Source organism: Acomys russatus, chromosome 8, assembly GCF_903995435.1.
Source record: "Acomys russatus chromosome 8, mAcoRus1.1, whole genome shotgun sequence".
In the NCBI taxonomy this organism is placed as follows: domain Eukaryota; kingdom Metazoa; phylum Chordata; class Mammalia; order Rodentia; family Muridae; genus Acomys; species Acomys russatus.
The window spans coordinates 66,174,198-66,245,938 of NC_067144.1; the positions used below are offsets into that span (position 1 = coordinate 66,174,198).

General features: G+C 42.3%; 2 protein-coding genes across 2 annotated transcripts; one reads left to right on the plus strand and one right to left on the minus strand.

Annotated features, from left to right (window-relative positions):
• Positions 1-206: 206 nt before the first annotated feature.
• Usp16 (ubiquitin specific peptidase 16) lies at positions 207-33,962 on the plus strand. Its single transcript, XM_051150175.1, has 18 exons — positions 207-352; positions 7,111-7,212; positions 11,341-11,516; positions 13,666-13,769; positions 15,236-15,339; positions 19,154-19,341; positions 19,844-19,939; positions 21,464-21,594; positions 21,876-21,963; positions 23,120-23,198; positions 24,261-24,352; positions 25,626-25,682; positions 26,756-26,929; positions 27,570-28,233; positions 29,357-29,451; positions 30,187-30,273; positions 33,288-33,444; positions 33,537-33,962. Exons 2-18 carry the CDS (start codon positions 7,152-7,154, stop codon positions 33,659-33,661), a joined length of 2,478 nt encoding a protein of 825 aa, XP_051006132.1. The 5' UTR covers positions 207-352; positions 7,111-7,151; the 3' UTR covers positions 33,662-33,962.
• Positions 33,963-34,579: 617 nt separating this feature from the next.
• Cct8 (chaperonin containing TCP1 subunit 8) lies at positions 34,580-46,225 on the minus strand. Its single transcript, XM_051150176.1, has 15 exons — positions 46,058-46,225; positions 44,413-44,503; positions 43,761-43,840; positions 41,821-41,970; positions 40,882-41,062; positions 40,723-40,784; positions 39,363-39,500; positions 38,097-38,275; positions 37,069-37,135; positions 36,910-36,997; positions 36,706-36,821; positions 35,854-35,925; positions 35,605-35,769; positions 35,286-35,405; positions 34,580-34,678 (listed from the first exon to the last, which is right to left on the minus strand). Exons 1-15 carry the CDS (start codon positions 46,115-46,117, stop codon positions 34,601-34,603), a joined length of 1,647 nt encoding a protein of 548 aa, XP_051006133.1. The 5' UTR covers positions 46,118-46,225; the 3' UTR covers positions 34,580-34,600.
• Between the last annotated feature and the right edge of the window lie 25,516 nt (positions 46,226-71,741).

Here is a 71,741-nt window from a genome sequence, read left to right on the forward strand (position 1 = left end):
ACATTTGTAAGTTGCTCTCTTGGCCATCCTGCAGAAAGAATGTAGTTAAGAGAAGCAACCATCCAGGGCATTCTGAGCCATAGACAGCCACTGTATAGGAGGAATTAAACAGCTCCAAGCTTAACACTGGAGCCCAGAAACTTGGCAGAACGCGAACGCCCGGATGGCAGGAGTCAGAGACACACTACCCTTGGCTGAGCCATTTCCCACAATGCCACGTTCCGGAAGTTGCCTCTCTTGAAGGGTGGCTGGTTCGACCGCGTCGCTCTCTGTTCGTCACCAGGGTTAAGCGGAGCTGGCGGCACGGCTCCGTGCCCGTCGAGGGAGGCAGTTATGGGCGCCGTCGCCCCGGGTGAGTACTGGCCGCCGCTCGCCCGGCCTGCCCGTCACGCCGCTCTCGGCGCGGCGACCTCATGGACTGCGAGTGCCGTCCGCCCCAGGGACCGCCGGTGTGTCGCGGGGCCGGCGTCCCGGGCCTGTGTACCCCAGCCTGCCCCGTGGGCGCGGAGCAGTTGGTAGGGCCGGCGAGCGCCGGGAAGGTGGCAGGGTGGCTGGCGTGCGAGCTCCGGGGCCGCCCACTGACACCATGTGGTTCGTAAGCGCAGCTGGCTCTGTCACCTGTGGGGGACAGCCTACTCGCAAACTTAAAAGCCACGTTTTAGAGAAACCTGCGGAGAGGGTTTTCCATACGTATTTATGGTGGCATTTCATAAGAAGATGAAGACCAGGAGGGCAGAAAGGCGAGCAGCCGGCTTGATAGGAAAGCGGACAACAGTAGTTTTGGTTTCAGTGTTGCGAGTGAGTAGTCGGTCCAAGATGCCAATTCTTATCTGAAAACTCACCTGAACAGTGCCTGCAGAGTATTAACGTTTTATAGCACCCTTTCCCACGACTCGTCAGTTGCCTTCATAGCTGTCGCAATTTTACTGTAGCTTCTTCTCAGGTTCACTGCTTGTCCTAATTAAAATTTGGCTTTCAGGTTTTCCTTTGCTCTCTCAAAGGAAACTGCATTCCTAAAACCAGATTTTCAAGCGCTGTCTTCACAGCTGCAGGCTTATGATTAGTTATTTGTCTGCCTTTTTCCTTTTCACCTGAAGTTGTACCTTTTCTCCTTAGGTCCTATCTATCTATTTATCTATGTATCTATTTTTGTTTGTTTGTTTTCAAGACATGGTTTCTTTGTGTAGCCTTGGCTGTCCTGGACTCCCTTTGTAGACCAGGTCGTCCTCGAACTCACAGCGATCTGACTGCCTCTGCCTCCCAAGTGCTGGGATTCAAGGCGTGCGCTACCATGCCTGGCTCTTTGTATCTATCTTATCTGTCTGTCTATCTAGATATCTCTTTTTGGGTCTATTTGTCATCTATCTGTCTATCTAATCTATCTGTCTGGTACTATCACCTCCACCCCCACCCAGGTTTCTCCTTGTAGCCTTTGCTATCCTGAACTCCCTTTGTAGACCAGGCTGGCCTCGAACTCAGCGATTTGCCTGCCTCTGCCTCCCTAAGCCGCTGGGAGCTAGTGTATGCTTTCTTAAAGTTTTATTGAAGCCCTGTGAGTCGGAGGCCAGCCTGGACTACATAGAGAAACCTTGAAAAGCAAACAATAAAAATTAAAAAGTGTGTGGTGATTTGAATAGCTTTGGCCAACACGGACTCATGTGTTTGAATGCTTGGCCCACAGGGAGTGGTTATTAGGAGGTGTGGCCTTGTTGCAGCAAGTGTGTCACTGCGGGTGGGGGTGGGCTTCGAGGTTTTCTGTGCTCATGCTCCACCCAGTGTGGAATGAGAACGTCTTCCTGGCCGCCTTCAGATCGAGATGTAGAACTCTCAGCTCCTACTCCAGCACCATGTCTGCCTGCATGCCTCAGTGCTTCTCACCGTGATGATAATGGACTAAACCTCTGAAACTGTAAGCCAGCCCCAAGTACATTTTTTCCCCCTGTCTATGAGTTGCATTGGATTTGGTGTCGCTTCACAGTAATAAAGCCCTGACTATGACAGAAGTTGGTACTAGGGACTGCTATACCCAGGTGTTGCTGTGATGGGCCTGACTGTGCTTTTTGTTGGGAGGAATGTGGATTTGGGGACTTTGGATTAGGAAAGCAGTGGAATGCATTAAGTGGGGCTTACTGGGCCATCCTAGTAGGAGCATGGTGCTGAGGGTGCTTTGAACTGTGGGGGGCCAAGCTCAAGAGGGTTCAAAGAAGAATTTTAGTATATTGCATACAGATCATTCTTGGTGAAGAATGTGGCTGCTTTTTGCCCTTGTCCAATAGGTATTCTCCACCAATGAAATGAGCCAGTTCAAACCAAATTAAAGTATAAAGGCAGGTTTATTGGGGGGCAGCTCTCGGGATGTGTTCACCAGTCCCAAGGAACAGGGCCGGGGAAGTCATCCATGGAGACAGGGAGACAGTGAGGGTGGGTGCCCGAGGCGGGGGAGAAGAAAAAGAGAGAAACAAAGAGAAACAAAAATGTCTGGATTACACTTCAGGATAGAGGATGGGGCATGCCAGCCATGTCCTGTGGTAGGGACTGAGAGATGCTGGGAGAACCTGGAGGCCAAGCCCACTTTTGTATGTTAAATAGGGCCCCTCAGCTGCTTGCCCTGGGTCTGAGTCCCAACGTTCTAGCCTTTTGCTGATAGTCTATGGCTACTTCCTCCTGGCATTGGGTCATCCTTATTGGAGGTCCAAAAGCTGGACTATTGGCCAGGTCTAGAAAGAGCAGGCTGCTGTCCAAGCTCAGCAGGACCATCTGGGCTTAGGGACATGAAGGGCCAGTTAAGCGCTTTCGGAGGCTGAACCAGAGCATCTGTAGATAGTCACTTTGGAGCTGTCTTGACTGCAGGTTTTGAGGAAACACCTGGACTTGGCAGGATGCTGGAACAGATATTTATGTTGGAGGCAGAAGATAAAATTAAAGAATTTAGGGAGAACATTTTTTTCTTGGATGTACATTTGAAACTTTTAGCCCATGGTCTTGGTAGTTGGATCGGGGAGAGGTCCCAGGACAAGAAAGTGGGGAATGGAGCCCACCCTTAGGAACAGGCAAGTGGAGGAGGAAAACAGGCTGTTGATTGACAGTACTTGTCTGGAGTCCACTTAACCTATGAGAGGTTGATTCGAGTGCGTTCCCTAAAGCTTATAAGAATCTTTTTAAGTTTATAAAAAGATAAATTTTAGATATGTTAGTATTACTACTGTTTGTAGTCTGTACTTAAATCCACATTGTAGAGAAGGCAGTGGACTCACGCCTCTGAGTCATAGTAAAAGCTACAGTAAAATGACTTTGGTGAAAAGCATTTACACTGTCCTGTAAAGTCTATACTAAAGGAAATTTAAAATCTTGAGATTTAACTATGAAGTAGATTGTACAGTGGAAGGTTTTACCAGAGTTAGACTTATAGCTTATCAGAACTCCGTTGGTAAATGTTAAAGCTCAGAACTTTGAAGTCTTTTTTGTTTGTTTGTTTTTGTTTTTTTGAGACAGGGTTATTCTATGTATCCTTGGCTGTCCTAGACTCACTTTTAGACCAGGCTGGCCTTGAGCTCACAGAGATTCACCTGTCTCTGCTCCTGAGTGCTGGGATTAAAGGTGTGTGCCACCAAGACTGGCTGAACTTTGAAGTCCTAATGCAGTAGTAGCACAGTGAGGGGAAGAAATCTGAAGCATTTTTTATTCCTTTTATACACCTTAAAGTATTTTTTATTACCATTTAAGTTTTTCCATCATCCAACCTTCCAAACTTGTATTTATCAACCTTTTTTTTAAAAAAAAAGGTTTATTTATTTACTTATTCATTTATTTATTAAATACACGGTGTTCTGCCTGCATGTGAGCCAGCAGTCCAGAAGAGAGTACCAGATTGAACTCAGGACCTTTGGAAGAATAGCTCATGCTCTTAACCTCTGAGCCATCTCTGCAACCCGCTTTTACCAACCTTAAAATACTTTCTTAGACCTTCAAACACTTTCTTAGATCCTCATAACCTAAGCTTTTGTATCCATAGACCTTACATAAACTTACAGCTTTTCCTATTCCATTATTCACCGTGAGACACCGGTGGTTGATTACTGGAAGCAGTCACTGTAAAGTGAGTTCCTTTAGATAAAGGGAATAGTAAAAAGTTACTTTCTTTAGTCTTCAAACCCATCAGAGACCTGAGAAAAATATATTGTAATCTGAACAGCCTCCGTGTCAATTAAAATGACAGAGACTAGTCCATAGTCCACTACCTACACAGTTGTCCCAGGCTCCTCTGGTCTCTATGGCACCACACGTGGAGGCAGTTTCTGGCATCAAGCCCAGAAGATGAGAGACTTTTTTCTGTGGAGGAGGAATATGGGAGAAACCGACCTCACCTTGTCTTAGGCAATGTGGGACACGTAACTCTGCAGGTGTCCTATTTGTGTACAGTTCAGGCTGGGCCCTAGCAGCAGTGATTAGTGTACCACAATCCAAGTGGAGGGTTTTTTTGTTTGTTTGTTTTTGTTTGTTTGTTTGTTTTATCATTGTGCCCATATCTTCGTGGAGACCCCAGCAGGGGGTCGCGGTTGAGGGTCACTGTTAGGATTTGGGAGTCTCTATCTGTCATGGTTAAGTTTAAACATCTTACATGCCGTATTCAGCAGGTTTCTGACAGGCCTGAGAGCTAGTACCTACCAAGCACTTCTGAGTTTGTGTGTTTTTAGTCATTTGTTTTAAACTGTATCTTGCAAACATAAAACTGGAGGCTAAAAGGCTTATTCCTAGAATTAATCGCATCTCCAGGTGTGGTACTGCACACCTTTAATCCCAGGCGGAGACAGGTGGATCTCTTTGAGTTCCAGGCCAGGCTGGTCTACAAAGGGAGTTCAGGACATCGAGAGCTGTTACACAGAGAACCCTCTTGTCTTGAAAACCCCAAAAAACCAAACCAAACCAAAACAAAATTTGCACATTTCCTAGCATGACTTCCAACATATTTCTGAACACATTAAAGGATCTGATCATTTATAAGGTGGCTGCCTACCAACTGACATTTCTTAATTATCTTTACCAGTTTGTAATAATTTAGTAGATTTCATGAGACCAGGACTTTAGGTTCCATCCATTTTAGGTTTGAACTTTACAATTTTCAACTGAAGCTCTTTTGGTATCAAAATAAAACTTTTAATTATAGATACAGTTCCTAGAGAGACTGGCAACTTTGCTGACCCTACTATATTGCATCATTATAGGCCACTGTCATTTTCTGTATGGCTTAGTTTATCCAAGGAACTAAAGCTTAAAAGACAGAGGAGTTAGATAAACATTATATTTAAAAAATTGTGTAGCTTAATATAGATTGGCATATTGGCAGCCCTTAGTTCAGATGGCTTTTTCCTATAACAGAGATGGCTGCTGGCCATGTGCCTGCCCTTAATCAAGATGGTGGGGAAGCATGACTGTTGGCTCTGTTTGATGGTGACCAAACACGTGTTGTTTATACCCCAGAACAGAATCATGGCACGTGGTTTAAGATTATCTAAGCACAGACTTTCAGTTAGTAACCCCAAGTTGTGTTTTAAGTTAACCTTTGATTATAAGTTTAAAGCCAAATATTGTTGCAGGTTATATAAATTTTAATCCATAACCAATGAGCATCTTATCAGAGATAAAAAAATTAAGAGTGGGGAAGTAGAACTTTTCTTTTTCTTGAGACAGAGTTTTTCTGTGTAGCCTTGGGTCTGAGACAAACCCCGTTTGGATAAATTAGCTGCAGACACCGCCCTGGGGTTTGGCAATCAAGGTTTAGACCCAGGGTTGTCCGTTTTCCTAGTCTTTGCTGATAACCCGAAGACTCACTACAGCAAAAAACCCTGGGGGTCAGACAGTCAAGAGCAGAGTAGCTTTAGGTCAAACATCTTTGAATCTGAAGATTCCCATGGAACAAAGACTGTCTTTGTCTACAATGGACAGTCCAGCCTAGCGTAACCACAAAATGCCCAATGGTTGGGTCCTGGACCCAGAATAAGTATCCAGTACTTATAGACAGTGGCTGGGAACAGATTACTCACCGACTCTAAAGTCAGTCATGCCAGACGAGAAAAAGATAGGGGAATGTGGTGCTATACCTGACACCCCTCCAACACCGCCTACTCCCCGCCTGGCTTGGCCTAGTTAGCTCAACTGGGGACTCAGCTCCACCAAGTCTTGGCACCATATGATAGGTATTCTTCTGCCAATGAAATGAGCCGATTGTAGCCAAATTAAAGAATAAAGGCAGGTTTATTGGGGTCAGCTGTTGGGCAGAGAAGAGTGGGAGGAAGAAAGTATGGGCATACAGAGAGGAGGTGGGAATGGGGTGGGGGAGACAGAGACAGAGAAGGCAGACAGACACAAAGAGACCACACACACACACACACACACACACACACACACACACACTCACTCACTCACTCAGAGGAGAGAGAATGAACCAAAACGCCTGGATTATATAGTGCAGAGCCTCTAGGGGAGAGGAAGCCCCACCCATGGCCTGGAAAGTTCAGTGTAGAGGGCAGGGCATGCCAGCCATGCTTTGTAACAGGTAGGGACTGAGGGGTGCTGGGAGAACCTGGATGCCAAGTCCCATTTGGTATGTTAAATACACATATCAGCCGATTGTCCTCAATCTGAATCCCAACAGTCTGTCTGAGGCTAATGTGAAGAGATTTAGATTAATTGCTTTGACAAAAGAAATCTCAAAAAAGCGTAGCACAGACTTTGTCTAGTGGTCACTCTTAGGAAGAGCTTTTTGATCAACAGTAGCAAGCTAAGAAAGGAAAAATACAAAATATATGGTTCAAGGATTAAAGGGGCACCAGGAAGTGGAATGGAGCTAAATCCTGTGTTCAAGGATATTAAATGCAACTAAAGGAGTGGTAACCTCAGGCAAGATACTATCCAGCTAAGTGTATTGTTTATTAGTTTGCTGCTGTAGTGGGTAGTCAAGGCCAGTGGTGGTTTTGAATTGTAGAGTGTAATAGACATGTACAGCACTGAATGTGGCTTAGTTGAATTTTATCTTCTAAACTATATAAATCATTTTTCTTTCATATTTTGTCCTTTTGTTTTTGGTCAAGCTGAGTTTATCTTGTTTTCTAGATTGTAATTTTGTGTCAGTGGGAAATCCATGAAGTGCCAACATGGGAAAGAAACGAACAAAGGGGAAAAGTGTTCCAGTGAAGACTTCTTCTGAATCTACAGGTATATTTCACCAATTGCTGTTAAATCCTGTTACTATACTAAAAGAGTATTTCCTGTTAAATTTATTTTTATGTGTACCCATGCTTTTTCTTGTATGTGTGTCTGCACCATGTGCATGCAGTCCTCTCAGAGGCCAGAAGAGGGCATATGCCCCTGTAACTGGCGTTATGGATGGTTGTGAGCCACACTTAGGCACTGGGGCACGAACCTATGTGGAAGAGCAGTCAGTGCTCTTAACTGCTGAACCATCTCTCCTGCCCCCTATGTGATATGTAAGCAATGTATGTGTTGTGATGTAATAAGGTTTTACTATTTATTTTTATTATGTGCATGGTTGTTTTGCCTGCACGTGTGTCTGCAGCATGTGTGTGTAGTGCTTGTGGAGGCTGGAAGAGGGAGGCATCAGAGCCTCTGGAATTGTAGATCACAGTGGTTGTGGGTTGCCGTGTGGGCGCTGGGATTAGAACTGCCAGTCCTTTAGAAGAACAGATACTCTGAACCACCCGATTTATTTCTTTTTTAAGTTTCAGTTTTATGCCTCTAAGCCTTCTGACTGTGTGTATGCTTCATGCGTCACGTCTGGACTGTGGAGGCTGAAGGAGAGCATTGGCTCCTCAGAAGCCGGAGTTAGGGAGCATGACTGTGATGGAACCCTCTCTCCAGCCCGTTAAGACAGGCTGTCACTATGCCTGCTGGCCTTGAACTCACAGAGTTCATCTCTCTCCCAAGTGTTAAGATTCTGGAGTGTACAACCGCATCCAGCTTCGATTGTATTATTGTATGTGTGTGCGATGTGTATGTGTGTTGAGAGCGAGCAGTGCCTGTGTGCCATAGTGTGAATATGGACGTCAGAGGACAGCTTTCAGGAGACAAGCTCAGGTCATCAGTCTGGCTCTATTGTATTTGTTATATGTGTCATTTGCTTTCTGCATTCATCTTTTAAAATTGTTTTATGTGTTTAAAAAATTTTTGTTGTTGTTGTTTAACACAGGGTTTCTCTGTGTAGCCTTGGCTGTCCTGGACTTGCTTTGTAGACCAGGCTGGCCTCGAACTCACAGTGATGCACCTGCCTCTGCCTCCCGAGTGCTGGGATTAAAGGCGTGCGCCACCACTGCCTGGCTTTGACTGTGTTTTTTAAAACCACATGTCTGCCTGGTGCCTTGAGGCTAGAAGGGAGCTTCAGATTTCATGGAATTGGATTTACACACATTTATGAGCTCCTATGTGGGTGCTTGTGTCCTCTGCAAGAGTAGCAAGTTCCTTTAACTGTTACTGAGCCATCTCTCCAGCCTCACATTTACTGTTGATGATGTCTTATTGACATAAAGGATATATGACTGCATATACTAAATATCATGTTTTTACAATGATATTTAATTTATGTAATGAGGAGTTGAATACCTGTTAGTGTTAGGCACTGAAGCATTTCCTCTACTGTTGCAGATGTAGAAATCTTTTTAACTATTAGTGTTATCTTTGGAACAATAGCACAACAAAATGATTATTTTCTTGAACCTTTACCAGTATTGGACAGTTATCAATTATAAAACTCTGCTTATTTGATGTTTTAAAGGGTAATTCGTCCCCTGTAATCTGTTTCTTTACTGGGATTCAGTGGTCTTTGTTTATTTGTTTGTTTGATTTTCATGACTTTATTTGTATTAACTTCTTAATGTATGTTCATTGGACAGGAAGCCAGTTATTTGACTTGATTAGCTTTTTAAGACTGTAATTTCTGTCAAACAATTCAAATACTTCAGAATGGCTCCAACACCTTTTAATCACTTTTCCTCAATCTGATTTCCAGTTGCAAGTCCGGCTACCACTTAGGAAGATAGCACACATATTTTACACGTTTCTATATGGAGGCTGGTCTTTTGTTTTCCCTATCTACCTATGTATCATCTAGCTGTCTGTCTGTCTGTCTATCTATCTATTTATCATCTATCTATTTATTTGAGACAGGATCTTCTATATATTTTTTGCTGGCCTGGAACTCCATCTGTAGACTACAGTGGCCTAAACATACCAGAAGCCTACTTGCCTCTGCCTCCTTAATGCTGAGATTAAAAGGAGTGTACCCCCAGCCTGACTGCCTTTCACTGTTTGAGGATGAGGTTTTCAGCGTGAGTTAGAGATAAAATGATCTGACTACAAATGCTGGCATAGTCATTCACTAGGTATTTGCTCTTACATACTAACCTTGGCTTCTCATTTGTCATTAGGAGGAGTAGTATCTTCTTTCTAGGTAATAATAAGGATTAAGTGAGATGAATATATTTAAACCAGTTTATAGGATGCATTTAAATCAATATCAGAGACTTTGATTACTGCAAGTATCTTTCAGTACTTCCCTTTGTCTTCTCTTGAAATTTTTGTGTCATTAGACTTTTATTCTTTTTTTTTTTTTTTTTTTTTCTTTAATTTTTCAAGACAGGGTTTCTCTGTGTAGCCTTGGTTGTCCTGGACTCACTTTGTAGACCAGGCTGATTCAAACTTACAGCGATCTGCCTGCCTCTACCTCATGTGCCACCACACCTGGCTTTAGACTTTTCTTTTTTTTTTTAGATTTATTTATTATGTATACAGTGTTTTGCTTGCATGTATGTCTGCACATCAGAAGAGGGCACCAGATCTCATTATAGATTGTTGTGAGCCACCATATGGTTGCTGGGAATTGAACTCAGGACCTTTGGAAGAGCAGGCGGTGCTCTTAACCTCTTAGCCATCTCTCCAGCCCCTAGACTTTTTTTCTAATGGATAATCAATTTGAGAAATTCTTACTTGAGAAATTGCCTTAGTTTCTGCTCCTGATAGAATGTGAGCACTCAAGAAGGAAAAGGTGTGACATGGTTACTTTTAGGTTCTCTGGGAACTAGCATAGTATCCAGCCTGTAATGGGTGTGCCAAACCCTGACCATGTTAAATGGTTTAAAAAGGATATATGATAAAAGGCTTTATTTTTATTTTATTTTATTTATTTATTTATTTATTTTTTTTTTTTTGTTTTTTTGAGACAGGGTTTCTCCGTGTAGCCTTGGCCATCCTGGACTCACTTTGTAGACCAGGCTGGCCTTGAACTCACAGTGATCCGCCTGCCTCTGCCTCCCGAGTGCTGGGATTAAAGGCGTGCGCCACCACGCCCAGCGATAAAAGGCTTTATTAATGCAAAGAACAAGATAAAAGGAAATAGATTTGTAGATATGACTATATTTAGAATATAAAAATAAGGTTTTTGTCCTTGAGAGATGGCTCAGTGTTTAAGAATGCTTGCTATGCAGGCATAAGGACTGGAGTGTGGATTGCAGTACCCACATAACCTAGGTTTTTCCACAAATGCTCCAAGGGACTAACACTGTCCTGGCCTCTGGGCTTGCTCTGCATACACACCTACCCACACACATTCACACATATATACAGAAATAAAAGTAAATCTGTTTTGTGTTTTGTTTTTCGAGATAGGGTTTCTCTGTTTAGCCTTGGCTGTCCTGGACTCACTTTGTAGACCAGGCTGGCCTCGAACTCACATAAAAGTAAATCTTTAAAAAAAAAAAATCAATTTTAGATTTATGAAATTGATTTTCTTTCTCAGAAGAGTTTAGGTGTAGCTTAGTGGTAGTATTTGTCCAGTGTGTGAGACTTCGGCCTTTCCTCAGTACCACAAAGAGAAAAGGAAATAAGAAAGTGCTGTTCATCCTACCAGTGTGGTTGTTTCCTTGGAGCCAGTGTTTGAGGACATAGAGCTCAGCTGATGGAGCCCTTCCTTGCCACAACCACACACAGACCGACACCTTTCTCAAACAGTCTTGTTTGTTTGTTTGTTTGAGACAGAGTTTCTCTGTGCAGCCTTGCCTGTCCTGGACTTGCTTTGTAGATCAGGCTGGCCTCAAACTCACAGCGATTCACCGGCCTCTGCCTTCCGAGTGCTGGATTAAAGGTGTTCGCCACCACACCTGGCTTTCAAACAGTCTTGTAATATTCAAATGTCACACAGAATGATGGGTGTTCTGATAGTCTGAAACCTCACTTGTAAATTTAATGTTGAAGTTTGGATACATTTCAATATTAATAATAAAAAGCCAAATTTAATATTACATATTGCTTTTTTTTCTTTGCTTTTTTCAATAGAACCAATGTGCAGGCACCTGAGAAAAGGGTTGGAACAAGGGAATTTGAAAAAAGCTTTAGTGAATGTGGAATGGAATATCTGCCAAGACTGTAAGACTGACAATAAGGTGAAAGATAAACCTGAAGAAGACGTGGAAGACCCTTCAGTTTGGCTGTGTCTTAAATGTGGCCACCAGGTATGCTTAGACTTAATAAGCGTGAGATTTTAGGAAGCTCTGAGTTTGCTTTAGTAGGTTTTATGCACAGACAGTCTGGCTGCCTAACGCCAGCTTTCATAGATCATGCTCTCTGGCCAGCTGAGTCTGAGACTAAAACTTTTTGTATGTTGGTATTTTCGGAGGGTTCCCTAAGGTACCATGGTTGTAACAGTGAGGGAGCAGGGATAGGCAGAAGGAGATGAAGAAACACAACAGAGCATTAGTAGGTTGCAGGGTGACTCTGGCCCTTGGCCTGTGTCCTGAATAGAAGAAAAGGACTATGTGTTTGTGCCTGTGCAGAACAGGCCTTGCTCCTGGAGAGAAGTTGTAATCTTCAGCAAGGCAGCCCCCTTTCACTGAAGATAATTCTGGGGATGGGAGGATTGGGTTCTTGTCAGTACCAAGCTACATTTCAGGCAGCTGGAGGAACGAGGACATTGGTCCTCTGGCCTGATCAGGAATCTGTCCAGAGCATCTCATTGACTACTATGTATCAGCAGCCTCCTGAGATGGTCCAAGCACTAAGTAAAGCCCAGGCCATTAAACAGTGGCATGTCTGTCTATCTGTCTATCCTATCATTTTTCTATTTTGAGACAGGGACTTAATATGTAGCTCTTACTGGACTGGAACTCCCTGTGTGGAACAGACTTGGCCTTGAACTCACAGAGGTCTGCCAGCCTCAGCCTATTCAGTGCTGAGATTAAAGTCACCATGCCCAACTGGTAGCAAGTTTGTATTAGGAAACTGGACTCCTGGAAGATGAGACAGACAGCCAATTTTTGCTCCATCCTTTAAGCAGATAATAAAAGTAAAGAAGAGTGGATATGGAGGTATACAGCTGTGGTCATGGCACAATACCAAACAACAAATAATTTTTGGAGCTCAGGAGCTAGTTAGGGGGTATCCTCCATGGCTAGCCATTTGGTAGTATTTATATAGAAATAATATCTTGTTGAAGTTATTTTTATAAAACTGTTTACTTATCTTACTTTCTTTCTTTCACTTAGTTTCTTTTTTCCTGTTTTTTGTTTTTGTTTTTTGAGTCAGGGTTTCTCTGTGTAGCCTTGGCTGTCTTGGACTCACTTTGTAGACCAGGCTGGCCTTGAAGGCACAGAGATCCACTTGCCTCCCTGAGTGCTGGGATTAAAAGCATGCACCACTGCGCCCAGCTCTAAAAATAAATATTTTAAGATTTATTTTTAATTATGTGTATTGTATGTGTCTGTGGTAGATATGTACACCTGAATACAGATGTTCATGGAAGCCAGAAGAGGTTGTTACATCCCTTGGAACTGGGTGACAGGCAGTTGTGAGCCACCTGGTGTGTGTGTTCTGGGGCTGAGCTATAGAGTACTATGTACTCTTCGCAGCTGAGCCGTCTCCCAAGCTTACCCCATTATTATTTAAAAGTTGAAACTGTATAGAAATAATTACAGATTCAAGTGTAATTACAGTCCTAAAAGTTAACACATGTACTCTTATAAATGTTGCTCAGTTTCTCTCAGTGGTAATATTTTACAAAATTGATGCAATGCCATAGCTAAAACTTTGATATTGATATAATTCATCAACTTAGATTTTCAGTCTTAGTCCTAGGTGTGTGTGTGTGTGTGTGTGTGTGTGTGTGTGTGTGTGTTGGGGACAGAACCAGGGTCTTAATACACAAGGCAAATGTACTACCACTGTGTTGATGTGTTTTAGTGGGGACTAGAAAGTACAAGTAGCTGAAAAGGAAGAGTGATTTTAGTGCTAAAATGCCCTTTTCCTTGAATGTCCTCAGTAGCCTATGGATATTTAAGTTTAAAAAAAAAATCCAGGTGTTCTGGAGGCTCCTTTTTTTTTTTTTTAACATCTCTTTTTGTGTGCATATGTGTGTGTGTGTGAGTAGGGATGGACATACCCAGGTGCTAGTGCAGGTTAGCAGACAGCTGGAGAGATGTGTTCTCTCCCCTAGGGCCTTAGGGAACCACATTCAGGTTCTACCTGTTGAGCCATCGTCACTAGCCCAATACTTTATGTTTGAAACCATAGATGGCAACACTCTTAAAGTGCTTCTGTACTCTGTGATGAGTTACAGATGAACTGGGTGAGGTTTTGGCTTTGACGCTCCTCATTATGACTCCCTAGGGCTGTGGCAGAGATTCTCAGGAGCAGCATGCCTTGAAGCACTACACGACACCAAGGTCTGAGCCTCACTATCTGGTGCTTAGTTTGGACAACTGGAGCGTTTGGTGAGTTTGTCTAGAATACTAGAGAGTGAAGCTGTTGAAACAAGTAAGGAAACTTGTACCGCTTTGTCTCAGTACTGCATGACAGAAAACAAGTTCATAGAAGACATAGGCACCATCACCTCTTTCTTTCTCTTGTGGTGGTGTTTTTAGTGTAAAATGGGGATACCAAGAACAAACTTCAAATAAATGAGAATATAGTAGAAGGATAATTAGTTTCCACAAACCATTGTCAGACCCCTATGTTACGTCTCCTACATTTTAACATTACTAACTGATTTTTATTTCATTAAAAACCGCTTTTGCCAGGCGTGGTGGCGCATGCCTTTAATCCTAGCACTCGGGAGGCAGAGATAGACAGATTGCTGTGAGTTCGAGGCCAGTCTGGTCTGTAAAGTGAGTCCAGGACAGCCAAGGCTACACAGAGAAACCCTTTCTCGGAAAAAACCCCCCAAAACCAACCAAACAAAAAACCTCACTTTTATGGGCTAGAGAGATGGCTCAGAGGTTAAGAGCACTGGGTGTTCTTCCAATGGTCCTGAGTTCAATTCCCAGCAACCACATGGTGGCTCACAACCATCTATAATGTGATCTGGTGCCCTCTTCTGGCGTGTAGCTGTATATGTGATACAGAATACTTTATAAATAATAAATAAATGAAACTTTTTTTTGGTGTTTCAAGACAGGGTTTCTCTGTGTAGCCCTGGCTGTCCTGGACTCACTTTGTAGACCAGGCTGGCCTCGAACTCACAGCAATCCACCTATCTCTGCCTCCCAAGTGCTAGGATTAAAGGTGTGCACCTCCATCATCCACTTTTTGATTTTAATGATGTACCTTGTGTTTGCAATTTCTGTACTTTTGTGTAGCAGTAATAGTGGTGAATTTATTAATAAATCAGACTTGTGATGTACACCTAGTTGTATTAACACATTTTTAAGCTTTATTTTTTATTTTTAACTCTGTATACTTTTATATTTGTGTGTAGATTTGGCTCATGAGCAGGGCCCTGCAGGGCCCAGAAGCTACAGGATTCCCACAGGTGGAGTTACAGGTCATGTGTGCTGGCCAACATGGGTGCTGGGAACCTAACTTGGGACTTCTGGAAAAACAGTACATGCTTGTAACTACTGAGCTGTTTCTCCAGCCCTTAAGAAAGCAGTTTTTTATTTTCAGTTTCTCTACATTTTGTAGCTTATTGTGTATGTAATGTGTGTGGACAAGTGGGAGGGCTGTTGTGCAGCCTGGGCACAGTGCATGTGTGAGGACAAAGGGCAACTTCAGAATCAGCTGTCTCCGGTTGGTTCTGGAGATTGAACTCAGGTTGTCAGGATTTTGAGGTGAGCACTTTTATCCACTGAGCCATTGCCAGCCGTACTCCTGTTATCTTTAGTAGAATAATTTGACAGTTAAATGACTTGTCTTTCCCTCTTGTAGTTGTCATTTTGTCAGTTTTCTTCTCTGGTTATAGGTGTTACAAGTGTGATGAAGAAATCAAATACTGTAGTTCAAACCGATTGGGCCAAGTGGTTGATTATGTTAGAAAACAAGCTAGTATCACGACTCCAAAACCAGGTAAGACAATAGCTCTCTCTTAATAGACATGGCAATGTTGGATTTGTGTAGCTGCTTTTATTTACTCATTCTTTTCTTTTTGAGACAGTGTCTGTCTATGTGTATGTAGTCCTGGCTACCCTGGAACTCTCTGTGTAACCAGACTAGCCTTGAGCTCACACTGATCCTCCTGTCTCTCCTTCTGAAGTACTGCGATTAAAGGTATGCACAGCCGTGCCCAGACATTCATTTGCTTTCTGAGACCACAGCTTTCTGTAGATAAAGCTGGCCTTGAGTTTGTGAGTAGCTTGCCTCAGCCTTCTGTTTACTGGATTACAGGTGCTTGACCCCACACTTCATTAATTCGTTACCTCTAGTATTGCAAATAGCAGGTAATATTAACTATGACTCATTTTAAACTGAGAAGCTATTTTTGGTGTTATAATTAAATAGAATATAAGAAATGATCTAGTCATATATGAAAAGGGGCCTGGACTAAGGTCACTGAAGGTCAAAGGAAGTAGACACAGTCCTATTATAACTGTGGCCCAGAGCGGATGTGCGGGGGGGGGGGGGGGGGGCAGGGGCAGGCAGGGAATGATAACGCTTTTCTTTCTCTATTTATATTTTTTATTCGACTGATTCAATTGTCAACTTCAAGGCTTACTGCCTCTGTCTATTAACCTAGGCCTATAATGTTTTCAGCCTTAAGACTTACTGCTGAATAAGCTCATCCTTTTCTTTCTTTCTTTCTTTCATTTTTAGAGACAGGGTTTCTCTTCATAATAGCCCTGGCTGTCTTGAACTCACTTTGTAGACCAGGCTGGCTTCAAACTCACAGAGATCTGCCACCTTTGCCTCCCTAGGATTAAAGGCTTGTGCCATCTCACCCATAAGCTCACCCTTTCTTGTCTTGTTTTGTTAGTTCTGGCTGGCTGGTTCAACTAGGCTGTTCTAGATCAAACTCCTCTCCAAAGCTGACTGATTCAATCTGGCTTCTCTGAGTTTCTTACTCAATTGCTCTGCTTGGCCTCGTACATGTTGTTAACAAACAAAAACAAAAACAAAACAAAAAAACCCTCAAAAATCCCAAACACTCAATTTTACCAATAGATCCAGGAGCCAGATGCTGGTGTGAAAGTCTAGTTCAGAGAGGCAGAGAAAGCATCCAGCTGGCCTTCCTCTTCAGATCAAGTTCCAGAGAAAAAAGCCTTTCTACTGAGCTCACATCCAAGATGGAAGAAGCCAAACACTAAAAGCTAAAAGCTTGTTAGCTCAGCTGCCAGCCCAGGAGGAAAAAGCCAAAAGCCCAGGAGTTCCTCCTCTATGCTTCTTAAATGCTCGTCCCTCAAAGTCCCTCCTTTCTGCTTCATCTTCCTCAGCTGGTTTCTGACTCTGGTTCTAGACCTAGGGTTAACTTTATTAAATCCTGTGTACAGAAAATTCTTGGAATAAAGGTGTGTTAGGGCTGGCTGAGCCACACCCGTAATCACCTGTTTACAATAAACAGAAAGTTCTTGGATTAAAAGTTGTGTGCTAAAGCCGCTCCACAACTAGAAACAGGTTTTTACAGTTCACAATCTCGGGATTCTCATTGGGATCAAATATTCTGCAACACATACCAACTTTGGCGGTCTGCTCTACTCTTCTGGCTCCTTCTCATTCGCTGGCTCTTCTGTCTTCACCAGTGTCTAGCGTGTTCTCTCTTCAACCTCTCTGTAAAACTCTGCTGGTAAAAACTGCCTCTGAGTTCCATGAACTGAACTGCCGTGAACTCAGCTCCACTGCACTGCCTCACAATTTATTAACTCAACCAAACTGCCTGAGCAGAACTGACTAGAACTCAGAGATGTGTGCCTCTGTCTACCGAGTACCTAAGCTTTTCTTTACTTGAAGCTTGCTCTATACCAGGCTGGCCTTGAACTCAAGCAATCTACTTGCCTCTGTCTTCTGGGAGTAAAGGTGTGTCTGTATTCCAGCAGGATCACATAGACCTAGAGGGTCTTTGGATGTGATCTCTTGCCAGAGCAGCCATGTTCTGAATTAAAATTCCTCTATAATTTTTTTTATGCAATATATTCTGATTACAGCTTCCTGTTTCCCAACACTCAACCCCACTCAGATTCCCTCCATATCTCCTCCCATCCAAATCTTTCTCTCCCCTTACAGAACAAACAGGAATCTAAAGGATATTGATAAAATAAGGTAAACAAAAAACAAATTGGAATAGGACAAAACAAACATTAAAAAAAAAAACCAAAAACAAAGGAAAAGCGTAAGAAACAACATATATAGATGCAAAACACACATGTCCACATAACAGAAATCTCAAAGACAGAAAACTAGAAATCATAATAGATATTCAAAGGACCTGTTGGTGGGGGAATGCTGATAAAGCATTAGAAGACAGAGAACCTCCAAAAATGCCATTGGGTTCACCTGGAGATAGCTTCTGGGTTAGGGATGGGTGCAGTGGGTCATAAGTCTACCTCCACTCTGAGAACTGGGCCCCCATCTGGTGCAGACCAGTACAAGCCCTGTGCCTGGACTCTGAGGAGATTGGTGGTTGTGGGTTGCCTCACGGGGAGTGTTTCTGAGACCCTGTCAGGTGTGGTCACCGTGGATCATGTTTATAGGAATTGGGAGTTGACACAAAGGAATGAGGAGGGTGAGGTGGGGATGGTGCTAAGAGGGTCGACAGGAGGCAGGAAAGCTGGGAGTGCCAAGAAGGTCAGTGTAGTCTCCTGGGAGTGAGAGGCCACGGCAGATGGCCTACCACAAAGCTGGGTATAAGACTAGGGCATTGGAATTGGAGGACAGGAAGGAAGAGAGTGAGGATTACTTACCTGATTTCTTGGCTGGTGTGGGCACCATGTTTCCAGGAATGCCTATAGACTTAACTATATTTAGTGTGGTGTATTTGCAATAGAAAAATTTCAGTCTATCTGTTAAGTAAAATGAATACATATACACTGGCTTTTAGGCAAAGGTTGTGTTTTGTTGTTTTGGAGATCTTGGTCTTTTGTGACCCTGGGTAGCCCTGAACTCACATAAGTCTGCCTGCCTCTGCCTCCCAAACGCTGGGGTGAAAGGTGTGTGCCACCCTGGCAGGGTAGAGGCAGGGTCTCATGTAGTCTTACTGACCTTCTATGCAGTCAAGGATGACACTGAGTTTTTGATCCTCCTGTCTCCACCTTTCAAGTGCTGGCTTACAGACATGCAGTACCACCTTTCGGTTTTATGAGGTGCTAGGATTCAAACCCTAGGCTTCATGTTTGCCAGGCAAGCTGGCCTTGAACTCAACAGAAATCCACATGCCACTGCCTCCCGAGTGCCACTATCACCCAGCATTTGTGACATTTTTCTGTCAGGTTCTTAGATGCTTCCTGAGTATTAAATGAATTGGCATGGTACACAGTGTTTGCTTTAAGCCTGTTATTTAGCTACTTGTGTTGACAAATATCTTCTTCAAGCCACAGTTGCTTATTGCTAGTATTAGGTTTTGGTTAGTAGAATCCACTTAGACATATTATGCTCACATTGCTCTGTGGTCTAGCTGTACATGGTAAGATATACTCATGTGTAGAGAATATTTATGTCCTAAAGGGAAGGCATATGCTACTTTTACACTCGCCAAACTTGTTATATCACCAGTTCTGAATGTCTGTTGCTTCTTTTATGACTTTACCACTACTTATTAAGTATCAGTCAAATGGATACCAATAATCGATAACAGTTAAAATAAAAAATCTTATTACAGTGTTCTAAATGTAACTTTACATTTAACATAGGCACATTCTATACTCTGATAATTTTCTTTTTATCCTTTTTATAGCAGAGAAAGATAATGAACACATTGAACTTGAAAATAAAAAGTTGGAGAAAGAGAGTAAAAATGAACAAGAGAGAGAGAAATCAGAAAACATGACTAAAGAAAATATTCCTATGGACTCTGCTTCCCAGATCATCGTGAAAGGACTCAGTAATTTGGGAAATACTTGTTTCTTCAATGCAGTTATGCAGGTGACAAAGTTTTCTCATATCCTCAGGTTCTGGAGCTGAAAGTTGTGTCTTCTCTGTGTAAATTCTGTATATTCAATGTAACAAGTATTGACTGCTTACAATAAAGCACTGGTGAGCACTGGTAGTGATGGAGTTTCAAGCAGTCATGGCCTTGCTCTCATGAAGCATGAGTTTACATCAGGGAAGCACAGGGCTGCCTGGGACAGAAAGCAGTCTGTAGCTGGAGTGGTAGCAAGTGGTTGTGAGTGTTACTGCTGCGATGTGGGAACAGCTATGTCCGCCCTAGTCATAGCAGGAGAGTGCCGCTCAGTGATGTGTGCGCTCAAACCTAATCCCATCAGCAATATGCAGAAGAGCGTCCTGTAGCATTTCCTCCCCTAGTTACAAATGAAATGAAGGCTGCAGTGTTGGCTATAGCTTTATGTTTTGCTAAAATAAACACTTAAATGTTTGAATGGCTTGATTGTATAATTGCCCCTTTTGTTTCCATCCTGCATTGCAGAACTTGTCACAAACCCCAGTGCTTCGGGAACTACTGAAAGAAGTGAAAATGTCTGGAACAATTGTAAAAATAGAGCCACCTGATCTGGCACTAACAGTATGTATTTGATGCAATTTAACTTTTATTATTTCTTTTTTTTTTTTTTTTTTTTTAATTTTTGAGACAGGGTCGCACTGTGTAGCTCTGTAGTGGAATGCACTGTGTAGATCAAGCGGGCCTTGAACTCAGGATCCTCCTGCTCTGCCTCCAGCGTGCTGGGATTAACAGCATGTGCCACTACACCCATCTCTGTTTTCGCTTTAAGATAGGTTCTTGCTGTGTATCCCTGGATGACCTGACAGTTCCTATGTATCCGAGCCTGACCTCAAATCTTGGCATGCTTTCTGTCTTGGCTTTCCAAGCTCTGGGATGGAGGGTATCTCACCATGCTAAGCCAGACTTTTAAATTAACATAATTAACTCAGAAAAACATGTCTCCATGGTTAAACTCACTAGCTGCCAAACCTGGTGATCTGAGTTTAGTCTTTGGGATTGACATGGTGGAAGGTGAGAACTGACTATCCAGATTTTTCCCCCTGACCTTCACACTTGCCACAGCACAGCATGTGTATGGACTTCTGTACACAAAATAAATACATGTTAAAAAAAATAAATAAAGGTTGTCTTTTGAATATCTTCTTTGTAAATATACATATTCCAAGTTGTTTTCAGGAATTAAAATTTATCTCTGCCTTTTTGTTTGTGGTTATTTCAGTCTAAGTTAAACAACATGGGATTAATAGCTGTTACAAGAACCTTACATTTGCTATGAGTATGCCATGGGCTTTTGGGTTTGTTTGTTTTTGTTGCTTTGTTTTGTTTGGTATGTGTGTGTTCTACCTCCCTCTTAGGAATGTTGATAATTGTGACGTTCCCGGCCTACACTGTTGCTTTATGTACGTATGTACATATACATGTGTGTATTTTATGTGTATGAGTACTCTGTCTGCATGTATACTTGTATGACAGAAGAGGACATGATGGTTGTGAGTCACCATGTGGTTGCTGGGAGTTGAACTTAGGACCTCTGGAAGAGCAGCCAATGCTCTTATCCTCTGATCCATCTTTCCAGTCCCTGCACTATTGTTTTTAACATCTTTCAATATGACTTAAGGACTATGTAGCCAAATAAATTTTACCTTATGCATTGTTGTTAAATATATTTTGCCTTGGCTTTCTCAATTCTTAGGTAATAAGTTCCTATCCATTTAAAACTAAATTAGAGCTCAATTTTCCTTTTAAAAGCTTATTAAAATTTGTGTGTGTGTGTTGGGGGTATGAATGTGTACCTGTGCTGTGGTGTGCACAGGGCAGAGGACAGCTTATGGAGTGGATTCTTACCTTGCACCTTTATACAGTTCTGCAGACTGAACTCAGGTTGTCAGTTATGCACAGCAAGTACTTTAACCACTGAGGTTAAACCACTGGCACAGGGCTAACATTTTTTTAACAGAGTTTCTGTATCTTGCACACTTCAGATGTTCGCCCTGGGTACCTCCATCAGTATCACTGACTAGTTAACATTTTGTTAAGTAAATGATTTTAATGTTTGACTGAAATACTTTTTATTCCTGTTTTCAGGCACCTTTAGAAGTAAACCTTGAGCCTCCAGGCCCTCTTACGTTAGCCATGAGCCAGTTTCTTAATGAAATGCAGGAGAACAAAAAGAGAATTGTGACGCCGAAAGAGCTCTTTTCTCAGGTCTGTAAAAAGTGAGTATCCACTTGATTGTGCTTTCAGTGGGTCAGGAAGACGCTGAGGAAAACATTTTAGACTGATAGCATGAGAGCCAAAGGAATAAGCACATTGCATTCCAATTTAAAAGCAACACGCTTTCTGCAATAATTAAGCTGCTTGGGGTATTCTTACAGTAGACACAAATTTTAGAAAACTACGATGCTGTTACTTGGATGTAATCCTAAAACCTTAAAATTAGCTTTGTAATGTGGTGAACTCATCTTTGCCTTTCTTTTCTTCTGTTTTTGTTCTTCAGAGCAACACGATTTAAAGGGTACCAGCAACAAGACAGCCAGGAGCTACTTCGCTACCTACTGGATGGGATGAGAGCGGAAGAACACCAAGTTAGCATACTCTGAGAACCCAGTACTGTAATCTCACAGGCTTGCCTGACATTTCCAGCCAGTCACAGAGGCCACTGTGCTTTTAGACACTTATTTATACAAGGTTTTCCAGCCAATATGCTTCTTCATTAGAATAAGTGAAGAGGATTAAAATTATTCTCTTTCTCTTAAAAAAAAAAAAAAAAAAGATTTATCCTGTACACTGTTGTTCCTGCATGAACAACTGCACGCTAGAAGAGGGCACCAGATCTCACTGTAGGTGGCTGTGAGCCACCATGTGGTTGCTGGGAATTCAACTCAGCACCTTTGTTTGGAAGAGCAGCCAATGCTCTTAACCTCTGAGCTATCTCTCCAGCCCTAAAATTATTCTCTTAAATTGAGGCTTTTTTGTTTGTTTGTTTGTTTACTGGATGCTTGCAGCAACACCACCTTTAAGGGCTCTGTTACACTAGGCTCCACCACTAGAGGCGCAGAACACTGGGAAACCATTGCTCCCCGTAGTCTCTGTTGCAGCTCACTCTTTCTCTGACTGTGTTGTAATTCAAGTGTTGAATCTGGGAAGTATTTTCACTTTAGTAGTAGGGACGATTTTTACCAAAAACCTTTTTTTGTTAGTTACTAGGATATATAGTGTATTTTGGAGGAATGAATTTAATTAATTACACTAGTAAGAGCTGTAATAACTTGTTTGATTCTTTACTGATACCGGGCACTTCTACCGAGTTCTTGTAGCCATCTTATGAGGTAGAGTATTATTACTCCGTGGGCTGATGTAGAGATGTCCCATGCTCAGTTCAAGTTACTCAGTAATGACACAGCAGGACAGTACATGTTGGAGCTGGTTCTGGCTCTGGAGTGGCCTCGCTGGCACTAAGTATCTCAGTGTTTTCCTGAGGTGGCAGCATGTTCTACAAATCCGTGCTGAATAGGTTTAAGGTCTTGAAATGTCAAGACCACACCTGTATTCAGAAGTTTGCTTTATAGGCTTAATTGGCATAATTTATTTTAGCTCCTTGAATTAATTTTGAAAATTATGTGATTATCTTCATAAATTTGGGAGCTACATCTTAATCCTTTCTTGAATTTATTACATATTTCCTAAGGAAAATAACTTTAAAATGTAATAGTGTATATATATTCATTTTATTACTTTTAGAGAGTGAGTAAAGGAATTCTTAAAGCATTTGGTAATTCTACTGAAAAATTGGATGAAGAAGTAAAAAATAAAGTTAAAGGTAATGTCTGACTTTTTGAACTAAAACACTATAGTTGAATTCTTCTGTACCTTAGAACAAGATTACTGGCACATATGTTTCAAACCCAGAATCACTTTAAATATGGTTTATCCATGTCAACATTGAGCTTTAAAAATTAATTAGTCCTACAGTGGTAAATATTTAGGAAAAGTTTAATTTGTATACATCCTTTTTAAATATTAATATGTTGAGATTTATAAAGGTAGAATTAAGATAGATCACAGGTTTATTTTCAGAAACTAATTATAATTAACAAACAGTAAGTGAGTGACACTTGTCTTACTAATCAATAGCTGATTACTAGTCATAAGCTGGACTAGCTCTTGTGTGTCAGTTAAGGATTTGGGACAGAATCTTACTCTAGCTCAGGCTGACTACATGTAGCCTCTGAGCATTTAACACACGACTGATGAACACAAGAGCTACATTTGATTTTTATTTAATTGTGTAACATGTAAGCAGCCACAGTGACTAAGGGATTCAGTATTAAAGCTCAGGTTCCTGCCACCTCATAGCAGCTCTGCCTCTGCGGCTTCTTGTAGAGCCTGCTTAGTAACAAAGCAGTGCCTCCCGGCACATCTGCTGTAAAAGTATTCTCCGGCACCTGAGCACATACCACTTGAGTGATGCATAGACATTTTCCTGTATTTTGAAAATTAAATGACTATATAGTAAAATACTCTCTGACTTTAAACATGTCAAAAGTATCGATAGGGAGGCCTCTGCCTCCCGAGTGCTAGGATTATAGGCATGCGCCACCACACCCGGCTTGCAGTTTGTTTCTTATTAATAGACTTTAGATATGAACATTAATGTGTGTGTGTGTGTGTGTGTGTGTGTGTGTGTTTATAAGAAGGTGATTGTGTTAATTATATTCTCAGTGGTAGAATGTATGTTACTAATGTTCACAGCTTACAAATGCAACACTGGTGATTATGAATAGAGGAAAATATGTATGGGCAGGACATTAAAAATGAAAATTTAGATGTTTTAAACTTTTCTCAATTTTAAGAAAGAATTGTAATTTTTTTGTTGTTATAGATTATGAAAAGAAAAAGACAATCCCAAGTTTTGTGGACCGCATCTTTGGTGGCGAACTAACTAGTACAATCATGTGTGATGAATGCAGGACTGTAAGTGGATGTCATGTGGGGTGGGGAGGGCACTAAACTCACTGAGGACAGCTGGTCTTGAGTCTCTTCTAAGACAGTCATGTCTAATCAAATACGATGTTGTCCCTTGGTCCCCTGGGAGATGTAGCCCTGCCTGGCTGGGAACTCGCCAAATCGTCTGGCCTAAGCTTTCTGAGTGTTGGGATTACAGGTGTGTAGCTCCATGCCCCGCCCTCACAGGATACTCCTTATTTATGTATATGGTTCTTCAAGGGAAATATTAGCGTCCCTAAAACGTTTAGTGAATTACAGTAATTTTACATTATTCCCCCAATGCCGCGGACCTCCTTAGTTAGGTACAGGTCCTAGGGAACGAGAGTTCTCGAAGCGTCAGTGGGCAAAGATAGGCGAGTGACAGACTAACCCAGGGGAGAGTTTAAGTCTGAGTGTATTTTGCAGGCAAGCAAGCTAGGCTTTTATACACATTTTTTGGAACTGGGTAGGGGGGTGTTTTTTGTGGTTATATTTTTTCATACAATTAAAAATACAGGATGCAGAGTAATAACTTGTCATCAATCCTGAATCATCATTCTTGTCATTAGATTGGTATCAGTGCACATGTGCCCTCTTTATCAAAGGTCAGTGTTCTCTCATTATGCCAAACATCTGTGAGTCAAGACAGTTTTTTCTTAGCTCTTTTCTTCACTATCTGGAGCTTTCTTAAACACTTTATTTGTAAGTCATAATATAACTATTAACTGGTGATTAATTCTTAGCCATGTTTGTAATAACAAGTGGAGCGGAACCTGAATGGCCCTTGGCTGCAGTCCCAAGTTAGGGCGTCTCCTAGCAACTCAGTCACATTTGAAAAGTTTTGGTAAGAAAGTAAAAACAAAGGCAGGGTGTTCTAAAACAAGTAAGAAAAAGACTGCAATCAGTTACTCCTGGCAGGAACATCAGACCCATTCCAGCAGGCTCTTCCTGGGTAGAGGTCATCACCTCGGATTCTGCAGTATCATTTGTCACAGACTCCACTGGAGGAGTCGTGACACCCCAATCTGGGGTTTTCAACATTCTGTAATTTTTTTTATTTCAAGTTTTCTTAATCCTTTGCTTATTAAATCCCATTTCCTATCCTCCACCTCTGGGTGGTGGGAGAGGAATCCTAGTAGGTAATATTTAATTGTGTGTCTTTCTCTCCAGGATGGGAGTGATCTAATATTAAGATTTAACAGAGTTTTTTTGTTTTTGTTTTTTTTCCTTTTTTGTTTTACATTGCCTCTGGTTGGTTAAGGTCTCCTTGGTGCATGAATCCTTCCTTGATTTGTCTCTTCCAGTTTTAGATGATCAGGTAAGACTATTTAATTAAACAAGATTCATTGCCTTATGTGTTCATTTTGTCTTTGTTAGATTTTATGAGCAACACTCTCCTACCTTTTAAGGATGTATGTATTACCAACCAGCCCATGGAGTAATTTTCCAGGGTCTATTTGAAACAGAATCTTTTTTTTTTTTAATTTTAAAAGAAAAGAGACTATATTCTTTAATAAAAAGCTGTGTCTAAGCCAGGTGGGTGGCACATGCCTATAATCCCAGCGTTCAGGGAGGCAGAGGCAGGTGGAAGTTTGCGGCCAGCCTGGTCTACAAAGTGAGCCCATGACAGCCAAGACTACACAGAAAAACCCTGTCTTGGGGCGGGAGAAGCTGTCTAGAATTCTTTGTATTATCTTGATAGTATTACATACAGGGAAGTATTTTTTCATTAAAACAGCTGTTTTCATTACTTAAGGCTGACCACAAGTCCCTTGTTGTCTTAAGTGCATAAAGATGAGGTAAAAATTATATTCTCAGTTTTATACCATATTGCTTTGGTTCCTTTAAGTGGCTGTAAGATACAAGAGAACTTTGCTGGATATGGTTTCCTATGGTTTTAATTTCAGCTCTGGGAAGGCAGAAATAAGCAGATCTCTGAATTTAAGACTGGCCTGGTCTATAGGGAGTTCCAGCCCACTGAGATGACACACTGAGAAACCTTACTTCTAAATGAATATTGAATAAGTCATAATTCAACTTCATCAAATTAGGGACTCTTGCCTTGTTACTTAGAGTAACTAAAGACTTACCAAAGTAACTTTATTTGTTCTCCAGCTATCACTTACATGCAGGGGACAAAAAAAAAAAGGAATTTTGTGGTGTGATACAGAAACCACTTAGACAGAATACATATAGAAAAGGCCATGTATACCACATGCTGCGGCATGTAGCCAGGGTGACTCATTACATTCTCTTCTCATATGCTCACACGTGATGCTGCCTTTTTAAGTTAATGTGTACACATGTGTATTTGTGTGGGGGGTATGTGCAACTGACTGCAGGTGCCTCTGAAACCCTGTGGTAATAGTTTGTTTTCCTCCCTATTTTAAGAGTGGTAAGAAAAATATAAATGATAAAAATGTGAAAAAGACAATGGAGGAAGAAGATAAAGACAGTGAAGAGGAGAAAGATGACAGCTACATGAAAACAAGAAGTGATATTCCAGTAGGGACAAGCAAGCACATACAGAAAAAAGCAAAAAAGCAAGCCAAAAAGCAAGCCAAGGTGAGTAACTACGGGGGAAATCATGCTGCCCCATTTATTGTATATTTGCTTGTTTTGTTCTGGTTTGGTTTTGTTTTTTTGAGCCAGTGTTTCACTGTGTAACCATGGCTGGCCTTGAGTTCGTAGAGATCTGCCATCACCGCTAAGCCCAGAGCGTCAACCATGCAGCAGAGAAAAAACACTGGGAACGACATGGGCTTCTGACACCTCAGTGCCTCCCCAGTAACAAAGCTTCACCTCACATGTGCCTCTGTGGCTATTTCCACTCAAACTCCCACGAGAGGGTTGTCAGAACTAGCACTTTGTCTAACACTTAGCTGCTCAGGTTTAACTTCTAAAACTGCATAGCTTACTTCTCAAGAATACACGGCATCTCTTGTCCTGCTATTTCTACCGTAGTCCAATGTTTTGATGAATAGTGATTATTCTTGGTTTAATTTAAAGAATCTTTTGTCATAATTTACTTGAAGTCTGATAGTAAAGCAATTTTTAAAATCAGAATTTGAGAATGAGCACGCCTTATGAAATGGTTTGAAAAGCAACAAAGCCTGATGTGGTATATGCACCCTTTTTTTTTTTGTCTCCTCTCCCTCCTTTTTTATTTTTTCCCTCTCTATCTTTATATATACTTTTTACACAGAACCAACGAAGGCAACAAAAAATTCAAGAAAAAATCCTTCACTTAAATGATATCTATACCACTGACCATACTGAAGACAATGAACATGAAGCTGAAATATCACTTCCGGGAGAAGTGGAAGTGGATATTGAACCCCGCCATGTTTCTCAAGAGGCAGTTACACATACAGAATTCTGTGTGAGTCAGAAAGATTTGAATGGCCAAGAGAAAACAATAGAAAGTACAACTGACAGTCAAAAATGCCCAGAGGACCTAGATGTGACAAGTGTCAACACTGAAAGTGATCTGAGCATTTTGACATCTGCTACCGAATGTACTAGGAATTTAAACGATGCCTTCGTGGAAGAAAGGGCCAATGGAGAACTAGACATTACCAGTGGTTTAAAAAACCTTAGTTTGAATGCTGCTATTCATCCTGATGAGATAAATATAGAGATTCTGAATGACAGCCATTCTGTGGCAAAGGTGTATGAGTTCATGAATGAGGATCCAGAAACTGCTTTCTGTACCCTTGCAAACCGGGAAGCTTTCAGTACAGATGAGTGTTCTGTCCAACATTGTCTGTATCAGTTCACTCGTAATGAGAAACTTCAAGATGCTAACAAACTGCTTTGTGAAGTGTGCACAAAACGACAGTGTGATGGATCAAAGGCAAATATAAAAGGTATTTACATTTTGGGGTTTTTTTTCCTTGCTCTAAAAATTGATAGTAAAGTGCATATTTTGCAGGTAAAATACTTGCGAATTATAGTCACATTGGGGTTTGGAGAGTTACTAGTGCCCTTCTTGTTTGTAATATTCTAATAGGAAGAAAAACTTAGTTGCCATGGCTAGTACACTGGTACCCTAACAGCAATAAAGTGGAACAGCTTGTTTCCCGGTCTCTTTCTGTGGGTAAATTTCCCACTGGAATGCTGTCATAACATTCTGGCAGTGGCTGATTCTCTGCATCCTCATATCCTTATCAGCATTTGTGATGGCCTTCATCTCAAGGAAGTGTGACTCAAGAAGTCACACCTGAAGTTCTCAGTGTACTTATGTAGCACACCCAGAGCAAACACGACAGGCTTCCTGTCTCCCTCCATCTTGGAAGAGATACGGATACCATCCCTTTGCCTTGTCCACACTGTTAATGTTTGAGTAAGTGGGATTGAAAGGGAGCAGATGTCACAGTTGAAGATCTTCACTAAGCTGAAGTATGATAAAGTCATTTATTTACATGTAGATGTAAAGAATAAGTAATGTTGTTTTTAGGGACTTTATTTTAGAGTAGGTAGTGGCAAGCAAGCCAAAACCCATAGGCTCAATACTGGTTTTGATAATAAAACATGCTTCTGTTTTTGGTCATTTTCATGGAGGGAGGGGTGCCACAAGTTCCTCCAGACATCTTGGTGAGGTAACAGTTCTCAAAGATATCTTGGAACCTCTTGGTGTCTGGGACTGAACCTAGGGCCTTGTGCATTTTAGTAGTGAGTTGTACTTTAAGCCATTTTTAAAAAGTGCTGTGTGAGATTTATATATCCCTTGCCTATCCTCAAATTTGCCATCCTTTTGCCTCTAGCTCCCAATTACAGGCATGTGGCACCAGGCTCCCACCTCCTCAGAAGTGTGTTTTAATTGGTGATTTGATGACATCCTAAGTACATGTGCTACTTACTAAGTATCTTTGATTTTGCTTCATGGTTAATAAACACACATACATTATCTGGGAAGCTAATCCTGGTTTTAGTTTGAGATGACCTTATAATAAACTCAGTGTTTGGAGCTAACATCTCTCCTTTCTGTAGGTGAAAGAAGGCATGTTTATACCAATGCCAAGAAGCAGATGCTGGTCTCCCTTGCTCCTCCTGTCCTCACTCTACATTTAAAGCGATTTCAACAGGTAACCCCATAACCCCAATGTTTAAATATGTAATACCTACTTTATCTCTCCTGAATTTTTTGCTTTCTCTTCTAATTTTAAAAAGGTGGGAAATTAGCAATGTATATAGGTTTGTCAATATGGGGAATGTAGTAGGTTCCTAGAGCTCAGGGTTAGGGTCTCTTATTCAAAGCTTAACTTCAGATTAGAAAAAACACCAGTTTACTGTGAAGATGGTTTTGTTTTGTATATTATATCTTATTTTTACTGATTTGATAAGAAAATACATAATTTTGTGGCTGGATCACCTTTTCTGGAAGATTTGATATACTACTACAACTTTCAAATTCTCCAGAATTTTTTAGGCATTCCCACCCCTCCCCCTTTTTCTTAAATTTTCCCTTTTATTGATCAAGTATTGGCTTGAGCAGCTGGTTGGGTCTGGGTCTTACTAGAGGTTGTGTGACATGGAACATGAGCTAAAAGGTGATTCAAAGCAACTATTCTGCTACTGCTGAATTTCAGGAACTCAGAACCTGACCCAGTCTGGCATTCTGGGTGACTAAGGCAGAATCAGGGAACTCTCATCATAGTAGTTTTGGTAGCGTATAGTAGTTCAGAAAAACTAAACTAGTTGGAAACAACCAATCTTCCTAGAAAGGTGACTAGTGCTGGGTGTTGGGAGCTCTTTGGCATCAGAGGGGACAGTCTGTGCAGTTTTTACAGGAAAATAACTCTGTAATCCTCCTTTTTTAGGCTGGTTTTAACCTACGCAAAGTTAACAAACACATAAAGTTCCCGGAAATCTTAGATTTGGCTCCTTTTTGTACACTTAAATGTAAGGTAGGTAAAAATGATTTTTAAATAGGGTTTCCTTGTGTAGCCTTGGCTGTCCTGGACTCAATTTGTAGACCAGGCAGGCCTCTGCTTCCTGAGTGCTAGGGTTAAAGGCATGTGCCACCATGCCCTATAGTAACAGTGATTTTTAAGAGAAATCTTAACCTATCAAGTACTCCTCCAGTACTTCACAGTAAGTATGAAGTTGATCATTTCTGAAGAAAGACTGTAATGTAGCTCAGTGACAGAAGTGCTTGGCCAGAATTATTTTATAGCATGGGACTGTGATCATTATACCTTTATAATTTCAATATGAGTGATCAATCATTTTGAAGTCTAGGTTATTTCAGGTTGTCTTACTGACTTTTCTATTGTTGTAATAAGACACCATGACCAAGTCAACATATAAAAGAATGTTTGTTTGGGGCTTACAGTGTCATGTTAAGAGTTTATGACCATCATGGTCAAGCATGTCTAAGAGCTCACATGCTGAGACAACCATAAGGAAGAGAGAACTGGGAATGAAGTAGACTCTTGAAACCTCAAAGCCAACCTCACAAAAATACACTTTCAGCAAGACCACACATTCTAATCCTTCCCAAATATTCAAACATATGAGCCTCTAGAGGCATTTCTCATTTAACGCCACCATGAATAAAATTATTTTGAGTTATTCTTGTGGTAGACATTGTCTTGATAGTTGAGGACACACTCACAAAAGATGGAGATAGTATTACTAGTTAGTTCTAGTTTAAAACAATTTAATGCTAAGATACATGGAACAGATACATTCTGCAAAGTCCTACATGTTGGTGTATCAGAGAAGGCCATGTAAAATAGAGCATGCCTAAGCCAATACAAGGAATTATAATGAATCAAGTTTCCACACAAAACAATGGCAGGTACAGGAACATAATGGTATGAAAAAGGATAGTACCTGCCAAAGACGAGCAGTTTTACAGCTCACAGAACAAAGCATAGGTATTCTAAGCCAAAGACGACAGAAATGAGGACTTTCATGCCAAGGAAATTGGACTTACTAGATATGAAAGCAATTTGGTGACCAAGTCCCACCTGACTGTTACCTAGATTATTTGCTTTATTGTAGAAGCTGGATCTGAGGACAGACTGAAAAGGCATCGAGTTAAGTGAGGATTAAGCCAGTTCAATTATTAAAGCCATGAAGCCAGGGTAGGCAGGAGGAGGATAAATGAAGAAATGTTCAGGAGGTAAAATTAGAACTTCTCAGCCGGGCATGGTGGCACACGCCTTTAATCCCAGCACTCGGGAAGCAGAGGCAGGTGGATCGCTGTGAGTTCGAGGCCAGCCTGGTCTACAAAGTGAGTCCAGGATGGCCAAAGCTACACAGAGAAACCCTGTCTCGAAACCCCCCCCCCAAAAAAAAATTAGAACTTCTCTGGCATTAGAAAGGGAGGCAGAGCCCTTTAAGTGGATGTTGAGTGGGGCACAGAGTTGAGGATTTCTGGATCCAGGCTTGAGTGACTGGACATATGGAGTACCATATAGGCCAGGCATGATGGCACACTTTCCCTCCTTATTTTCTTACGGTTTTCAAGATACAGTTTCTCTGTGTAGCCTTGGCTGTTCTGGACTTGCTTTATAGACCAGGCTGGCTTTGAACTCAATGATATGCCTGCTTGCGCCTCCCCAGTGCTGGCATTACCATACCCAGCTCACGCACACACTGTTAATCCTAGCATTCAGGAGGAAGAGGCAGGTAGATCTCTTGAGTTGCTGGCCAGGGCTACAGAGAGAAATCCTGTCCTAAGAAACAGACAATGCTAGGGAATACAGAAAACAGAAGGACTGAGGTCAGCTTTGGATACAGATTCTAGGCTCTCCGCCCACCCCCCCCACCCCCCCCCGGTTTTCCGAGACAGTGTTTTTTTTTGTTTTCTCTTGTAGTCCTGGCTAAGCTCAAACTCACAAAAATCCACTCCTGAGTGGTGGGATTAAAGGCATGTGCCACCCCACCAAGCAGTTTTAGGCATTTTTTGATACGCAAGAACCTAATGTACATTTCAAATGTACACGTCTCACAGCCAGGCCTGGGCTTGAGGTGCAGATCGGAAATCAGTGCATAGACTGTAGTTCAGAATGAGGTGTCATTTGTGTTGAGCCTGGAAGATAAGAGGACATAGCATTTGAGTGGAGGGAAGACATTAGAAAAGGATTTCAAGGATCAGATCATGCTGCTCTATTGCATTTTACTTGCACTGCTAGCCCTTCTTTCTTGTTCTGCTATGATTTCATTTTGGTGTGTACTCAACTGTCACTTTTCTTACTGGGTATTGCTGTTGCTGCTTCACAGGCCACTGCAGAGTGCTTGAGGTTACAGTGCACAGGGAGTTGAAGTGAGAGCAGAACACTACAGACAGGCTAGCTCTGGACTAGCCAGATGTGGTAACACGCCTTTAACCCCAGCACTCAGGAGGCAGGCAGGTGAATCTCTGTGAGTTCAAGGCCAGCCTAGTCTACAAAGTCAGTCTAGGACAGCCAGGGCTACAGAGAAACCCTGTCTCAAACAAAAAGATCTCTGGACTAATAAGTCCAAGGAATGGCACTGCAAACACCATGCATGTCACAGGTGCACATCTCTGGGTAAATGTAGGACAGGTAAATGGAGGCAGAGGTCACAAAAGAGCGCACAGTAAAACAGTGATCATTTTGACAAGAGCGCAAAGTTGAATACTGCCCCTGCTTGAGGGGATTTGTCACAAGAGTTACAGTACGTTGGGTCTTAGTAAGTGCCTTTCACTCTGGGTGGGAAAGTGCAAAATGTAAGCTAGCGTTACAATGGCTTATACTGGTGGCAGAACCATGACGATGGCCAAGGGTCCTGAGGTCTTTCAACTGGCAAATCTAGTCAACTTACTTGCATCACGTGGCCCATCCATGACCTAGTTTTAGCAGGCTAAGAATAGTGTGACTGTGTCTTGCCAAGGACATCTGTATAAATGGAGACTAAAATTGAGCTTTTTTTTTTTTCTTTTTAAAAGAATGTTGCGGAAGAAAGTACAAGAGTACTGTATTCCTTATATGGAGTTGTTGAACACAGTGGTACTATGAGATCAGGTCATTACACTGCCTATGCCAAGGCAAGAACTACAAGTAGTCATCTCTCTAATCTTGTTCTTCATGGTGACATTCCACAAGGTAAGGTATCTTGGACAATTCAGACATTTTTCAGATTATGCCAAAGCGAAAAACAAAACAACCTGAATCTTTCCTTTTATATTTCTTGACAGATTGTGAAATGGAATCAACCAAAGGGCAGTGGTTTCACATCAGTGATACACATGTGCAAGCTGTGCCTGTAACTAAAGTACTAAATTCACAAGCATATCTCCTATTTTATGAGAGAATACTGTAATAACAAAAGTGCTTTCTCTGGAAATACACCTATGGCTTTTATACTGGCTGTAACAACAACAAAACACCTATAAATTATGTTCACCCAAGTAAATGACAAAAAAATCATGTTTATTTATTTAAATATGGGCAAAATAATTTACAACAGTTCTTGTATTCTTACTGGTTTTTATTCTTTCTAGTTTCAACTTTAGAAAGGATTTGAATTACTAAAGTCCTGTGCCTAATCTGACTGGGTGGTAATTCTAGACATTCCAATAAACTAATATCCCCAAATTTTTAAGTCGTATTACTGGTAACACCCTCTAGTACTGGGATTGTATTTCCAGTAGTGATGGGGAGCAACGTGAAATCCTAGTGTCTGTGTGCATAAGCCAGTCAATCAGGCCACTGGGGCTTAAGATTTAAAGACTGCAAGTTTGAGGTAACGACTTTAAAACAAGCCTCTTTTGGTCTCCTGTTACAAATATCCAAATTGCCGGGCGTGGTGGCACACGCCTTTAATCCCAGCGCTTGGGAGGCAGAGGCATGTGGATCACTGTGATTTCGAGGCCAACCTGGTCTACAAAGGGAGTCCAGGACAGCCAAGGCTACACAGAGAAACCCTGTCTGGAAAAGCCAAAAACCGAAATATTCAAATTGCCTTTCCCTCGAAGAAATCAACTGCCAACAACATAGATACGTATGATGATTATACAATTTATTTTTTGAAGCAGGCCAGATATACAGGAGAACAGCAATGTAAAAATGACTTGCCTTGCTTGCTGCCTGTGTTTAGAAAGGCTGACATAAGCAGCAGTTGACCAGACACGCCCAACAGTAACACGTTAATTTCGCCACTCAGCAGAGTATCAACACAAATACTTTAATTTAAGAGTAAGAAAACATTAGGCAAATTCCACCCTACAAACAGAACTCTCCACCTATAACAGAAAGGCCCTCAGTCATTCTGGTCGTCGTCCCAGTCTTTCTTCCCACTTGGAGGTTTGGGTCCGCCAGCTGGTTTTGCCATGATGATCTGAGTAAGTACAATAAACAGAAAAGACCGTTTTCTGTCAGCAACATTAGGAATTAAACTTCTACTGGTAGAGGCTTCCTTGCTTTTGTAGGTAAGAACCACAAGCCCTGTGTAAAAGCTTACCACTTTATCAACTGCCAGTGGAAAACACTAGGAATATTAAAAGCCGTCAGATTGCTAGCACCTCAGGCTATGCTTTGTTAAAGCAGGAAAATTCATTCACCTTCAGGGCCTTACCATCTGTACTTCTTTCGTGCCCCACATGCATACCTCTCTAGAGTGCTTGTACATGGGGGTTCCAAGACACACCCCAGTATGTCTAAACATCCTGTCAATTTCAAACTGCCAAAGTGTTGTGTTTTTGAGATAAGGTCTTGCTCTGCAGAGCACACTGGCTCGGACCTCAACAAGATTTGCCTGTCTGGCTTCAGATGCTGGGATCTTGCCTGCCTCTGCTTCCCATGTGCTGGGATTAGTGTACCTTGGGCTGAAGAGATGGCTCAGTGGCTAAGTTGCCAAAGGACTAGGTGACCTGACATCTCCACACCAATGCACACAAAATTTAAAAAAAAAAAAAAAAGATGAATTCTCATTTTTTTTCACTTACCTGATCCACTCTAAGTACAGTGACTGCAGCATTAGTGGCCAATTTAATAGCCCAGTATTTTCCCAAGTAAGTATCTAAAATACTTGCTTCTAACATATCCTTTACAGCAGGAACTTCAGCCTGTGGAAACAAAGCTGTGTTAATTTCTTACATGAGAAAGCTTACACTCATCATTATAAATGTGCCAGGTTCCTACAACTAGCACTTCACCCCTAAGCTGTCAATAAAACTAAAAATTCTATCACATTGTTATCAATTCCCCCTTTATGCACACTATTGTTTAGACTGTAGATTCATGAAAAAGTAATTTAACAAATACCTCAATATCCAACCCCACATTTTTGTTTCCTTCTTGGTGCACTGCATAGAGTTTAGAGATAACTTCATTGGCCTTCACGCCAGAATTTTCTGCCAGTGCCCGTGGAATAGCTTCAAATGCTTCAGCAAACTTCTTAATAGCATATTGTTCAAGTCCAGGACAGGTCTAAAACAAAATGTGTTTATTAACACATTTTTAAAAGAAACGGCAGTTTTAAAGAAAAGGCAGTTTATATAGAAAAAGTTATACCTCTCCATATGACGTGATTTGTTTAGCCAGTTCAATTTCTGTTGCTCCACCTCCAGGTACAAGACGCTTATCCTATTTAAAACACAACAAAACACAAAACTAAACTAAAATAGAATTATTTCTTCACACTATAGGTGTTTTAGTAGACCAGGCTGGCCTAAAAGTCAGAGAGATCTGCCTGCCTCTGCCTCCCCAAGTGCTGGAACTACAGGTGTGCGCTACTGCACCCAGTCAGACTAACTGCATGTAGGCAAAAAGAAGGCACTAAACCTCATTATGAACCACCATGTGGTTGCTGGGGATTGAACTCAGGACCTTTGGAAGAGTAACCAATGCTCTTAACCTCCAAGCCAGCTCCCCTACCCCAACTCCTTTATCTTATGTGAATTATGTTTAAAAAAAAGAAAAAAAACTTGTGAAAAATACAAAACATAATTAGTTATCCTAATTTCTTTCTTCCTCTTTGCTTCAGTCCCACTGTGTTTCTAAGTAGTTCAGTGATGATTAAATAGTCACATTGTTGTTTAATTTTCACAAACTTTCTTATTTTGTGAACTACATCACGAGCCATCTCTTCAGGCCCCAGACTATAGTTTTTAAGTAGGCACCACTAGGCAAAATTTTAGTATACATTTGGTGAAATTAAGTGACTAAAGAACGGGAACACACAAACAGCATTCAGCGCTTCAGCAGAAGACAGTAGTCTACATCTGAGACAGCTTGGCTTGCTCCTTTTAAGGTAAAGTTCATTAGCGGCTGATGTTGTCAAATCGTACATCTGGACATTGTCATGTGTGAGTCTATCAACTGCTGTCACAAAAACCACACATTTCTGAAATTGCAAATACTGACCCTTGTGAGAACTTTGAAAGTATTGACTCCATCGTCTACTGCCCTTTCTATATCATCCATCAGATTGTCTGTAGAACCTCTAAGAACTATAGTAGAAATGGCACCATCTTCTTTTTCTGCCAATACATAATTTATGGATTAAATTAAAGAAAACATACCTCATAATTGTACGAAACACACTTTATGCTTACCATTACTACATACCATGTTTAAAAACAACCACCTGTGTGTCTCCAACTTCTGAGAGGTAAACACTGTCACAATGTCCCATTTCTTCAAGGACAGGAGGAGTCTACGAGAAAATGGTTCTTATAGTAAAAATTCAAATGTGTTCACTTATCTTTTGTTTTCCAAAATACATACCAATTTAGGAAGAGCTGTGGCACCAACTGTTTTACAGAGTCGTCTGAGATCCCACTTCGAGTTCAGCCTTCAAAAAAAAAAAAAAAATTCAATTATGTTAATATAAAATGCAGAGAATAAACAGCAAAACAAAATACACCAGATGAGGTGGCACACCCCTTTAACCACAGCAGTCAGACGGGCAGATCAGACCCCTTGACTTCAAGGCCAGTCTCATCTACATGGCCAGCCAAGGCTACCTCAAAACAAAAATGTTGTTTTCACTCTATTCAAACTGAACACATCTTTATTGCACTGAATTGGGAAACCAAGAAGCTGATTACTGAATTTGTGAATGCAAATTCACAACTAGCCGGTAAAGCTGTATTTGAAGTTTATGGCATCTACAGATATAAAAGCTAAGGCCAGTTTAACAGTGCATTCCTTAATCTCAGCCCTAGGGAAGAGAAGACAGGTGGGACTAGGTCTACATAGTAGTTGCAGGCTAGCCAGGGCTACGTAGCAAGAATGTATCTCAGACAAGTAAGTACTTGTCAAATTGACAAATTGATAACAATGTTTTAGAAACTAGAATGTTGAAGTCTGAGACTTCTAACCAGGAGCCCGGGATAGAGAAAACTTGTCCTGTAACTTGTAAAATGCACAGTCTGTAAGGAAGAGCAGAGATATTACTGTGTGTATCTGATTTGACACTAGGTAGTAAAAAGTTGTTTCAAATGTGTGTTGTCTATGAACAAGCATTTTTCTGGACTCATATACCCTATCTGATAAGCAATTCATTAAGTTTGTAGCTTAACCCTTAAGCTGTTCCTGTTGCCTGGAATGCCTTTTCCCTCCCTGTTCAAATAACACCTACTCATCGATTCTTGGACCCCCCCACTGCTTAAATGTAAGGTTTACCTGTGCCTCCTTGAAAGTCCTTTTGCTGATTTAAGACCTTCATTTTCCCTTTATTAACTGTTTTCAATTTATTGGATTTGCTCAGCACTAAGAATAATTTAGTTTTGTTTACAGAACGTAGCTCTTACCTCACCAGCATGATATTGTACTTGTTAGCATAATGAAGAGCCATGTCTGCTACTTTGCCGCCTGTTACTATGACATTTGCACCAGTGCTAGCAATCGCTTTCACTTGTGCATCCATAAGATTTTCTTCTCCTTTACTAAAGTTCATCAGCTCTTCAGCAGTCTTAATCAGTACTGTTCCCTGGAAAATAAGGAAGCTTTCTTTAAAATCATTTCACAATTTTGGTGCTAAAAGTTGTAAGATAATGTTTTACCCAATAATTTAAAGATCTGAAAATACATGAAAATAAATACTTTATTATGAACAAAATATGTAACACGTATGAAATAAGGCCCTCAGCTTGTTCCTACACCCCCATACCTCAAAGCAACTGCATTTGCAATGTGCTCGGCACAGATTTCTTTTAAAAGTGTCAAGCAGATACTTGCTTTTTTTCCTGTCAAATACTGACTAGTGTCACCAAAACAACTTACCAAAATTTCCTCGAGACATGGACTAGACAACCATCCTCCTCCCACCCTTAATTCTGTAAAGTCAGCAATTTGGATCTGCCAGGAATGTTTGGCATGAGTCCAAACATGCGGTTTTAAAGGCTGACTTATTTTCAAATTGCTTAGCATTGTTGAGCGTGTAAGAGAATGTCAACATTTTCAAAAAGTGGTTTCATGAGCAGACAAGATACGCAGTATTAACAACGAGCTGTAAAAATACAAATGCTGCCGGGTGTGGTGGCCCACGCCTTTAATCTCAGCACTTGGGAGGCAGAGGCAGGCGGATCTCTGTGAGTTACGATGCCAGCCTGGTCCACAAAGCGAGTCCAGGATAGCCAAGGCTGTTACACAGAGAGACCTTGTCTCAAGAAACCAACCAAAACAAATACACATACTGGTCACTGGAGAGGTGACTAAGCAGTTGGGAGAACTGACTGGTCTTCCAGGACCCAGGTTCAATCCCCAGCACCCATATTACAGCTCATAAATGTTATAACCCCAGTTCCAAGAAATCTGACACCCTCACCGAAACACACATGCAGGCAAAACACCAATGCACATAAAATGCATATAAATAATGTTTTAAAACCCACAAATACTGTCATCACAAATGTTTCCAGTTTAGTAGTTGGTAGCTAAAGCAAATATTCACGGTCTGGGGAAAAAAATGATTCCATAATTTTTAGTTTATTATGAAGCATATATAGAGCAAACCCATCTAAAAAATAAATACTAATGTAAAAAAGCAACCCAAACATACTTTTCAAATCACATACCTTAGTCTCTGTAATCATGCCATCAAATGGACATGAATACACAGCTATTTTTGCATCTTTGACAGATGTTACATCACCTTCGGTTTCCTTCTTAAAAACCATGCCATGTAATACCGAAGATGAATAGATACCAGAGCCCTAAGGAGTCAAACACCAACACTGTCACTGGAGTTCAGATTTAAACTAAGGTTGCATATATAGCAGGGTTAACAGGATCAGACAGTAGGCATAAACAAGCCATTCTTCTAAAAGCTGGAAGCACCATCGCATTAGTCACTGCTGTGGAGGGAAGGCATTTCAGTGCACTAGAACCACCACAGGTAGAAAGCAACCAAGCCATTTATTTGCCTAACCACCAAGAAGCATTGGGCTCTAATGGACCTGGTAGAACTGCTACACTAAAGAGCAGAACAAAAATGACTTCATCAGACATGAGCCATCTCTCCAGCTCTACTCTTTAATGTTATTCTCACTCCTAAGTATCAAAGGGGAAATGATGACTTCACAAGGAAATATACTATTAACAGGTATCAACATCACAATTTATTAATACCAAATGTTATTTAAAATTGATGCCTTAAAACAGCAGTTCTCAACCTGTGGGTCACAACCCCCTTTGGGAGCTGCATATCAGATATTTACATTATTTTAACAGTAGCAAAATATGTTATGAAATAGCAACAAAACAATTTTATGGTTGGGAGTCACTACAAATGACCCTCTATTAAAGTGTCACAGTATCATCAGGAAGGTTGAGAAGCACTGCTTTAAGATAGAAGTACTAAGTCTAAAACATGAGGTAAAATTTAGGGGTGTAAGGATGGCTCAGTGATTAAGAGCACAGATTGCTCTTCCAGAGAACCCAGATTTGATTCTCACACCCCAGACAGTTGCTCAAAATCTGTAACTACAGTCCCAGGGGGTCTGATGCCTTCTTCCGACCCTCACAGAAACGAAATGCACATGGTACACAAACATAAATGCAAGCAAAGACTTGGCATAATTTAAGTCTTAAAAAAAAAAGGGGGGGGGGGGAGAGAAAGCAAGCTGGGGTGTGGTGGTGCACAGCTTTAATCTCAGCACTCAGGGAGGCAGATGCAGGCAGATCTCTCTGAGTTCAAGACTAGCCTGGTCTACAAAGTGAGTCCAGACAGCCAAGGCTTGTCTCAAAACAAAGAAAAGCAAAACAATTGGAGGAGGGGATAGGCACAGTAAGTGATCTTGGACTGGAAATGTATCTCCATGGTATGGTGCTTCCCCAGCACGTGCCAAGCTCTGGGTTCAATATCTACCACCATACGAATACCACCCTTCTCTAAGACCTGTCTGGGTAATAGTAATGCATTTTTTGGAAACTTACCAGAATCTTACATACTCTGATGTTATCAACATTGAAATTGCCAGAATCAGGAAAAATAGATACTGTCAAGAAAATGAAACATTTTTCAGACAACAAAGATATCTCAGTCATGTTAAGGATGATGTATTTTGGATTTTTTTGCTTCTTACTCTTACTTACCACATGCCTGAGCAATAAGCTTGGCCAGAAATGTTTCACTACCGTACTGCTTACTCATTATGGAGGTCCGAAGCAGAGATGACACTTCGTCAACATCTCGAAGGTTTTTTGCAGAACAACATACCAAGTCAGGAAGAATCTCATGAGCTTTTTTGCAAGCTATTTCATAGCCTGATATCACCTAAGCCATTAAGATTTTAAAAATATTTGTTTTAATAGACATCATTTTGACATGACTTACTTCGGTAATCAAATAGATGGGTATTTCCAACATAAAATGACAAGTTTTGTAAAAGACACATGGCAGAGCCAATAGCTATAGACCACAGTTTTGAGGACAACACAATTTCAATCCTGACTCTACCACTTATCTGTTGTACGACCTTCAGCAAAGTGTCTCCATTTCAAACCTTTCTTCATATGAAACAGTGAGTTTAAGAAGGCTTAGCAATAGGGTTCTTCTGAGGACACACCACAGGTGAAGCATATGCCAATGGCTCGCACAGTTTAAGCCATTCAACACTAGCTATTATTAGTACATTTAAAGTTTATTTTAAAATGTTCATTTGTATATGGTAAATGTACACACACGGAAGTAAGTGTGATATATGTGTACAGTGTATGTCTATATGAATATCCAAGTGTGCGTATGCATAGTGGGTAGAGGTCAGTGTCAGGTGTCCTGCTCTATCTCTGACATATTCCCTTATGACAGACTCTTTCAATAGGAAGTTAAGCTGCTAGTCATCAAGTTTCTCTCACAGTGCAGGAATCAGGCCTGTGCACAGTGTAGGCCTGAGCACTACATGGGTTCTAGGGATTTGATCTCAGGTCCTCATGCTTGAGTCTACTTACCGACCTAGTCTTAAATTTTAAGCTTTAAGCAACTATATACAAGTAATCAAATATATGTGACTAGAGTATAAGATGAATACTTGCCTCTGATACTGACAGACCAATCCGCAGAAGTTCTTCAGCTAGTTCCAAAAGAGCACCAGCAAATACCAGAACAAAGTTTGTGCCATCTCCAACCTCCTGTTCTTGCATATGAGAGGCCATCACAATCATCTTTGCAGCAGGATGCTGTACCTGAAATAAAGGGATTATCAAGTGAAACCATTTTTATAGTTAGAGTAACATAGCCATTCATTTCCTGGGATGGCAGGTAAACGGCACCTCATCAGTTACGCAGTTTAAAGCATGTTAAACTATGGCCTGCAAACAGTTTCAAAGCACACCTTCTGACAGCCATTCCACAAGATCCACCAGGCTGCCACATTTATTTCTAACTTAGAAAGTAAGTCTAGAAATAACTTATTTCCCACTTATCAACCACTAAACTTAGCAACTTTAAAGCCTTTAGAAAAGAGAAGCTGAGTGTGGCGACACGCACCTTTCAACTGTCATCTTCTCATCCACTTGGCATGAAATGTGTGCCATCCCACCCCTCCCTGACCTCATGTCTGACAGTGTCTTGCCAATTCTCTCCATGTATTGCCTAAAAAAATGTTTGGCCAGGTGTGTGGGTGTACACCTTTAATCCTAGCACTCAGGAGGCAGAGGCAGGTGGGGAATCTCTTGATCTGAAGACCATCCTGGTCTGCAGGGCCAGGTCAGCCAAGAATACACATAGAAACTATCTCAGAAATAAACTAGTCTTTAGAAGAACTAAAGCAGACATCACTCAACTTGAGTAAGTCTCAGCATCTCTTACATTTTAAAACACATTCTTGTTTAAAAAACAAAAACACAAACAGGCCGGGTGGTGGTGGCTCACGCCAAGGCTACACAGAGAAACCCTGTCTCAAAAACAAAAAAAGAAACTTTGTCTTGAAAAACCAAAACCCATGAAGGGAATATATAAGCTCCTTTTTTTCTTTTGAGGCAGGGTACACACAGCTCAGACTATGGTTGAGGAAGGAAGGGAACCTCTGGTCCTTTTGCCTTCACCTCCTGAACGCTAAGTATCAAACTCTCAGCAAGTACCCTACCAAATGACTTAATGACTTACATCCCCCAGCCTGAAGTAAATTTTAAAAAGCAATACAATTCTCAAGTTCTTCTAGATACTCTTCCAATGTAATGGAGACTGCTAGGCAAGTGCTAGACTGCAGAGCTGTCTCCCCAGGCCGTGTTGACAAATCAAGGGTGCCTCTGACTCTCAACACTGCAGCACTGTGTGGGAAGGCAGGCACTAGGTCCCTCAGAGCTGGAACCACATGGTGAGAGCTGCCTGAGGTGGGGCCGGGAACTGGTCTGCAAGAGCAGCACGCACTCTCAAGCATCAAGTCGTCTCTCCGGCCATTTCATTTACCATAAAAATTTCTCCACAAATATCCTCTACAGTTAAATTTGTCCTTAATGTATCATTCTTTAAAACATTAGAGGAATGGTAATTTTTCTCATTTTCTTTAAAGCACAGATTTAAGTTATTGGTTGTGCTTTGGGAAAACTCCCAAAGATGAGCATGTACGACTAAAGACTCCAAGGCCTGGCAGGGTGAGAAATGAATGTGCTGGACATTTCTCTCCTGTTCTGTCGCCTCTTGGACATCAAGACTGCAGCGAAAGAAAGGAAAATTCCAGCTGGTTACTTAAAAAACAAAGCATTCATATTTATCAGCTATTTTATGTCATGTAAGAATTCTTATTAGAATTAATCTATAGACTGATAAATCTGATCATCACAGCAATACTCCACAGCCCCTTCAACAACAACAGTGATTTAAAACTTTTTGAGTAGCCAAAATGGTAAACCTAAAAAGACCACTTATAAATCTTCACAATAAACTTGAGGAAGAAACAGCCCTTTATGATCTAATTTGAAATGTAATTTCATCTATGTTAAAACAGTGAGTTTTGCTTTTGAAAAAAACTTACTTCTAGCTCTCTTAAAATAGTTGCTGCATCATTTGTCACGAACAACTTCTCCAGGCGATTGATGACCATTTTATTCATTCCTCAAAAAAGAAAAAAATCCATTATTATTCAAATATTCTCCCAAATAACCAAGGACAAATAAGGCCAGAAGCTGTACTGACTTTTAGCCCTCTGAGAATACACTCCCTGTTACATCACAGTCTCATGGGCGTCCCTGGACGACATGTCCACATGCATACCATGTAGGAAGGGCGTAATAAATAGGGATCAACACACACCAAAATAATATACTCAGAAACACATTTGGCTTTATGCTTGGTCCCCTAGTCTGTATCTTTAATTCAACTGGTGGTTAAAGGTAGTTAACTATGCCCCCCTTTCAGACTGCTAAGCCTTTTCCACAATAAGAGCTATGCTAACAGTTAAAGTGCTGCCGTTTTCCTATCACCTAACAGGGTAAAAGTATCACTTTCAACTTTTCTTTTTCCAGAAAGCTGAATTTCCGACTGGAAATCAGAAGCACAGTAGTGCCACCAACTATGAAACAACTTACAAGACCTGCCCTGTACATGTAACACCCTCAGGACAAACACCAGGCAGCCGACACACCATCCCAGCAGCATGTCTTCTCCAGTGTGAATCTGGCCATTACCATTTGGTCCATATGCTGTTCGCGTGGTCTGAGCGAGCTCCTTGCAGGCCTGTATATTTCTATACACAGCCTCTTCCAACCCTGAAAAATGCTGCAAAAGAAAACATCTGCTTAAACAGGATAATTAGGTACAAAGTTCAAACATAGGCATTCTCTATTCATTATGTGTCTAATAAAGAGCCAGGACCACATAAGGATTTTTCACATGGAGTCTGGAGTCCAAACGGCCTTAGTTTCCCCCTAACTTACAAGACCTTGGTAATTTTTCCTATCTGCAACTAATGGGATAACTAATAGTTCTTACTTGACAGATTTAGATTCACCTAACTACCGAAGAATATTCTTCCCGCCCATCCATACCCAAGGACTGACCCCAAGAAAGCAATCTACCATTAAATCACAACCCCAGCCAATTAATGCTAGTTTCTAATGTGAAATTCTTAAAGGTTGTCTTTACTGTAGACCTCCGTACCAACTTACATAAAGTGGTTCTATGTGCTAAAGTGCTAGCCTCTGAGTGAAATGCTTCCCATGGACCATTTCCTCGATCTAAGTGACGGAGGAAAAGGCCTACATTGGAAGCTATGACCGCCCCTCCAAAGGGAAACATCAGTATCACTTTCCAGAACTCAACAACTTAGCATTAAACCCTGACATCCATTTAGTAGGCCAAGTTATCACTATAAACGAGAACCTAAACTATTAAGCGCCCTCTATTTCCCTAAGATCTTACATTCAATTCACTTATCTATTTCTACAAGTCTTAGAACCGTGGACAAAGAAACAAAATTACACAGCAGCTTCAACGTCTCCAGCCAAATGCTGCGTATGCAGTGTGACGCTTAAACAAACAAACAAACAACCCCACTTTCGATGGTCCGGGTGGCGCACGCCTTTAATCCCAGCACTCTGGAGGCAGAGGCAGGTGGATCATTGTGAGTTCGAGGCCAGCCTAGTCTACAGCCAGGGCTAAAACAGAGAAATCCTGTGGTCGGGGGAGGTGGTGAGGGGGTGAGTTACTCTCCTAAAAATATGTTCAAGAGGGTCACACTATTGTTTTCTCTGCTGGGGCCTTACTTAGCCAGTGGGCTACTCAGTCGGATAGTCAGAGTCTAAAGATAATAGCATCTTTTGGCCCAATCTCCCCAATTTAGAAAAGGTAAAGAAAATACAACCCTGAGAGGTAGGTTCTGAATAAAACTTAAGTTGGGATCGGACGTCTCTGGATGGTCGAACAGGTTGTCTTTTTTTTTTTTTCTTTTTCATTTAGAAGGAAGCAACCAAGAGCAGGCCCAAGGGTTGCTATGCAAGGCTGTCCCTTCCATCCCACAAACCCTGGGCCGTAAAACAACCGGTCATCAATTCCTTTCAGGTTCCTCAACTGCACCGCCAGCTCCCGTTAAGGGCGGGGCCGGTGGTTTCCATCCCAACAGAGGCATGCGGGGGCTGAGATGCAAAGCCGCCGCCTTGACCCGTTGGGTCCGGCCAACCCTGATGGGGGAATTACAAAAATGCCCAAGGCTTTAGCGGCCCGGAGAGCACACCTCCCTTTCTAGAACCTTCTCTCGTCACGCCCGCAGGCCTTTTGCGGCAGCCGCAAGCGAAGGCCCGCTCTCCCACCGCACCACGTCTCTCTGCCACCTACTTTTGCTCCATCCTTGAGCATCTGGGCAAAGCCCGGAGCTTTGGGGACGTGAAGCGCCATGGCCAAGTAGCAATCAACCGCTCACGCGCTCGCTCCAAGATCCGGAGGAAGCGGCGTGGACGCACAGCCTGCTGGGAACGGGGCTTTGCGTCGCTTCGCGTCCCTCTACGTCCGGTCGCCCCGCCCCTTCTACACCACGCTCGTCTGAAGTATCGCGAGAACGAGAGGCGAACACTAGGACGGCTCCTGCTGCCAAGACCAGTCAGCCGATTCTCGATCAAGTCGAACGATCAGGCCAAGCTCAGAGTTCGCGCCCGGGACGCGTGCACCGCTGCCGCAGACTATGTCGACACTAGCTCTCCGTGTCCTGAGAAAACTAAGTAGTAAGCTCGGGTCTGGACGTTTGGCTTGTGACCAATCTGAGGCGGACACCGGATTTCTTAACCTTCATTTGCACCTATTCCTGTAGACCCACCGCCCTGATAGGCTTGCCTTTTCTTCTCGGAGCGCACCCGCCTTCGTCCCTACAAACTACTCTGTGTGTTGGGCATTGTGGGAAGTGCCACATCGTGTGCTTAGTTCTAAGTGGTTTGCTTAAGCGTAGCTATCGGCCAAACTTAGGGATGAATATTATCTCCGTTTTTACGGAAGGGAGATTGACGTCCACATTGATATGCCAGAGGTTATCAAATCAGTAAATAGTAAAATGAGGGTTTTTACCCTAGGCTAGAAGATTTGACCACTTTGTATATTCCGTTTTAATTTTTTTTTTTTTCCTTATTAGGGAAAAAGAAAAAAAAGTCCCCTTCTACTCCCCCGGAATCTTTTATCACATGCCGCTACTATTCCTTCCCAAATCAACACAGTTAATATAAATAGATAAGTTTCACAGAGAAGGTAAAACACTCTTACAGAAAAAAAAAAAAAAAAAAAAAGGAGGAAGGAAATAGAAACATTACTGTCTTTGTCTTTGCAGAAAATATGAAACGTTTTGTTGAGTCTTGTGGACATGTAGAATTTAAGGTTTTCTTTACATTGGGACAGGTTCATGACTGCAACAGTACCAGCAATTGCAATTTTTCCTACATTTAAAATCTGTAATCATCAAAATAATACTTTCTTGCCAGCTAGCATAGCATAGTAATTGTACCATCTATATTGGAAGACAGTACAAGAGATAGTGGTCCTGAAGGATTGGTTTAGATACCTCTGAGGCTCTCCAAGACCTTTCCACTGTCCATAAGGTTGACACCATTTTCATACTAATTTGTTGGTGTCTCCTGTCTTCCTGTGGGAAGTTCTAAAGGTCTATGTGGTGTTCAATGTTTCACAGTATGAATGTGAAAAGCATAAGGAGCCGAGTTGTCTTCCAATAAGCCACCTATAAAATATTTGAGGAAAAAAATTGTGAATGCTACTTGTCAAAAAAGTTATTTTCAATAATACTATGTCAGCTGGTTGGTGGTGGTGCACGCCTTTAATGCCATCATTTGGGAGACAGGCAGCGGATCTTTGTGAGTTCGAGGCCAGCCTGGTCTACAGAGCTATTTCCAGGACAGCCAGGGCTACACAGAGAAACCCTGTCTTGGAAACAACAGCAACAAATTATGTTAGCCTGCAATATTCATTGTTCTGTTTTTAGATTGATGTTTAGTAGTTTGGTTTATGATATTAACAATGATTGCTTACTATAATACACATTAATAAATGATCATTGAGGGACTCTACTTTAAACATTTGTCTGGGTTCTATGACTGCAAAGTAGATGAGACATGGACAGTAGGGCAATCTTAAGATTTTTCTCATGCATTAGCTAAAAATAATTAAAACTCATGTCTCAAAGAACATAATTTATTAGTATAACTGACACAAAATACAAGTGAAAGGGCATTTAAAATGATACCTGACTCATTAAAGGTGACTATGAGGAATTAAATCTTGGAAAAATTCAATAACTAGATTCTGAAGAGCTAAACTTGAGTTCAAGACAATGGATGAATGTCTATTAAAGGCTTATAATACAAGTTGACCTTGTGCGGGGCACGGTGGTGCATGCCTGTAATCCCAGCCAAGGCTACACAGAGAAACCTTATCTCAAAAAACAAACAAACAAACACAACACAACAAAAAATTGACCTTGCATGAATTGTAACAAATGGGAAGAATTAAAATCAATTTAAATTTACTATATGTTATTTTGTCAAGGAATTAGGTTTTAATTGCCAATAATTCCTTCAAAATGAAGATTTATTAATTTTGTGTAATTTGGGCTAAACTGTATTTATAATTACAGAGTTGAGATATCAAGGGCAAAGGTTCTACTGGGTTTAAACAGAGTATGAATTATCCAGAAAAGAAAACACAAATCTTTGATGTGATTCTCAGCCCAGGTCCTAGCCCCTGCTTGTTATACTGGGGCTTGGCTTCACTGTGCCGTGTAGCCACAGCAGACAAAATAGCTCATTCTGTTTTCTTCACTCCCTGATTTGTTCTTCCAGTGCGACTCTCTGGAGGCCAGGGTCTAATGGGTAAAGCACCAGAGGCCAGTTGCCCCTGATGTTGTCTTTATCTAAGGTATTTTCTATTTACCAGGTGGACTACTGGGCAACCAGACAGTAGTCAGAATGTTAGTGCCCTCCTACGCGTCCCACACTAAAATCCTAACCGCCAACAAGGCGAGCCCCTTTGACAGGTAACTGCTTCATAAAAGAGAACACATTTGAGTGGATTAGTACCTTATTAGCGTCCTTAAGTGAGCTTGCTGCTTTTGTACCATACAAAGATACCAAAGAATCAGAAACTAAGAATCTCACTATTTCACTCTTGGATCTTGGATTGCTCAGCCCCCAAGACTGAGGAATGAAATCCTGCCATTTGTGAGCTACCCAGGGTGGTCTTTTGTTATAACGCACAATTACAGGGAAGGCGTGGGCTTTCTTTTCCTCTACTTACAGTACAGTTAACCTGACAACAGGACATACATAACAGGAAGTTTGCCCAGTTTATAAAAGACCAAGGAAATCATTGGTTTCTGAGATTTCAATTCAAGAGTGTCATGCGGTTAACACGGGTTCTCAACCTGTGGGTCACAACCCCTTTCACTGGGGTTGCATATCACATATCCTGAATACCAAATATTTGCATTATGATTTATTTGTAACTGGAAAAATTACAGGTATGAAATAGCAACAAAATTATTTTATGGTTTGAGGTCTAGCATGAGGGACTGTATTAAAAGGTCACATTATTAGGAACACTGAGAACCACTGTATTAACAGCTGAAAATATGGTCCCCAGCCTTTGAGAACAAACTGAGAGTCTTGGGGGATCAGGGCTTTTGGCTCCCTCTGCTTCCCCTTCAGGAAGAAGGCTATTATGGACTATGGGCCTGGGTAAGTACCAGCCAAAGAAGCTGAGTTCACTGGTTGTTTTCTTTCTTGTTGCTTTTTTTTTTTTTTTTGTCTTTGTTTGCTTTGAATTTTATTTTTATTTATGTAAGAGACAGGGTCAAAGACTGGAGAGATGGCTCAGTGGTTAAGAGTGAATACCACTCTTGCAGAGGACCTACTCTCTGTTCCCAATACCCCTAGGAGGTTTATAGTCACCTGTAACTCTAGCTCCAGGGGGATCTGTTGGCCTCTTCTGACCTCTGTGGGCACTACACTCACATGAACACACACACACACACACACACACACACACACACACACACACACGAACACTAAACAAAGAACAGCGGACCACTGTCTTTTCCATATGCCTGTTTTGTGGTTGTCAATCATTTTATTACATAGCATCTCTCGTACATGATCTGTAGGAAAATGTGTTTCATCTTTCAAGCATAGTTTTTAATGGTATGGTCTCCATGAACCTTGAAACTACCTATTTTTTTGTTTTGGAACTGAGGGTAGCCCACTTTGACCACCTCTACAGGGCTTTGACACATTTCTTATACTCCCCTTTTGCCTTAAGTATCTTAGTTTAAAAACATGCATGAACTCACACACACGAAGGCATGGAGATACATTCCTATAGTAATCACCACTGGCAGGCTAAGACAAGAGGACTCTCGAGTTCAGAGTCAGCTTAGGTTGCATGGTGAGTCCCCAAACAGTAAAATCCTGGGAATGCTCATGGTGCCCATAGGCTTGGGAAGGATTAGGAGGTGTAGCCTTGGAGGAGATGTGTCACTGGGAGTGGTGGCTTTGGAGGCTGCAAATTACTCGCAGGCCATTCACAGTTTCTCTCTCTGCCTCCTACTTGTGGATCAAGGTGTGAGCTCTTCGTTAATCTTCTCACCATATCCTGTTCTCAGCTTTGCCCTGACATTATGTACTCCAACCATCTGAAACTGTAAGACCATTGGACATTTCATTTTATTTTTTTATTATCTTTAAAAAAAAATTATTTTATGTGCACTGGTGTGAAGGTGTTAGATCCCTTGGAACTAGAGTTACAGACAGTTGTGAGCTGCCATTTGGTGCTGGAAAGTCCTAGGTCTTTGGAAGAGCAGCCAGTGCTCTTAACCACTGGACCATCTCTCCAGCCCATAAATGCTTTCTTTTGCAGGGTGTGATGGCCAGCCTGGTCTACAAAGCAAGTCCAGGACAGCCAGAGTTACACAGAGAAACTTTGTCTCAAAAAACAAAACAAAACAAAAAGTTTCTTTTATAAGTTGCCTTGGTCATGGTGTTTTGTTACCACAATAGAAAAGTAACTAAAAAAAAAAAAAAAAAAAAAAAGAAAAGAAAAGAAAAGGAACTAAGACACCCTACCTCAAAAATAACAATCAAACACACATCTTAAATGATTTTATTTATATTTTATAAGCTAGATTAAATCCTTGATTGAGTTCAGTAGATTATCCATAGTCTGTCTTTCTATCTTTCTTTCTTTCTTTCTTTCTTTCTTTCTTTCTTTTATTATGTATACAGTGTTCTGCTTGCATGTACACCTTCAGGCCAGAAGAGGGCATCAGATCACTTTTATAGATGGGTGCTGGGAATTGACCTGAGGACCTTTGGAAGAGCAGACGGTGCTCTTAATTAACCTCTGAGCCATCTCTCCAACCCAGATTATCCATATGTTCAAAGTTACTAGATTATGGGTTCACAGATGATTTTAAAAGTTGTGGGGAGCCATGCTAAATTCAGCCATGTTAGAAATCCCCTGCTTAGGCTGCATGCTGTGAGTTGTGGACCCTTGCTGAAGGAAGTCTTGCATTCTAGGCTGTCTTTGGATTGTTCTTACAGGGAACTACCCAGAGGATTAAGGAAGTTCTTACAGGGAGCTATTCAGGCAATTGTATTCTTGCCTGGGGGCTAGCGAAATTGGGAATACAATAAATTCTGTTGACTTTGCTATATAAAGTCTTACTTGTCTGCATTAAAGAGAGTCTTGATCAGAAATTTCCAGACTTGACTCAATTTTCTCACATCTCTGTCCCCCACTTTCAATTCGCATCCCCTCTTTCAGGTGAACCCTGGTTCGCTTTGTCCCACAGGCTGGGCCAAAAAGTGAAAATCATCATTTCAGAACTTTAAAACTTTTAATGTAGGAAGAATTAATTACATGTATTTATTCCTCCCCCCCCACAACCCCCCCCACAACCCCCCCCACCCCCGCCATCAAGTTGAGGGAGTTGATCCTCTACTTCCACCATTTGGGTCCCAGGGATTGAACTCTGGTCATCAGGCTTGGCAGGCAGTGCCTTTACCCGATGAGTCATTTCACTGGCCAGAATTTACAGTTTATTGGTTCAGTTCCCAGCACCCACATGACAGCTCACAACTGTCTGTAACTCCAGTTCTAGAGGATCTGGTACCCTCACATGGACATGCCTATAGGCAGAACATCAATGCACTTAAAATAAATAAATCTTTGAAAAAAAAACCCACAACCACACTATTAGTAACATAATACCAAAGTATTGCGTTGCATTATTATAAACAGATGCCATTAAAAACAGAGAAACCAGGGAATCACTGCAGAATTTCTCTGCTCACTAGTTGGTGCACATAAGATGCTTCTGATTTCTTCCCTCCCGCCCTCCCTCCCTCCCTCCCTCTCTCCTTTCCTGCATCCTAGAGACCAAACTCAGAGCCTTGCACATGCTGAGTAAGTGTTCTACCCCTTAACTGCAGCCCAGCCCTTGGGTTTTGCAGACAGGGTCACAGTATGTAGCCTCAGCTCACCTCTAACTTGTGATTCTCCTGTCTCAGCCTCCCAAATTGTTGTTATGAAGAATGGAGATCCCAAATCATTCATTTATTTACCAATAAAGACTCAAGAGCCAGATACTGGGGTGAAAACCTATTAGTTCAGAGAGACAGAGAAAGTACCCAGCTGATGTTCCTGCCCAGCTTACATCCCAGAAGGAAAAAAGCCAAAAGCCAAAAAGCTTGCTCCCTCACCCGACAGCCCAGGAGAAAAAAGCCAAAATCTTCTTCTCCGTGCTATCTTAAATACTCTTCTCTCAAAGTCTCTCCTTTCTACTTAATCCCTCTCATATGGTTACCTGCTCTGCCTCTTGACCTTGGGTTAACTTTATTAAATCATGTGTAAAGAAAGCTCTTGGATTAAAGGTGTGTGCTATGTTTGAGGCACACCATAATCACTTGTTTACAAAATACAAATCCTTGGATTAAAAGTGTGTGTTAGGGCTGAGCCCCACCAAACAATAAGCAGGTTTTTACAGTTCACAGTGGAATCAAATATCCTGCAACACCAAATGCTGGGATTGTAGGCACATTCCCATGTCCAGCTGGTCCATAGTTTCTTTTAGATGCTTAGCCATGAGACAGTACTTATTTTTGGGATTGTACTGGTAAGGATGCTTGACAGTTCAAAGGCCTATTAGCCACTGCCGTTCTCACTTGTCCTATTCTTAATGTTTTAGCTATTTTTGTTACAATGATTTCCACTAGGGTTTTCAGTGGGGTCAGTCATTAGTCTCACAGAGTAAAATAAAAGGATCCTTGTGTCTATTTATGTAGCAGTCTGCTAGAGCAATTACATTTTCTCATTGCTATGTGACGGCCCATTTCCTGTTTCTTAATAGATCTCCCCTCTTCTGACTGCATGCCCAGCTGTATCACGGAGAAAAATGTTAAGTCACACCAGTAGTCTCCATGCAGGACGGAGGGTAATGGCTACTGAAATGACCTTCCAAAGGACTGTCATCTCTTTAATGTGGCTATATGGTAAAAACAGGAAAATGAAGACTAATAATTAGAAATGAACTCTGCGAGAAGAAAAGAGCCTTTGTTTAGGAATTGTAAGTGAGAAAGGGAGGGACAAGGATATATGTTTAGATCTAATGACACCCATTTATCTCAAGATGACATTCAACTTTGTCAAAAATCCCAACAGAGAACAGAAATGTAAGCAAGAAAAATGTCTTTTTCTAAGCCCATATACTTCCTTCTCATCTGTGATTGTTATGGGTTCAGGAATAGCCACACACTGACTGCTCCAACAGCAGACTCAGGTTGATGGAAATTTATTTGAATGCTGAACAAAAATTGACCAGTCAGGGACTTAATGTGGGCTCAAGAGCTAGACTATGCTGCCAGTCTGTTTCTGAGGCAGGCTTATTATAAGAAAAACTGTAAAAATACCTTTTATTCTCCTGGCTCAATTGTCTGGGAGGCTTACTGCCTCCTTTTGCTAACCTAGGCCTAGTCCCGGAAGCTTCTAGCCTCCGTACAATCTAACCTAGGCCTAGAATGTTTTCAGCCTCTGAGATTTGCTGCTTAATAAGCTCACCCTTACCTGTTCTTTCTGAGCTCTGGCCTGGCTGGTTTAATTTAGCTGTTCTGACTCAAACTGTTCTCCCAGTTGATTCATCTGGCTTCTCTCTCAGTCTGGAGTTTGCTCTGCTTGGTCTCAACTAGTTTAGCAATCTGCCACTCAATTAGACATCACTTTCAAACTTGGGTGCTTCCTTCTACAAACTAATTTTCCTTCCTTTGGGATTAAAAGCATGTATCCCTATGCCTGGGTCTAAGCTTTTCTTTACCTGATACTTGATCTATCCCAGGCTGGCCGTGAACTCAGATCTGTTTGTCTCTGGCTCCTGGATTAAAGGTGTGTTTGTATTCCAACCAGATCACACTGTCCTACAAGATCTTTGGATGTGATCTCTTGCCAGAACAGCCATGTTCTGAATTAACATTCTTGTACAAAGGGTTATAACACTAACTGCCTTGTGGTCAAACTTCTAACTCGTGTTCCAAAAAGACAAAGGAAAGCCCATTCTTCAACCAGGTAACCAGGTGGGGAGCCAGGGGGAGGGCAGCATTACATCATTTTGATTAGCTAAACACGGGAAGAATCAATTTTGCTCTTAGCACAAAGTATCCAGGTGACTAGACAAAGCATTTAAAGTTGATTGGCTGGGATTTAGCATAGGGGAGCTTTTGGGGGTTTTCCAGCTTGTTGGGAGTAAGGACCATAGCAGGATGTTTCAGTCTTAACACTAATGGAACATACATTTATCTTTAACCCAAGCAGAGCATGCATTTACCATCTGTTGTTTTATTCTAAGTAGCAAGCATTGATCCTTCCTGGTTCCAGGCACACAGGGCCTGAGAAGTTAAACCTACTTTCACTTTATAATCAAAATTAAGACTTGAGAAAAATGGCTTCTGATATGCTAAGAGTGATAGCTGGTGTTAACAAAGGAGCCACAGTTATGCTAGGAACTAAAGCAGGTCTTAAGAGAGGGGCGATAGAGTTTAAGCAGGTTACAACAGTGATATGGAAGAAATAGTGGCCCTTTGCTGAAGCCTTTTGAACCAAGAATTGTTGTAAAATACTTTTAAATTTCCATAAGCCTTATAGTCTTCTTCATCACATAGAATAAATAAGAACAGACATGAGCATGCATGAGCTAAGAACATGAGATTTGGGGCTGGAGAGATGGCTCAGCGGTTAAGAGCACTGACTGTTCTTTCAGAGGACCTGAGTTCAATTCCCAGCACCCACATGGCAGCTCACAACTGTGTGTAACTGCAGTTCTAGGGTATCATCTCCCTTACACATATATACACGCAGGCACATTAAAGGGTAATAAATAAGTTTTTAAAAAGAATAAGAACAGTTAGATTTATTGAGAGTAGCAAGAAGTTACAGGTAGTGATAGGCAAATGATAGACATGAAACTGCCACACATGCAGAAGACCCCAAAGCTAGAGAGACATAATTGAGGCCAGTTGGTGAAGCCACTGCATTTACATCATTTAGAGTGATTATTGTCTATGAATAAACATAATAAAACAACCTCTGCTCCTTGTTTGTGCTTGTTTATGTTTGGAATAAAATATGATCTAGAATTTTAAAACATCTTTTGAGTCTTTTTGTTTTTTTTTCGAGACAGGGTTTCTCTGTGTAGCCTTGGCTATCCTCGACTTGATTTGTAGACTAGGCTGGCCTGGAACTCACAGGGATCCACCTGCCTCTGCCTCCTGAGTGCTGGAATTAAAGGTGTGCACCATCAGGCCCAGCCATCCTTTGAGTCTTGATAGGGAGGTCTATCTTTACCAGGAGAACCATTTTGTAAAAATCTTCATTCCTTTATATAATTTATATGAATGAAATATTAGCATATTTAACAGACTTTGAAGCATGTTGCAATGGCTTATATTCAGATTTTGAATTCTCTACTGCACCATTGAAAGCCAGCTTACTAGCTAGATTACTGCCACAGGAGCACCCAGGCGTTGGTTTAATTGCACCTGTACAAAGGACTGTAGGGTGAGGCAGCTAATCTTCCAGTATGCTCACCTACCCTCCTCACTCTCCTTCCCACAACTGCCCACTGTCATCTCGGCTTGGGCAACAGAGTAGGAAAAATGAAGAAGATCACAGTGAAGACACGAAGTGTCTCTGTCTCCCAGCTAACAGTTCCTGGCACCCTCTGGGTGGCTGAGGGAAGCCACGGCCTATTTGTTAAGGTGCTGATTGAGACTCTGGGACACCGGTTCCTTCTCTTAATATAAAACCAATTTTGAGCCAAGTCATTTAAAACCTTTTGAAAACTGACTCTAAAGTAGCATGTGATACCCTGAGGAAAAAAATAAACCATGATTTAGTAAACTGGATGATCCATGGGGAAAGGGCAGCTTTATATGGTGTTCTTACAAAGAGAGAAGACGTGGTTGATAAAGTGAGGCTAGGAAAACAACAAAACAAAACAAAAAGCCCTTGGCACATCCACATATGTCCCAGCTTGAAGTGGACACTCCATGTCTGCAGCCCAGTGGGTGCTGCCATAAGCTCTGAGGAACGGGCAGAAGGGGCCTCACTGAACCTGTAAAGTGGACAGTCTACTAAACAACAACGCTCCTAGGAGAGCGAGGGTGGCATTTCTTTCTTCTTGTAAAAAAATATTTATTGATATTGTTTATGTGCATGTGTTTGTGTGCATGTGCTTTTACGTGCCCCCCACAGGTCAGAAAAGGGTGTCAGATCCACCGGAGTGGTAGTTAGAGGTGGTTGTGAGTTGCCCTATGAGGGTGCTAGGAAGGCAACTCAGATTCTCTCCACACGTAGTCTTTTAAATTCTTATTTATTTATTATGTACACAGTGCCCTGCCTGTGTGTACACCTACAGGCCAGAAGAGGGCACCAGATCTCATTATAGATGGTTGTGAGCCACCCTGTGGTTGCTGGGAATTGAACTCAGGACCTCTAGAAGAGCAATCGGTGCTCTTAACCACTGGTCCATCTCTTGAGTCCTCGATAAGTCCTCTTAACTCTTAATCCAAGACACATCTTTTTTCTTTTCTCTTGAGACAGGGGCTCACTATATAGACTTAGTTGGCCTGGAACTCCCTGTGAAGAGCAGATTGGCCTTTAACTCACGGAGATCTACCCACCGTGGCCTCCAGAGTGCTGGGATGAAAGGCATATGCCAAATAGATGAAGTTATTTCTTGATAATCAGAACACTTAGGAGTGTTCCTTCAGACTCATTTTGCCACAGGCAAGTTACTATTTCACGGAAGAGACGAACAAAGCTGGCCTTCAGTTTCACTGATGTTAATGGTGATGGTGAAAATGAGAGCAATGATAAGATACGCAGGGAAGTGCCACACAGTAGTCTGCCTCTAAGGTGATGAGCAGTTGATGCCTATCTGTTCTCAGCCTCTGTCCTCACTTCACTAGTCTTGTAAGAACTGGAGCCTAAATTCTTTACAAGAATGAATGCTTTTGGACCATGAGGTACTACAGGTCGGTTTGTGTATTTGTGTGTGTGTGCGTGTGTGTGTACTTTTTTTGTACCATGTGCTACCGTGAATGTTCGTGTGTACCGTGCTTTTCACTCTCCACACCACAGCAGTGTTGCATACTTCATATTCTTGAAATGTGCCATTCTTTTTTTTTTTTTAATTTAATCAATTTACAGCTTGATCCAAGTCGCCTCCCACCTCTTCCCACAGCCCCATCCTCATGCCCTCTCTCCCTATTCCCTCTTCTCCTTCTTTAAAGAGAAGGGAGGCCCTCAAGGTGTACCAACCCACCCTGGCACCTCAAGTCACAGCAAGACTAAATGTATCCTCTTCCACTGAGGCCAGACAAGGCAGCCTAGGTAGGGGAAAGGGATCCAGTGGCAGGCAACAGGGTCAGAGACACTCTTACTCCCATTCTTTAGGGAACCATATCATGACCAAGCTTCACATCTGCTACATATGTGTAGAGGCTCTAGGTCCAGTCCATGCACATGCATGTTCTTTGGTTGGTGGTTCAGTCTCTGTGAGCTCCTGTGGGTCCAGGTTAGCTGACTCTGAAGTTCATCTTGTGGTGTCCTTGACCCCTCCGGCTCCCTCTATCCTTCCTGCCACTCTTCCACGGGAACTCCCCAAGCTCAGTCTATTGTTTGGCTGTGGGTCTCTGCATCTGTTTCCATCATCTGCTGGGTGAAGCCTCTCAGAAGACAGCTACACTATGCTCCTGTCTGTAAGCATAGCAGAGTATCATTAATAGTGACAGGGGTTGGCTCTCTCCCATGGGATGGCTCTTAAATTGGGCAGGTCATTGGCTGGCCATTCTCTCAATCCCTGCACCATCTTTATACCCCTATACTTCTTGTAGGCAAGACACATTTTGGGTGTAAGGTTTTATGGGTGGGTTGGTGTCCCCCTCCCTCCACCGGAAGTCCCACCTGGCTACTGGAGGTGCCGACTTCGGCTTCTTAACTTCCACTACTAGGAAGTCTCAGCTATGGTCACCCCCATAGACTTCTAGGGGCCTCCCCTGTCCCAGAGATTCCCCTCCCCGACACCAACTGAAATGCAACACTTTTAAATCCATTTCCTCCATGGAGCTCTTCCTTGGCTTCCTTCTGTCTAGACTGCCCTTCTCTCAGTCCTCACCATAGACGAGGCTGTCTTGTTATTCAGGTCCTGGGTCAAATCTCACCACACCACAGAGAATTCTTTGAAAATTCTTGTCTACAAAACTCTATCACACTCTCTCATATCAGCTTGTTTTATTTTCGTTCTTTAGCATCTGTAGGCAAGGGCTCTGGGTTCTCTGCAGAGATCAAAATTCATGTCTGCTCAGTCCCTTGTAGAGGATGGCACAGTGCTATAATGCACATCACCTTGTACATTCTATCTCATCTCTGTTACTGATGATCACTAATGTAATGAAAATGCCATGTGAAAAGTTATCATATGTACTGTTTAGGGAATGGGGACCAAAAAAAAAAAAAAAAAGAAAAAACAGGTCTGTATATGTTTTCTTCAGAGGCAATTTAAAAAAATGCTTTTGGGGGGCTAGAGAGATGACGTGGAGATTAAGAGCACTCACTGCTGCTCTTCCAGAGATCCTGAGTTCAACTGCAAGGTGGCTCAAAGAAGAAGTTGCCCTCTTCTGGCTTGCAAGTGTACATGTATGCATAATAATAAAAAATACTTTTGTCTGTAATTGGTTGGACTCACAGATGGAAAATTCACAGATGAAGAAGGACATCTGTGGGGGTTTTTTGTTTTTGTTTTTGTTTTTTCGAGACAGGGTTTCTCTGTGTAGCCTTGGCTGTCCTGGAGTCACTCTGTAGTCCAGGCTGGCCTCGAACTCACAGCGATCCTCCTGCCTCTGCCTCCTGAGTGCTGGGATTAAAGGCATGTGCTACTGCGCCTGGCTTAGAAGGACAGCAAATTTTCCTTCTCAAAATCAATCTCTCTCTGTCTCTGTCTCTGTCTGTCTGTCTGTCTGTCTGTCTGTCTGTCTGTCTGTCTGTCTCTCTCTCTCTCTCTCTCTCTCTCTCTCTCTCTCTCTCTCTCTCTCTCTCTCTCTCTCTCTGTGTGTGTGTGTGGCCAAAGTTGGCCTTAAACTGAAGCTGCTGCTTGCTCAGCCTCCCAAATGCTTGGATTGCAGGCATGTGTTCCACCACTTCCTACCAAGGTTGTGGATTTTTGGGAGTTCTTTTGTTTTTGTTCTTCAGACAAATCCTCCTGTAACCCAGGTGCAAGGCAGCCGAGGATGGCCTTGAACTTCTAATACTCATGTTTCCACCCTTTGAGTGCTGGCATTACAGCCCGGGCTTGAGTGGTGCTGAGCATGAGACCCACAGATTTGATCGTGCAAGGCAGGTACTCTGCCGGCTGAGCTACATCCCCATCCACTTAACGTTTTCTTTATTTTTATTTTTGAGATAAGGTCTCATGAAGGCCAAGCTGGCCTCAAAATCTCTGTGTATCTGAGTATGATCTTGAACCTCTGGTCCTCTGACTTCCCAAATGCTGCCATCAAACACATGTATTGTTGGGTCTGAGGGCCACTGAAAACCAGGAATACCAAAAAGCAACTTTACTCACCTCAGGGGAATGACTAGCCAGCTAGGACCGCAACAGGTTTGGGAGCTGCTGCAGCAGTGAAGGGAGAGGGTTAGTTTCTTTTAAAGCAAAAAGCCCACAACCAGATATATAGGGGAGGATTAAGGAATCATTCATCATCCATCCTTCGAAGTGAACATTCAGTCCTTCTTTGAAGTGACAGGCTCCTTTCTGAGGATCAGGGCGAAGCAGCAGGGCCCTCTCTTCCTATAGCCTGTTGAAGGCTGCTCAGCCTTCTCTGCAATTAGAGCTAATCTAAAGACAAGGGGCAGCTGGAATTTGGCCAAAGAGCACTCGGCAGCTGTCTCATTCCACAGAGCCCCTGGGGTGGAGACCCTTCAAGGGGAAGCTGAGGGGAGAGCCCAGGGAGGCAGGGGCCCTGAAGGATTGGCAAGAGAAAGGATGAGGGAGCGACACACATGAGAGCTGAGGGGCCCGAAGAGGTAAGCCAGGAAAGCCCCCGTGGCCCACTTCGGTACCACCACACCTGGTTTTTGTGAGGTATGAGGACCGAATGCATGGGGTGGGAAGGATTGTAAGCTTTGTCACAGGTGAAAGTAGTCTTGGCTCCACCTGGACTATTGTGTTTCTAATCGACCCTCAATGCCAGGAGGAGACCCGCCCTTGCACGTGAGAGACAGACAGGCAGCAAGGATGAGAAGGGTAGCAGGTTCAGACCGAGCTCAAGGCACTTGGATCCAGAAAAGGATCAGCGGACAGGCCGGACCAGCACGCAGGCCAGAGACACCTAAGGACCCGCCGTGTTTAACTGTCAAAGATTCTTGACTTAAAAGTTTAAATGTGAGCTTAAGAAAAAGCAGGCAAGGCTGGGGAGATGGCTCAGCGGTTATGAACATCGCTTGTTCTAGCAGAGAACTGGAGAATCCAAGTTTGATTCCCAGGGTCCACAGGGCTCTTCACAAGGATCTTTAAGTCCCTAAGTCCGTTTTCAGTGGATACAATCTTTTAGAAATCCCGGGGGTGGGGGCGGTGGGCAAGCGCTGTCCCCTTTGTGTCTTTCTGTGGAGAGTGAGGAATGGGAACAAGAAGGAAAGAATTGCCCACTGACCTGTTCGTTGCCTTTGTTTACATCATTATTAATTCAGGGGTAAGAAGCAGCCCATAATCTTACTTATTTACATGATGTTCACACAACCTTGGCTATTTTGCTTCTAAAATATGCTAGGTAGCCTGCAGAGGGCGCACTCCCCTTATTTTTACCTCCTCAAGCTTCTGCCAAAACAAAACCAAACCAAACCAAAAACCAAAAATACAAACAAAACAAAACTAAAAACCCCAAAAAACCAACCAACCAACCAACCAAACAAACAAACAAACAAACAAAAAACAAGGAATTTTTATTAGGATTAGGGTTTCAAACTTCTTTTTTTCTTTTCTTTACTAAATGTTGGAAAACGGAATATATAAAAGGCAGAGCAGGAAAGGCAGTCTCTTTTTAATAATAGAAAAATCAATCTTGATGATTTCTTCTCAAGACTGTAGTTTCTCTATCACAGAAATCCGGAACTGGTCAAAATGCACAGAATAACTGACTTTGTGGTTCCCAACCCCAACTGATACAGTACAGTATGGTACCGCAGAGTTGTACAACACAATCCAGTGCAATACAATGTAATACCAACACCAAAGGCTCCCGGAACAATGCAGAAGAGGGGATTGTTCAAGCCAGATGACCATAATGCCTTCTATAAGACAGTACAGAGAACCCACACCCATGAAATCATAACAACATGGTCACCTAAACAAGACCTGCACAATGGCAACAGCAGTTGGTATCCAGAGAGGATGACAGAACTTCCCTCGCCCTTTCTCTCTCTCTCTCTCTCTCTCTCTCTCTCTCTCTCTCTCTCTCTCTCTCTCTCTGTTTTTTGAGACAGGGTTTCTCTGTGTGTATCCCTGGATGTTCTGGAACTCACTCTGTAGACCAGGCTGACCCCAAACTCACAGAGATCTGCCTGCCTCAGCCTCCCAAGTGCCAGGATTAAAGCATGCACCACCATGCCTGGATTTGTGACACCCCCCCACCCCGTCTATATGGATATTATTCATATTCTATATGGAAATATAGTGCAAGTTGCATACATAACTTGAAGTCTTCATAGTCACATTAAACACCAAAAATAAACATGTGACATTAATTACATGTATTATTAATTTGGAATTATCTTTTACCATTTCTAATTTTTTTTACCATTATCATTCATTAATAAAATATTGATGAGTATTATTTTTGGTAGATAAGTTACATTTATAAGCACATTACAAATTAAAATGACCATATTTACTTGCTCAATAGCCACATGGAAAAAGTGCCTACGGTACTAGGCACTGCATCTCTCTAATGTTGTTCTCTCCTTCAGCTGTCCACCCTAACCAGGCATGCACCACAAAAATGCTACGCATCCAGGAACCACTCATGTTGAATTGTCCACCGTTTTGGATAGTGTAGGAAACATAAGAAATGACCTGAGTTTCTTCTGAGACTGCCACCAACACCTGCAGTCTTTTTCCTAGAATGAAGTAGCACTTCTTAAGGCAGTTTCTCAGTGACTCAAATTCCCTCTTTTTCAACACAAGGTGGCCCCTTCATTCTCCTGAGTGTTTATTTGCGAGTGCATAAAACCTGCCGTCTGTTGTGTTACAGCATGTGTCTAATTTACTGTTCACACTTACAATTCCACTTGTTTACAATGTCCTTTTGCGTATTTTCATTATCTCCTCTTATTTAAAGGTGAGGAAACAAGGAAGGCTAGCTTAGAGGTTTGACCAACACAACCCATTTAGAAGATTGCTTAGGGACACTTCCAAATACCAAGGTCCATAGCTTTATCTTGATGGTTATTCTAACTCACAGAAAAGCCAGAGTTTAGTAACCTTGTAATCAGACCTTTCTGTTTTTCAGGAAGAAAGAAATTTCTGCCTGGGGTGGAGGGAGGTGGAGTGGTTTCTTCCATTAACATCTAGGGTTGGAGCTCATGCTGTTGACTCCAGCGTTTGTGCCCTTTCATGTGACTAAAAATGTTTCCAGATTTAAACCCTAGTTTATAAGGACCATTAATGACCTAGTCCAAAGGGGAAGCAAGAGGTTTCAGATTCGTTTCAGAGCAAAAAAGAACTGACGTGAGAAGGTTTGAGTGAGGTCATTAGTCTCATCGTGACTTTGACATGGCCTTGATCTTTATTTAGCGGTTCAGTTTTATGTTCTGCAACAAGTTTGGCCATGTTGGAGGACCATCCAAAGGTCATTGAGTTGGCTGCTAGTGATTGGGCGCTCACCCGGACGCCAGGGTCTATTACTGTGCGGGTGGAAATCCCCAGCTCACCTCGGGATGGTGTTCCAGCCACTTTCCGAAAAGTCATGGGCTTTGCAGGCTTTTTGTGCACTACTCCGTAAGAGCCCAAGACTGTGGGGATGTGGATGAGCGTGGAGCTCTTTGCCTCGTCCGTCCCTCTCCATGGGTAGGCTGGTGCTTCAGGACTCCTGTTGTGCATTCCCATCACGGTGTGATTTGAAGGGGGAAAGGCTTCATTGTGATGCTTTTTATTCCTTGATTTGAATACAGATATTCTGATGGCTCTAAATATCACAGTGACTATCACAATACTTCTTTTCAAGTGTTAGCTCACTCATGGGATAGCGCAGGCCATCACCTGGATTTGCACTGATCTTGAATTGTACAATAGATTTGGTTAAGTGTCCCTACAGCCTAGTAGGTTTCTTAGGTCTAGAGACCCTGCCAAGGATGTTAGCATACTCTTTTAACCCCAGCACTGGGGAGGCAGAGGCAGCTCCTGGATCTCTGTGAGTTCAAGGCCAGCTTGGGCTACAGAGTTAGTTCCAGGATCGCAGGATAGCCAGAGCTATACAGTGAGACTACAGACTACGGACCCCAGCTCCATTACTCATTTAGCAAGATAATCATCTTTGTCTGGGAAAACCAAATACCTTATTTGAGTTCCTGCTGTGACAGTTGGTCACACCTGATTCTCAAGTGTCCTTACTACTAATTCATGAATGTTAAGTTACTTTTTTCTTTGTTTTTGTTTTTAATTTAAAGATTTATTTATTTATTACGTACATCAGAAGAGGGCACCAGATCTCATTATAGATGGTTGTGAGCCACGATGTGGTTGCTGGGAATTGAACTCAGCACCTTTGGAAGAGCAAGCAGTGCTCTTAACCTCTGAGCCATCTCTCCAGCCCTTTTTACTGTGTAAAGTAAAAAGCTTTTACTTTAAGTGTATGGGTATTTTGTCTGCATGTATGCCTGTGCACCACATGCAAGCATGGTGCCAAAAGAAGGTGTCAGGTTCCCTGGACCTAAAGTTACAGATAGTTGTGGGCCATCATGTGGGTGCTGGGAAGCAAAGCCCATGCTTTGGAACAGTGGTCAGTGCTCTTAACTGCTGAGCCATCTCATGAGCCGCTACAATGACTTTTCTCATAGAATTATGGATGACCTCTATGCATGAGGACTTTGTAAATTATTAATTATTCAAATACTGTTTTACACCAAATTGTTACATTGTTACATGTTATTATTGTTTGATGTGTTTATGTGCCATGATTCAGTCTAGGACCAACCGAGGCCAGAGTTATACTCTATGGACGGAGGTTCTCAAATAGAGGCCATGTGGTCTCCTTAGGGGACATTTGGCAAAGACTGAGGGGCTATTTTAATTTTAGGGTGCCCCAGTGAGGAGTGTTAGCACTGGTTCCTGGTAGGCAGATGCTAAGCAATGATCTAAGGCCAGCTGCACACAGTTACCTGGGCCCAGTCCCAACAATGCGGAGTCTGAGAAAGCCCACTGCAGGGCAGAAGGTTTTCAAATGCATGCCGGAGTCACGGGCAGTAGGGCATGGGGTATTGCTGATTAAACACAAATAGACAAGCCTCACACCTATATCTTCTTTTTAAAAAATATTAATTTATGTGCACCAGTGTTTTGCCTATATGTATGTCTGTATATGTGTGTGCTTTGTCCACATAGACCAGGAGAGGCTGTCAGATCCCCTGGAGCTAGATTTGCAGATGGTTGTGAGCTGCCATGTGGGTGCTAGGAGTTTTAAATTTTTAATTAATTAATTAATTAATTCACTTTATATTCTGGTCTTAGCTCCATCCTTCCTCACCTCCCAGCCCCACCCCTCTCTCCCTCTCCCCTGCCCCTCCCCTATTCCTCAGAAAAGGGGAGTTTTCCCATTCCCATCCACCCCAGTTCATCTAGTCATATCAGGACTGGGCATGTCCTCTTCCCCTGCGGCCTGGCAAGGCACTCCTGTCAGGGGGAAGTGATTAAAAGCTGGCAGGAGAGCCCATGTCAGAGATAGCCCCTGCTCTCCTTATTAGAGAACCCACATGAAGCCCAAGCTGCCCGTTGGCTATATCTTTGTAGGGGGCCTATGTTCAGTCCAGGCAAGGTCCTTGGTTGGTGCTTCAGTCTCAGCAAGCCCCCCTGGGGCCTGGGTAGTTGGCTCTGTTGGTCTTCTCATGGAGCTCCTGTCACCTCCAGGTCCTTTTCTCCTCCCCACCCTCCACTTTTCCCACAAGGCTCCCTACTCATTGCCCAACGTGAGTCTCAGCATCTGTTTTGAGGGACTGCTGGGTAAAGCATCTCAGAGGATAGCTCTGCTAGGCTCCTGTCTGCAAGCATAGCGTAGAATAATTAATAGTGTCCGGGATTGTCTGTCTCCAATGGGGTGGGTCTTGGGTTGGGCCAGGCATTGGTTGGACATTCTCTCAATCTCTGCTCTATTTCTTCCATCTTTATCCCTGCATATCTTGTGGGCTGGGTGAATTTTGAGTCAAAATTTTTTGTGGGTTTATTGCTGTTTTGTGGGTTTTGTGCTGTTTGCCTCCCTCTACTTACTAGGAGACTTGTCTAGTTAGAGGGCTTCCTCTTCAGTCTTTATGGCCCCTACTAGGAATCTCTGCTAGAGTTCCTTTCATGTCCTCCCAGGAGCCTACCCTGACTTAGGTCTCCAGCTTACCACTGAGCCATCACTTTGCTCACCCCTGAGTCATTCAGACTGAGATAAGGACCAATAATTTGAATTTCTAAGGCATTCTCAAGCAAAGTTGCTTTACCTGCCAGGGGACTGATGCTTTGAGAGCAATTACTGGAGACAAATCTGTCAGTGTGTGCTGGTTGACCTCATAGGTTGCTTTGCTTAGGCAGTGGAGCAAAGTGGCATGCTGCTGAATGCTGAAAACTTTGGACCAGGAAGTCAAGGGCATCAGCACCAATACAAAACCTTTGTGTAAATGTGGGCAGTAACAAGACTTTGCCTCGCAGGCTGCTCTCCCCATACAGACTGCCCCGTGCATTAGGCTTCTGAAGAAAGGTGCCCTCAAGGACTCAGCTCAACATTCTTCCAGGCATGTGGCTCTACTGTTACTCATTTCTACTTTAATTTATCTTTATTTTTTTCAGTTTCTTTTTTAAAATTTTTATTAATTTATTCAGATTACAACTCAGTTGTTATCCCATCACTTGTATCCTCCCATTTCTTCCTCCCTCCCTCTTTCACCTTGTTCCCCTCTGCTAGGTCTATGACCAAGGGGGACCTCCTTCCCCGTTATATGGTCATTGCCCCAGCCAGTGGGGGTTCAACTAAAGCGCGGGAGGAGAATTCTCCTATATAGGGACAGAACACAAGACACGAAGAAGGAGAGCAAGTATTTGAATAAGCTCTCAAATTTTATTTTTCAGGTAGAAGGTTTTATAAGGCACCGGGAAGGGAAGCATATTGCTATGGCAACCCAGCTGCAGGCTATCTCAAGATGCAAGGAATTCCAAGCAGGTCACAACATTCTGCCACACCGAATATTTTGCTATCTTTATCTAATCTGACTGCTAAACTACAACAGGGTGGCTCCATCTAAATCTTATATTTAGTCTAACTGCTGAACCACGACAGGGTCAGCTGGTTTCTGGTAAATGACAGACTGATGGAGAGATAGAAACCTAGGCTCTGACAAGATGACTGAACATTGGCCATATGGCCTACTGTCCCCAACAGGTCATAGGCTATCAAGTCTCATCTTGGTATCCTGATTATTCTTTCTTTGAGTGCTACCAGGCCTCCCCACTAAGGGGAGGTGGTTCATTTTTATTTTTCACTCCTGACCCCCTTTCCTCTCTTCCAAGGCCAAGGGTCTCTAGGAAGGTTCTATAGAGGTTCTTTCTACTTGAAAGTCAATTCCTTCCTGTGCTGATGTCACCTGATCTGTCCTTATTGCTCATCCATATGGCCTTATACAGTGGACAGCAAATACAAGTTTTATGGCTCAAAGTATCTTGTCTGGCCTGTTGCTCCAGAAAGAACTGGGAACTGCACTTTGGTGTTATCTGGAGTTCTTATGAAAAAGTTCTCATGCTGTGGCTCTGGGATGGGCTTTGAGAGCCTGCATTTCTGAATAAACCCTCAGGTGATGCCCACTTTGCTGGACTGAGAGCCATGCTTGGAGCAGCCAGGCTGAAGTTTGAAGTAACGATTTTCAAGGAGATAATTGTAATTATCACAAAGAAACAAACACCACAGAGTGATCCTACTGGTAGCTGTTCCTAAGAGAAATGACTGTGTTGACTTTGTAGCAGTGATACTTAACCCTGACTCCACAGTGCAGCTTATTCTTTTTTGTACAGAAGTTATTTTTGGAAGCAGATGTTTGTAGTGTGATGTGGGCTAGTTTGGGAGCTGCGGGGGCTTTGACACCCTGATGTCTATAAAATTGATCCTGTTAAGAAGTGGAGTTGAAAATATCTACCGTGCTTCGAAAGTATATTGGCAAAAGCATTGATTTGCTGTCAGATTTAAATGAGAAAGTAGAAGACAAAACACTGTTCATTTGTTTGTTTATTCATTAGGTGTTGACTCTGGGCCAAGTCTTCTGGGCACTGAGGAACAGGGCAGCTTCCTGTTTTCCGGCAGCTTCGAATTGCCTGGTGATGACAAACTTCAGAGAAGCAATCATGATAAGTAGGTTAAGGCTTTTGTTCTGGCATTTGTTTTCTTTTCCTAAAGATTTTATTTATGTACACAGCACTCTGACTGCATGTACACTGGCAGGCCACAAGAGGGCACCAGCTCTCATTATAGATGGTTGTGAGCCACCATGTGGTTGCTGGGAATTGAACTCAGGACCTTTGGAAGAGCAGCCAATGTTCTTAACCCCTGAGCCATCTCTCCAACTCCCTGTCATTCATTTGCTATTAGCTTGGATTAATTATACAAAATTCTCAGCCTCACTGCAGTATTTTATATAATGAATTTTGATCATATTAAAGGTAAACGAATCTGAGATATTAGAATTAGAGATGGTAAAATATTAGGTGCCAAGGAGCTGTAGAAGGTGAATGATAGTTCTTTAAAAATTTAGGGGACACCTTTAAAAAATTAGATATATTCATTTTATTTTATGTGTGTTCTGCTTGCATGCAATGCACATGCATCACATGCATGCTTGGTGCATGGAGATCAGACCAGGGCATTGGATCCCTTGGAACTGGAGTTACGGATGGTTGTGAGCTACCATGTAGGAAATGAGAGTGAAACCTGGGTCTGCCCCAAGAGCAACAAGTGCTTTCAACTGCTGAGCCATCTCTCCAGCCCTTGGGGTGGGGGAGCCTTTGTAACAGCGCCGTGTTTAAGCTCGCGTCTGCAGGTCAGGCTTGCAGGCATGTTTATCGGTCCACTGATGTAAAAGCACAGCGCAGAGGGTGTGTCTGCGCGTAGGGACGAATGAGTGCAACCTTTGGTGGGTCTGGAGAGGAGCAGCGCTTAACAGAACACGTGACAACAGATGGCGGAAACCTCCGGGGGCTTGAGTATAAAAGGGAACTGTTGGCTGAGTAAACCAACCATAGGCAGAGCTGACCTTAGCTACAGAGAAGTGAAATAGTCTCTTCCTGTCCTCTGCTTCCCTTGGAAGGCTGCTCTCATTCTCTCCCATTGAGGGTACTTCTTCATATGGTTGGAAAACCACAGGTTACGCTCTCCGAAATCGCAAGATATATCCTGGTCTTACTACTGCAAAACAGAATAAGGACTCCTTTATTCTAGAATGAACCCATTAGGAAAATCCACACGAATACTGAGGGGGACATTGATGGGCATTCTGCAGTCCTGAGCCAGTGAGAAGAGTGCTGCGGATTGCCTGTCTCACAAGAGTCACAAGGGCACTACAATGCCCTGTGGAGAGAAGAGTTTCAGTTATCAGGAGAAGTTGCAAAGTGGCGCAGGGCAGAGAGAGAACAATATGTTCCCAAAACGCAGCAGGGGTGAGCAGTGAGATGGCTCAGGGAGGAGAGCTGTCCCACCCTCACCCCACCCAAACAAGCCTGGCAACTCGAATTTGATCCCCAGAACCCATGTAAAGGGAAAAGGAGAGAAATGACTCTTGAAAGTACGTGGTAGGAGTTTGGAGGGAGTTTTCACACCGTATTCACACACCGGAATTTTAAAATATATATGCTTTTTCATTTTTTATTTTATTATTTTTCTTAATTAGGTGTGTCTGTGTGAAGGGGTTTGCACACATGAGTGCAGGCGTTGGATAGCATTACAGGTGGGTGTGAGCTGCCAGATGGGGGCTCGAAGCACTGAACTCTGGTCCTCTTCAAGAGCAGTATGTGATTTTAACCATCACCATAACCATCTCTTTAGACACTGGACTTACATTTGTTTGTTCGAGGCAGAGTCTCTTACAGTAGCCCAGGCTGGCTTTGAACTTGTGGCAATCCGCCTGCCTCACCCTTCCTAGAAACGCCACTGTCCTGCCTTGGATGCTCTCTCACTGGAACTTAGATGATAGGTTTGGCTTTGAATACTATATCTGTGCTATATGGGAGCAGAAAGATGTTTAGAAAGGAAGGGAAGAAACAAAAAAAAAAAAAAAAAAGCTTTCATACATTGTAAAGACTGCTCTTATGTACAAAACATGAAGAGATGGAGTAAAACTAAAATTTATTTTCATCACAGTCACTACTGTGACTGCTTTTGAGATGCAGCTCAGGCACCTGAGTGTGATGGCAGCCCTGTCCTTGGGCCAGCAGACAGATTCATTCTGAGTTTATTTAGGTCATAGCCTTCTTTCTGTGCTATTTTGAAGTTAATCATTTGTTCTATAAGCATTATGGTCAAATAAGGTGATATGTAGTTACAGCAATTGATTTCTCATAACCTCAGCAGAGGAACAGTATTCCAACTTAATTAAAGCATGCAACGTTGTAATTTATGCAGTGTTTACAGCTGGTGGAAGGGGGTTAGTCATTAATGCCATAATATTGGAACTGACAGAAGCAGGAAAGCCCTTGATCTTTTTTCGTTGGACTTTAGCTCAGTTATCATGCACTGAGCAGTTATGGTTAGATCACGGAAGTATCTATCAGAGCAAACTGTAGACTTGGTGAATTGTTGTGTATGCATAATTTAGGGAACTCATTGTGAGAGTATGTATGTCCCATAAGCCAGTGGTGTTTGTGCATGTGTGTAGACACAGGTGTATGTGCCTTTGCATGCACATAACAGTGGCCAGAAGAACATGCTAAGTGGTCTGCTCTAGGCCTGGATCCCTTGTGCCCTAAGATAGGGCTTTCTCACTAACCTGAAGATTAACTGGTGGCCAGCAAGCCGCAGCAGTCCTCCTCTCTCTGCCTCCCATAGTGCTGTGGTTACAGGCATGCGTGGCCAGGCTGGCTCGTTTTTGTGAAAGTGCTGGGCATTTGAACTCAGTCCCTCGTGCTTGGACAGCAAATGCTCTTTCTCAGTCAGTGACTGATTTCCTCAGCCTCGGTGGAGGGAACCTTGTAAGGAAATCATCTAGGCAGTCTATTACTTAGAGACCTGTGCTACTCAGTGTGGTAGCTAGTTCTTGAGGCCAGGGCAGCGGCTGAATTGGTAAAGTGTTTCCCATGGAGGCATGAAGACTCAGGTGTGATCTACACATGGCAACATAGCTTGTGGTCACCATGCTGGAGGGGTGGGCAGAAAGGATGCCAAGGGTTTGGTGGACAGCCACCCTAGCTTAATTGGTCCCAGGTCCTTGTGAGGGCCCCATCCAAAGAAACAAACAAACAAAGAGGACAGGTTCTAGGAATGACATCTGAGACTACCCTTTAGTTTATACACACACACACACACACACACACACACACACACACACACACACCTCTTCACCCCTCCTCACCTTCCCCCCCAAATCAATTCTTCATTCATAGCATCCAAGCTTGATATATGGTTCACGAGACTAGCATCTGCCATATTGAACTGCCTTTCATTGCACACAGTTCCTGTTAGAACTGGAGTGAAAAGAACTTTAGTAAAGCTTTTTATAAAGGCAGATTTGTTTTTAAAATCTTCTGCCTGGAGAGGACAGAAGAGGGCATCGGATCCCCTGAAACTGGAGTCACAGGTGTCTGTGAGCCACCATGTGGGAGCTGAGCCGTGAACTCAGGTCCTCTGTAAGAACAAGTACTTCTTATCTGTGGAGCCATCTTTCTGGTCCCCGAATAAACCTTCTAATAGGGGGTTTTCTTTCTCTCGACCCACTGTGAGCGTGGCCGGTCTCCCTTGATGGCATATTCCAGATCAGCCCCGTCTCTGTCTTTTACCGGTCACCTCTCTGTCAAAGCTCATCTTTATCTTTGCTGTATTTGGATATGGTTTGAGTGTGGCTTCCAGTTTCATTTGCTGGAATCTTGGTCCCAAGTGTGGCAGTCCTGGGGGTGCTGGACTCTTGAAGGGGTGGGGGCTAACATAAGGTGATTTTGCTGTGGGGGTGGGCTCTGGGATGTAATGTATATGTTGTGGGACTAGAG

Coding starts and splice junctions, on each gene's coding strand:
- Usp16 (XM_051150175.1), top strand. CDS start 7,152: ATGGGAAAGAAACGAACAAAGGGGAAAAGTGTTCCAGTGAAGACTTCT. Junction 15,340..19,153: donor TATCACGACTCCAAAACCAG/GTAAGACAATAG, acceptor TCCTTTTTATAG/CAGAGAAAGATAATGAACAC. Junction 29,452..30,186: donor ATTTAAAGCGATTTCAACAG/GTAACCCCATAA, acceptor CTCCTTTTTTAG/GCTGGTTTTAACCTACGCAA.
- Cct8 (XM_051150176.1), bottom strand. CDS start 46,117: ATGGCGCTTCACGTCCCCAAAGCTCCGGGCTTTGCCCAGATGCTCAAG. Junction 35,926..36,705: donor CTTTCAAAGTTCTCACAAGG/GTCAGTATTTGC, acceptor TGTTTTAAATAG/GATAAGCGTCTTGTACCTGG. Junction 34,679..35,285: donor CTGTACTTAGAGTGGATCAG/GTAAGTGAAAAA, acceptor GTACTTACTCAG/ATCATCATGGCAAAACCAGC.